The sequence below is a fragment of the Periophthalmus magnuspinnatus genome, chromosome 23 (genome assembly GCF_009829125.3).
Source record: "Periophthalmus magnuspinnatus isolate fPerMag1 chromosome 23, fPerMag1.2.pri, whole genome shotgun sequence".
NCBI lineage: Eukaryota > Metazoa > Chordata > Actinopteri > Gobiiformes > Gobiidae > Periophthalmus > Periophthalmus magnuspinnatus.
In genome coordinates, this window is record NC_047148.1 from 11,518,112 (window position 1) to 11,589,720 (window position 71,609).

General features: G+C 37.9%; 5 protein-coding genes across 8 annotated transcripts; 3 read left to right on the forward strand and 2 right to left on the reverse strand.

The window, feature by feature from the left end:
- Window positions 1-195: 195 nt before the first annotated feature.
- Window positions 196-5,618, reverse strand: LOC117391501 (uncharacterized). Its single transcript, XM_055231483.1, has 3 exons — window positions 5,487-5,618; window positions 4,787-5,304; window positions 196-2,464 (listed from the first exon to the last, which is right to left on the reverse strand). Exons 1-3 carry the CDS (start codon window positions 5,510-5,512, stop codon window positions 2,082-2,084), a joined length of 927 nt encoding a protein of 308 aa, XP_055087458.1. The 5' UTR covers window positions 5,513-5,618; the 3' UTR covers window positions 196-2,081.
- A 6,042-nt stretch (window positions 5,619-11,660) lies between these two features.
- prrt4b (proline rich transmembrane protein 4b) lies at window positions 11,661-30,109 on the forward strand. The gene is made up of 4 exons (XM_033989322.2): window positions 11,661-11,729; window positions 17,926-18,908; window positions 24,021-24,179; window positions 27,998-30,109. Exons 2-4 carry the CDS (start codon window positions 18,011-18,013, stop codon window positions 30,025-30,027), a joined length of 3,087 nt encoding a protein of 1,028 aa, XP_033845213.1. The 5' UTR covers window positions 11,661-11,729; window positions 17,926-18,010; the 3' UTR covers window positions 30,028-30,109.
- An 850-nt stretch (window positions 30,110-30,959) lies between these two features.
- Window positions 30,960-42,108, reverse strand: impdh1b (IMP (inosine 5'-monophosphate) dehydrogenase 1b). Of its 4 annotated transcripts, none has more exons than XM_033989264.2 (16): window positions 41,848-42,108; window positions 39,681-39,779; window positions 39,436-39,516; window positions 36,702-36,750; window positions 35,535-35,636; window positions 35,386-35,460; window positions 35,080-35,286; window positions 34,916-35,003; window positions 34,632-34,831; window positions 34,387-34,477; window positions 33,922-34,017; window positions 33,359-33,502; window positions 33,102-33,246; window positions 32,885-33,028; window positions 32,721-32,804; window positions 30,960-32,636 (listed from the first exon to the last, which is right to left on the reverse strand). In XM_033989264.2, the coding sequence occupies exons 1-16, from the start codon at window positions 42,060-42,062 to the stop codon at window positions 32,615-32,617; spliced, it is 1,842 nt and encodes a 613-aa protein (XP_033845155.1). In that variant the 5' UTR covers window positions 42,063-42,108; the 3' UTR covers window positions 30,960-32,614. The 4 variants fall into 4 exon arrangements, with proteins under 4 accessions (XP_033845155.1, XP_033845158.1, XP_055087455.1 ...); XM_033989267.2 differs by lacking the exon at window positions 41,848-42,108 and adding an exon at window positions 40,939-41,078; XM_055231480.1 differs by lacking the exons at window positions 39,436-39,516; window positions 41,848-42,108 and adding an exon at window positions 40,939-41,090.
- A 4,326-nt stretch (window positions 42,109-46,434) lies between these two features.
- si:dkey-159a18.1 (sortilin) lies at window positions 46,435-53,831 on the forward strand. Its single transcript, XM_033989269.2, has 21 exons — window positions 46,435-46,942; window positions 47,482-47,544; window positions 47,666-47,742; window positions 47,827-47,923; window positions 48,138-48,305; window positions 48,431-48,504; window positions 48,639-48,685; window positions 48,764-48,900; window positions 49,008-49,091; window positions 49,338-49,398; window positions 50,492-50,644; window positions 50,711-50,808; window positions 50,900-50,999; window positions 51,072-51,246; window positions 51,342-51,535; window positions 51,847-52,039; window positions 52,503-52,619; window positions 52,698-52,842; window positions 52,909-53,015; window positions 53,085-53,202; window positions 53,286-53,831. The coding sequence occupies exons 1-21, from the start codon at window positions 46,712-46,714 to the stop codon at window positions 53,298-53,300; spliced, it is 2,454 nt and encodes an 817-aa protein (XP_033845160.1). The 5' UTR covers window positions 46,435-46,711; the 3' UTR covers window positions 53,301-53,831.
- Window positions 53,832-53,939: 108 nt separating this feature from the next.
- On the forward strand, window positions 53,940-57,510 carry fam3c (FAM3 metabolism regulating signaling molecule C). The gene is made up of 10 exons (XM_033990328.2): window positions 53,940-54,012; window positions 54,404-54,444; window positions 54,527-54,631; window positions 54,733-54,756; window positions 54,879-55,002; window positions 55,493-55,551; window positions 55,652-55,702; window positions 56,590-56,674; window positions 56,762-56,888; window positions 57,002-57,510. The coding sequence occupies exons 2-10, from the start codon at window positions 54,429-54,431 to the stop codon at window positions 57,086-57,088; spliced, it is 678 nt and encodes a 225-aa protein (XP_033846219.1). The 5' UTR covers window positions 53,940-54,012; window positions 54,404-54,428; the 3' UTR covers window positions 57,089-57,510.
- The last annotated feature ends 14,099 nt before the right edge of the window (window positions 57,511-71,609 follow it).

The following is a 71,609-nucleotide window of genomic DNA, read 5'->3' on the forward strand; positions in this document are numbered from 1 at the left end:
GTTGAAGAAGCAATAGTTGTGTTTATTTTAAAAATGAAAGAAGTAATACACAATGTGTGATATAAAATGCTATGTAAATGAAGTGTGTAACCTTTGTAATGTTTGGGGCATTAAAGAAGTTATGAGCTTTGACCTGCTTCGATTCAAATACAATACACGGTTAAATGACACAAACAAATCGATTCAGTCTTATTTAGAGAGTCTGTAATACTCTTTACTTTATTCCCTTTCTCTGTTAAGTGAAACCAGTTAAGTCTGGTGACCGGGAGTATGCATGAATGACCTCTGGAGTGGACTTAAATACACTGAAAACACATTACTGAACAAAGATGATTTTTTGACATAGTGTGTTACATAAACAGGATAATACAGTATTTTCAAACCTGTGAGCACACATAATGTCTTTTTATGAAGTGTACACCATCAAAGGAGCTGCATGGGGCTTATTCTGCACTTTTATTGTGCTGGGCACATTACAGATCTCCTATACCCTGATTCTTGGGGGTTGTTAAAATGTTGGAGATAATGAGGACTATAAATAAAAACTAAAAACTAAACCAAATTGTGAACACAACTAGAAGCTTTAAGGGAAGAATTAAAATGGCCAAAATAAGCTATACTGTGTATATATATCATACCAAAAAATACATCTACATTTAAAATATTTCTGAATGTAAAATGGAAAAGGTAAATACTTGAACTCATCATCTGAAGCAATTTTGAAGTAACGTAGTAAGTGTGTGGTCACTAAGCTGCAAAATTTCTAGCTTTTTGGGCTTGAAATATTTTTGTATAAAATGTCTTCTGGGTGATGTCTTCTAGATGCCTGTTGTTGGTTCATCTTGGCAATGAGTTCATTTAAAGGCTAAGCAATATTTAGATTTTTTTGTAGAATAAATTAGGACTGTATGATAACTGCTGTCCAAACCTTCCGTGTCCAATTATATAACAAGGATAGATCTCAGGATGAACACTGAACCCAACAATAGAGTTCACAATAGTATGTCACACATGCCCCTAGGATATAGGCCAGTGCCCGTTCATCAGACCACAGTGGAAGTTGATGTGGGCAGTTTGTATTCAACCTCGATAACCTGCCATTAAATAGAGAAATTATATAAAACAAATACAAAAAATAAATAATAAAATACATAAAATATCAATCAAGGTGCATTCATAAAGAAAACAAAAAATACATACAGGTGAAAATGGCCAAAAGGGAAACAGCGCAAATCGTCTCAAGTGAATATTTGAGTGACTAAAGCCCTCCAGTGGACGATTTAAAAACTGCCACAAAATACAGTCCTCTCATGAAACAATAAATACAACAAAGATTTACAAATATTTCAGTTTTTCTCAGGTAAAATAGCTGTATGTTGATACAGTTATCCTTTTTGGATGTTGAAGCTCTACTAAAATATTAGTAATTAGGTGTATTTTTATTTTTTATGAGTCATTTGTAGTAGTTGAAATAAATACATATTTGAGGTTATGTAGCATATATTTGCTTCACAGTACAGTATTGAGATTTTTAAGAAGACTAACAGAATAGCTGTATGCTACTTTTTCCTTTTAAAATGCCTTGGCAAACCTTTGGTACTATCATTACTGTAATATTCCAAGGGATTAAGATTTTAAATGTGTTTAATGAGTTATGTCTTCATGTAGTTTGCACTGATACAGTCACGGTCTTCTTTAGTTCTCTATGCTTTTTTTTTTTACCTGCTGTCACAATAAAACTAGATTTAAGCAAAGAAGTTTGTGATTCAATATATTCATATATCATATATTAAAAGTCAACAATATTATTATGTGACTTTTCACAATATGATTTCAGATATCATTACATCCTTATGCTACTGCAATGTGATAGTGTGATACACAAATGCATTTATCATAAATAAATATTTTTATTCATATCTTTGTGCATAACGCATTCCCAAGAATGTAACAACATTCCATATGCTACAACAGTACAAAGAGATGAGATTTCATTGTCAATAAGACTGTAGCAAGACAAATAAAAAATAACAATACAGAGACAAAAGATAAATACTTCTCTTAAATTAATTTAAAACATGTTAAATATGAACTTGTGCATCAGTCATTTTAGGTTTAATAGGAGACTTATGGAGACTGCCCAAAAACCTCTCCAGTGCTGACAGATAGTCTTCAGGATGACACCTCATGTGCGCTGCATGTATGGACTCCTTCCACTTCCTGCTCTGCACAGCCACGCCCCTCCTCCTCCAGAGCTCCATGATCTTCTCCATCATCAGGGGGTCACATAGTGCGTCATTCTCACAGTAGAAGAAGAGAGCTGGTGTGGTGATGGGTGTGCTGTGGAAAACCTGGATACTGTGCTTGTAGATGTCTGCTGTCTGCGACTTAAACAGCCAGAAGTACAACAGTGCAGTGTTTTTAATCAGACCCTCCAACCATGGAATCAGGGTCTTTCCCAGACCTGCACACAAAACAAGGCATAATAATGATGCCACAAATAAACATTGACCTGTACTGCATATTGCTGCATTTACATTCATCAAATCAAGAGTATTATTTTCTGTTCTTCCATTAGCAGGTCATTAAAAAAAATAAAAATTAAATTAAATGTGGGCTGTATTTTGCTGCTGTGCGAGTGAGGTCCATCTGACAAATGAGTTGTACATCAAACATAAATGTAAGTAAAAATCTATTTGAATCTATCTGAAGGGAGGGACTAGCTATACTGAAACTGTAAACAGCTATTGTTTACAATTTTAGTCTTAATGGGCCTACCAGCTAGCTCTATTGTTCTCTTTATTTCCTTTGTTTGCTTTGGGTCAAACATATATTATTTATTTATTTTAATTAATGAAAATGTGAAAAATATCTATAGGCAAACATGTCCCAAAAATGTACAGTGATTAGAAGCTCAGTGTATTTAAAGAGCCCAGATCACAAAAACAAAAAGCACATTCCTTTAAAGTATGAAAAGCTGTGTATGACCGTTATGGGCCATTATTAGAGCCCATTCAACCATTTCTAATCTGCAGGAATGTGAAAATGTTGGCTGGTCAAATAGGACAGCACCCCAATAACCTATATTGTTCTGAAAACTTACATTATTTTCCAGACTATAAGTCGCACTTTTTTCATACTTTGGTCAGGGGTGTGACTTAAACTCAGATGCGACTTATATGTGAAATTATTGAAGTATATAATTTCACATCTTTGTTATTGTCACACTGACAAATGTGCGAGGGAACACGGAAGCAGCACTTCATCTACTTCTGGAGCAGGTGGAATTCAGAAGACACAGAGGATGAAGAATTCAATGGATATAATGATTTGGAGTGAGATCGAGAGTAAACTTGTTTGCTTGGTTTTTATGCTTTAGTTATCAGATTAACTGTTAATATCTCACGTTAACATACCAGACACGTATTCAGTTCGTTGTCTATGCTTCGTGTAGTTGGATAAATATGTGTTATGTGTTTGATTATACAGTTGATTATACAGTTGACTTGTTTTGTTTTATACATTTCATATTTAATTTCCCCTTATTTATTTCCCCTTCATTTATAAAACCATCAAGGTGATACTTTTTCATTTGGAACAATATTGCACATCTTACCAGACAGAGCACTATTCAAGAAAATAACTGAAAAGTCAAATATAATGTTTTCAGTCCACCTGTTTGTTTACTGGAGGCCAAAGTGATATGTATATTTTCCATGCGTTCATATGCAATTTTGTGTATATATGTAATATGAGCCAGAGCTTGTGTTATATTTTATGTGTTAGTTATACAGTGGGAAGAAGTAAGACCACAGTAAACATCAGTGAAAAGAACTCTTGTGTCTCTCGTGTTTGTGGACAAGTTGGCATATGTTACCTTAGCGTAGTCAGCTGATTAACTGTTAATATCTTACGTTAACATACAAGACACGTATTCAGTTCACTGTCTGTGTTACGTTGCTGTACTACTATTCAGACTGTAGTTCTCTATTTTATTGTTACTATTATAATTTACATTTAAAGATAAAATGTCTGTTCTTGGTCTTGGATTTTGTAAAAATACATTTTTCAAAAAAATGCAACTTATAGTCCAGTGCGACTTATATATGTTTTTTTTTCTTCATTATTATGTATTTTTTCTCTGGTGTGACTTTTACTCCAGAGCGACGTATAGTCTGGAAAATATGGTACGTGACAAATAAGTTGCATTATACTTTTTAGGGCCCACAAAGTAATTTTGTTCACGTGTTACGCATTGTCTCTTATATTCTTCTAACTATTAAGTCGGTGTGGTTGGCTTAACACTTTTTATGCCAATATTAGAGCTGAGCAAAATATTGAATTATCAATAATATTTGAATGTTGTTTTGAAGACTTGCAACATTTGAAAATTCATGTATTATACTGTACTATGTGACAGTGTACTATATATTTAAATACACGCTTTAGCACATTTCTATTGAATTTCTAAAATATATTCTGATTGTTGTTATGGAGATACAGATAACACAAATAACCCCAATTACAGCTTGAAGGGCTTACACTTTTTGGCATAGCAGTTTTTATTCTATATATCAACCTTTATAATATTAAACAGAATAACATATAAAAGTATAACTGATGTGGTCACAAGAGGATTAAACACAACTATTGCTGCTTCAAACTGGAGATTGTCTAAGTGGAGCAGTGGGACAGCTGTTGATAAATTATTTAAAGTACTGACACAAATACCTACCACAATAAGTAACTTGATAGTCAAGCAGAGCGCCTGATCACTCTCACTCACCTACTGCCATATGCTCCAGTGTGCCCACCACCAAGCTGTCATAGATGTGACCTTTCACCCTCTGGCTTAGAGCGGCATGCCTTTCTGGGTCTTCAGTGATGTGTGTGAGAACTTGGGAGAAAGTATAGCCACCAATCGAAGTGGCATGGATCAAAACAGTGCGTCCTGCGAAGGGGGGCTCCTCCAGAATTTTAAGCACCTCCAGACCGTACTCCACACCCCACCTGGGCCATAAGAAGTGCATGACACTGCTCTGGACAAGAAGAACATCCATACCCTTCTGCAGATATAGGTCCCTGTATTTAGCCACAGGCCCAGGTTGTGCACCAAGCCACGAAAAGAAAACCAGCAGAGGACGGTCTTCTGGGATTGTGTCGGCAAATAAACTGGAGTACTGACAGTCTTTGGCGGGACATGCAGCTCTTACTGGGGTATAGTAATAGGTGATCCCTTTGGTGATGCTTCTAATGACAAATCTCTTCTCTTTAACGTGTCCAGACATATCGGTCCTAAAGGGGCTAAAGCACAAACACAGGCATACATGTGAATTTACCAACAAATACCTGCAATGTACGCCACAGGCTATAACAACACCATCAGCAGACTGACCCACATCCATTAGCAGCATCCACCTGACCGGCATGCGGGCATAGCAACACCGGTCCAAGACGCACACAGATAAATGTCAAGATATAGTTACCCGATGCACAGCGACACATTTCCCATTGCGAGGTAATAATATGGTTCTCTTCTCGAGTTTTGGATTAAATATGGGTCCCGTGTTGTTGGGTGATGGTCAGCGAAGCCACGATAACGATAAAGTCTCGTTTTTGCCGGTTTACCCCGCCCCCGAAATGACGCACCAATCACCTCAACGTGTGCGCGCACTGAGATACTGCGGCTGTGCCGCGCTCGCCCCCGGCCCACAACACGCACTCTCTGGTGTCTATGAAGGCGACCCGCTTTTAGACACAGCTTATCCACTGATAAAATGAGCTGCACTGGATAATATTATATTAAGCTATGACTATGTTACTGGACGTGTTATACCTAAACGTTGCAGAATTAAACCTTTTGCTATATGCGCACATGATCAAAGACTCTGTGGAAGTAGACAATAGGCGACTTTCTCCTTAATCTGGAAGCAGCAACCAGGTCATGTGCAGTTTCACCATTTGCGCACACTGACCCAGTAATCCACTGACTGTAATTTGCTCTAATGACACCAGGTGGAGCCAGATCGTGCTTCTATTGGAAAAACTTAAGAAATGCTGGACACATCCTCCACTGTGATCAATACATATTTTCGAAAAATACATAAGTAATAAGTTAATACAAGTTAAGTTAATAAACTATGAAATAGTCTTGTTTAATTTTCTTGAAATGTGGGGTAGACTGGCCTCGTGTTGTACAAATTGCCCATAAGATGGCGCCAGAAGCTTATGCTTTAGCATAACGAGGCATAGAACTATGGAAAAATCTATTGGTAGGCTAGGAAACAGTAGCATTGAAAACAAGTCTGCCAATTGCTAATTAATAAGAGTGTAGTCTACCTGTGCAACTGAGCTGATGACCAAATGAACCAGCACTAAGTGACCTTTAAATTATGCTTGTGTATGTCTGTCTAAGTATGCCAGAGGCTAAATTTACCCACCTGGCCTGATCAGATTGGTAAAGGGAAAGTGGGCATCTAGCATTGTGCTGTCCTCTAAGGATACAAGTTAAGTTAAATCTTAGAAGAAAAAAAAACCTGCTATCCCACAGAATTTAGTAAATATGGCACATTTATAATAATCTTCACAGAAGTACACATTGTCTTGAAATTTACAGTCTGCAACCAAAAATGTGGGCAGTGACACATTGACTTAAATAAAGGTGCTCTATGTAACTTTTCTGGTGGTCCGCCACCTACTTGTCCCCATGAAAATATTGCTTTCTAGTATGTTCCACGGTAGGGCATAAACGCAGGCCTAGCTATCTTTCATTTATTCAATTAGGCTACTGTTTTTTTATGACCTAAAATACCTTGAAAAACACATGAATGTGCAGCCTGCTTGTTTAGCTCGTTTTACTGTCTAACATTCCATGTTAAACAATATCATCTCTGTGTTGACAATCAGATGTACCACCAGAAAAGTTGTACCTTCAAGACAATTCGTCTCACAGGGAGAAAGAATGTCAATTTTTTTCCACCAAGGCATTATAGTTTCACTACAGACCCAAGTACTATTTAATCAGGATTAATTGACCCCTGGTGGCTAAAGCTGTTGAGGGCACTTATGGTACTAACCATTGCTATTTTGCCACCAACTTCTAAAGACTTATGAAGGCACAGACTGTTAATAACCATACCTCTGGCATCTCATTAAAATCGCATAGAACCTATTACACTAGGCCTATTTCTGTTAAGATAAGCACAAAAGCTTTGGCACTTTAATTGTTCAATTACTGGTAACTTTATTTGGTTCATTAAGCAAACTGTTATTTTTTTTGTTGTAAGTTTCTCAGCAGCACAATCAGGCAAAAGGGGGGTTTAAGCTGCATGGATAACAACATAGTCATACCTTCTATCATGTGCACAATGCTCTTAATGCTAGTACTTACGAGGTCTACACCCCTAAATGTAATCTGACATCATTCTTCAGCTGCTACAGCCCCATCAACTGCAATTCATTTCCATCATCAATAAGCTGCAACTGAAAGAACCCTGGAATCTTTTTTTTTCTCCTTGGTGGAGCATGCCACCACTGCCCCCCTTTCAGGACCTCAGACCACCCCCTACTTTTCCCTTTCACAATGTCTCACCCTGGCCTCTATTGTCCCGAACCAAGTGAGGGAGAGCACTGAAGAAAAAGCAGCAAGGAGGGGGCAACGTGTTGTTTTGGGTATACAAAGTTCACCCATATTTGGACATTGAGTGTGATATTGCATTGCAGCTTCCAAAACTTCCTCACTTAATAATGTTTTCTCCTTTACAGCCACTGTACAGTGTCATGTGACTTCCCAAAGGTTGATAGAATCTTTGCAATGCAGAAAAAAACAGTTATATACTTCAGGGTTGTGGAAACAAAAGGAAATGCAAGGATTTATGGCTATATATATGTTGCATGTTTAGATCTTTCAAACCCCACTCCATAAATTTAAAACTAGGTGTGAACTTGTGTATGACACCTGTTAACCTCTTAAGATGTGTTTGCTCAGGACAACCTGCCTACTGTGCATGTTTTATAGGTTAATGGAGAAATAGGTGGAGGTAACAAACGCAGACATGGGGAGAATATGCAAACACCACAGACAAGCCTAAACACATTTAAGGTCACTGCATATAATAGATGACTATCCAGTTTTTGGTGCTTTACAAATGTTGTTTTTTTTTGTTTTTGTTTTTTTTCAATGTGAACAAGAAATAAACAGAAAGAACCATTTCTCTGTGATGAGCTATGCACCCAGGATATGATTGACAGCACGCCTCCTCTCTGTATCCAGTGTTGTGGGACAGTGGGCACTAAACACATAAACTGGCATTAAGTTGTGAAAGACACATATTTACACTAGGAAGTTTACCATGTGAGGGTGTCAAACCCATCACAGTTCATATAGATTTATCCTTTTCCTAAGGTCATTATGGATTTTCAAAGGTCACATTTAATATGCAAAGACCTGATCCATATGCTGAGACCTCAGATAATGAACACTGTGCTGACTTTTATTTTCATTATTTAAATACCTAATAGCAAAGTAGTGCATCCATATATTTAAAGGAACACTGTAAATGATGTAATTTTACAATCATCTGCACATTCTTTGTATCTAATATTTTTGTTATTCTAAAAATGTTTTACAAAAAAGTAAAATTAGAGCTAGAGTTCAGCTTCAGGACAAAGAAACATTTTGGCCCTTACAGTGTGCTATTGTCTCTTACTTTTCCGTGCACTGGGCAATTGCTTAGACAGACGTATATACACATTTAACATTGTATTGTCCAGTCTCCAGGGAGCAGCCGTCTGCCTCTGGACGCCAGACAAACCTGGGAACACACTGAAGGCCCTTTAGCACAGCCAAGTTCACTGCCTTTAGTCACGCTGATAAGACTGGACCTGTGTCAAAGTGCATGAGACGGGCCAACTGTGTAAATTAAGGCCCAATGTTAAGAACAATGCTCCTCTTTTAATACTTACAGAAGATCTGCCTTAGGCTTTTTACAGTTCACCTATCTTAAATGAATAGTTTCAGTCTTTATGAGTTTATAATCTAAGGAATTTTACCCTCATTTTACCTGGTATCTGTCTCCAGATGGTGGTTAAAACTGAGCCTCATAACATTTCTGTTTTTTCTGTATTCTTTCATGAAAACAAAAAAAAAACACCCCATTTCTCCTGCCAAATAAAACATTTATTAAAACCGATTGTACACAACATCTTGTAAAACATTCAAAGCTAGGAATGGCACAATATCAAATTCCAGTGTTATGACTATTCATGTTTATTAACACCATGATCAAAAAAGCAGCTTTGAAACAGCAGTAGTTAATATGGAAATACTTCCCTGCAGTACGGAATGAATTAAACTATTTTTGCTTTAAAATTTCTAAGATTGTATTGTGACCTGTACAATTATTATACAACTAGTAGTATTAGTATTTTCCGGATTATACATCGCTCCGGAGTAAAAGTTGCACCAGCAAAAAAATGCGTAATAATGAAGAAAAAAACATACATATACGTCCCACTGGACTATAAGTCACATTTTATGGGGAAATGTATTTTTTACAAAATCCGAAACCAAGAACAGACATTTTATCTTTAAAGGCAAGTTATAATAATAACAATAAAATAGAGAACAACAGGCTGAATAGCAGTACAGCATGCTTACGTAACACAGACAACAAACTGAATACGTGTCTTGTATGGTATGATATTAACAGCTTGTCCACAAACATGAGACACGAGAGTTCTTTTCACTGATTCTTTTTACTTTTGTTACTTCTTCATCACAGTTCACACCGCAGAACTAGCAAATATAACACAAGCTCTGGCTCATATTTCATATGCACACAAAATTGCATATGAACGCATGGAAAATATACATATCACTTTGGCCTGCTAGTAAACAAACCGGTGAACCCAAAACTATATTTTACTTTTCAATTGTTTCTTAAATAATGCTCTATCGGGTAAGACTTTACATTAGCTTAAAAGGCTGAACCGGAAGACAGGAAGCAGTTTTTGCGACCTTAAACTAGACTTATGATAAACTAAACATTTACAATATCCAAATGAAAAAGTATTATTTGGAACAAGGGGAAATTTAATTGTATAAAACAAAACAATTGAAGTAAATTTTCTTACAGGTATTACAAACACACCAGTGCCATTTAGTGGTGAAACAAGTGAAGTGTAACACACATAATCAACCATTAATAAATAACACACATTTATGAAGCTACATGAAGTATAGACAACAAACTGAATACGTGTCTGGCATGTTAACGTAAGATATTAACAGTTATTCAGATAACTAAAGCATAAAAAACAAGTTTACTCCAAATCACTAAATCCATTGAATTCTTCATCCTCGGTGTCGCTTCTGAACAACTCCACCTGCTCTGGAAGTAGATCAAGTGCCGCTTCCGCATGGCCTCACGCAATTCTCAGTGTGACAATAATGAAGATGTGAAATTATGTTTTAATAATTTCACATATAAGTCGCTTCTGAGTATAAGTCGCACCCCCAGCCAAACTATGAAAAAAGTGCTACTTATAGTCCTGAAAATACGGTAGTACAATTATCCATAAACCAAATAATCTTGATATCAGTCTTAATTCTCTAACTCTATGTTTTATTATGCATTTATTCTATTTTATTCTTACTGACAGACTTTTTAAACATTTGCATGATTGTTTTTATTGACTATGAATATTACAGCTGTGGCAATTAGAAGAACTAGAGTCAAGGTCAAATACAGTGTTACTGGGCTGATGTCGCCTGCAACCACAACAGGCAGGACATGGTCAGGAAATGTGTGTTTGGCTGGGAGTTCACTGATTGTGTCTATTTCTATCGCATTCCTAGGGATCACACACAATGGCAAAAGAGCAGAGAAAGTTCAAAACAAAGTCTCATTAGCAGTACATGTATTGGGTAAGATGCTATTGTGGCAATGACATAATACTACCTGAAAATATTTGCCAGGCGATAAAAAACATAAATGTATTGACCAATGTATTGACCTTTCTGTATCAATTAATCAGTTTTGACCTGGAGCTTTGCTTGGAATGCATTAAATGTATATATCTTGTATTTGTTAAGTTAAAGGTGGTCTTGGTGCAAAAAATAAAAATAAAATAAAATAAAAAAAAATATATATACACAAATGCCATACTGTGGAACATTCAAGGCAAAGCAAGATTATCCTCATAGAGACAAGCAAGTGGCAGACCCTCCAACAGCAGTTAGTACGCCTTTAAGTACTAGTATTTTAGTTCCTTACCTTATTTTAGATTAACATGAAATAAACGTGAATCCAACTTGGTCTCTAACAAGAAAAAAGCCATTAATAATAGCATTTTATCATACAAATGCGAAAGTTTGTTTACAACGTTTATGCTATTGATGCACAAGATGATGGCTAAAGTTGCTGTAAACAAGTATACTATGTTTTCTATTTTCCCAGCCACCAACCACTGCATCCAATTTCCACTAATGAACAATTTGCTCAGTGAGGTGTGACCACAGGGCATTGTAATGGCAGCCACACAGCAGCAGCAGCGAACTGATGCAAAGAGAGAGAGAGAGAGAGAGGAACAGAGGAGAGAGAGTGGGAGGAAGGGAGGGAGAGAGAGGACTTCAGCCGACTAGTCCTCTGCCGGCTCACAGAGACGCTCCTGCAGCACCGAGACACACGGCTACATGCTTTTCTCCATCCTACTGCATACAAACACAGGTAAGATCTAGTCTGTTTTTAGCTTCATGCAAATTAGCGTGATCCGCTGGCTCCCCTTCCATTACTTAGGGAGGTTTAGATGTTGCTATTTAAACGTAACATGTTGCCTTAAAGGACTGATCTGTAGAAGATGAGACAGCATATAGCAATGCAGACAGATGATATAGCGAAATGTTTTTTTTCTGACTACCATGATTACTTGTGTATTAACATAGAACAAGATGTGACGTAAGTGTACTTTAAGCATAGGGATACACAGACCATTTATCACCATGTGTTGGTTCTGCAGGATCTACTAGCATGGGCCGTTATGTTGTGTCTGGAGTGTCAATGGTCATTTACATTGGTGTGTGTGGCACAGGGCTACAAGTAGAAAAGGCACAGTCAAAAAGGTACTCCAATCCCAGGATTAGCCAGACGTCTTTGGCTTCTGCTGTCTCCATGGTGAAGGCGGCCGGTGGAACGCGCATGTTTGAGAGTGCGCTTTATTTAGTAAGCAGATCTGATGCATCTGAAGCTGTTGGGAAGCATAAGTCCAATCAAAATAATGTAGCCTGTATAATGTTTAACAATGAGCAGGTTTAAAAAGGATGAACAGATGTTGACATTTCAAAGTCTATTCAACAACACAGTGATTAGATTAAATTTGTCAAATGATTCAACAGGTGTTTTTTATTTGGAATTGGAAAGAATAATATGATACATGAACAGTTGAAGACAGAATTACGATATAAGGTAGGATTACTGTGTTTGTGACATGACACTGAATGTTGTAGTCCCCAAGGAGACCTGTTACAGCATACAACTATAGTGATAGACTTTGGTTTAGCTAGCAAAAGAGCGCAAACAGTCAATCCTAAACAGAAACTACTGGCTGAAACAATTTATTCTAAGCATAAAGTCAGTTATTTTGCACTACAAATGTGTGTTTATATCACATTTGCCAAGCCTTATTAATGGACATGTAAGGGCTCTAATCTTTCCTAACACCTTATAAAAGCCCTTCAAATGTCCTGTATTACACTGAATAAATCCCTATTGGCTTCAAGCATCCAATCAGACTAAGTCTGATTCAGCCCTCACATCCTCACGCAGCATCAAAGTCAAGAAAAGGACACGAGAAAGAGGCCACAAGTTGATTAGTATTTATGCAAAACTATGTAACAAGCAGTTCCATGTAGTAATAGATTTGATAGGTCCATATAGTTGCCGAAAATCATCATTTTCTAAACATGTTTTTCCTTTGCTGAAGTATTTGTTATATTTTGAAAACTGACAGCACTGGCCCTATCTCACAATGGTGACAGCAGGGATTCCTAAACATTTCACTGTACTGCCTTAGAAAATATTTGTGGCTTTTAAATACCACATTATGAATACACTTAGATTTAAGCTAAGACTGAACCAGACCTCAAACCAAGACTTTAGAAGAGGTCTATATTTTACCAGTGTTGTCATTTGTTCCTTAGTCATCACAGACTTGCTTCAGTAAAACCATAAAAAATGCCATGACAGTTTAAGTAATAATATTAACTGACAGCCAGTCTGCAGTTATATATTGGTGCTTTTGCTGCAGATGGAAAAAAGCTGTCTCCTTTTAGATAGATATCAGAAGGAGCATGTGGAAAGATGCAGCAACCACATACTCACATGTCCGAGCATGAAAGAACAACGTGTGTTTGAGCCAGTCCTTGTAAACAGGCACACCCACACAGCAGGCTCAGGAGCACTGGACTATGCAGGGGGTAAATGACTCCATTATTCAGGACTGTCACTGATACCAGGGCTATACAGGGCTTATGGCAGGTTGATTAAATTATAATACCATACACTCTGTTGCACTGGTTCACAAAGTGCGGTGCAGGTACCTATGAAAGTGCACTTGTCAAGGAGTGTGTGAGCTTTTAAAGATAGCAATAGGTGCATAATTACAGACTGGCTTCGTCCAAGTTTAGTCCTGCATGTAGTTCAATGCCCAACCCTTTTGAAAACAACTATATAGTTTTGTTAATTGGTAAAGATACAATTTCATGTGATCAATGGGTTTCGGAATAATGAAAAATGTGTATATTAGTCATAAATCTTAACAATTCAAAGCTGTTATATAACTACTATTCAAAAGTATATATTTTGAATGGTGCTCAAACAGGGAGCTAATTATTTACATGTTGGGTTTAGAAACAGATCAGGTCAGTTTTATACCATATTTATATCAATGGAGAGTTTATTGTTTTGCCTCAAATGTTCCAGAGTGTGGAATTACATTTTTCTATCTGGCATTTATCTTATATTTAGCTGTTTTTCTCACAGGCTTGCATCTCCACAGCTCTAACCTGTAACTTGGCGTGTTGTTTGTGTCACCTGCTTGTCTACATGAAGGAAGAAAAGGTTAATGTCATTTCGTGGAACATTCCAGGCAAAGCAATAACATAAGCAGGAGATAAGCAGGTTACACCAGAAAAGTTACACAGTGAATGTTTAAAAATCATGGATTTATTAATCTATTTAGCCTTTGTTGTTATTTAGCTTCAGTTCACTGCAAAAACTCCAGTGCAATACCTTTCTTTCATCTTTCATCTTTCATCTTTCTGCTTCAGCATAGGGCTGCAAAAATGTATTCAAAATGGAAAGTCAAAGTAAAAGAAAAATTCAAATCTGTCTACTGGACAAAAAGTTGTGGGAGTGAAGAAGTTTGCTGCTCATCCAAGACGCTTCTTCAGTTTTGGTCAGATTACCTGGTGGACACTGTGTTATATCTATCGGACAGGAGGAGCTAACTACACTGAAATAGAAAGCGAAGTTCAATGATAGCAGGTGATATGTGCCAAGATGGCTGTTATGTCTGGGTAAAAGTGGTAACTGGATTTGTTTATAAAATACAACTTAAATGAGCTTAAGGAAGGCTGTGGACAAGGCACAAATGAATACCAATATACTTCTATTGTTTTGCTTTTTTACTGCCCTATAGCTTCTGCCCCATGGCCCCTATTCTGCCTCTTCCTTCATGTTGTCAATTCTCACTCAATTGAGCCCGCTATAGTGTCAGCCAGCCCCCTCTTGTCAGAAGCAGTGAGACAAAACGCCGTCAAAATAATAGATCGGACTTGTAAATTCCCCGCAGACACTTTTTATAGCTCCTTTGCACTTGCTCTGCTGCCTGTCAGAGCAGACAATACGCTCACTAACAGGCGCGCACACGGAGAGGGATCAATTGTGATGGGAGGTTAAAGGAACAAGCCAACAAAAGTAGCCACGCTGGGGTTTAGGAATCAGAATCAAATAGTATTGTTATACAAAGTTTTAGACTACTTTGAATTTGTTGTATAGTTTTGTTTGTGGCATTGGCATTCATGTGCTATACTGAAAATATGCAGTTTTTCCCCCCCAATTATTTTCTTATTCTGCCACTTTCCGGGTTGGAGGTGACAAGAAAACATAATTTATGGTCATCGGTGGAGAGGCCAGTTAGCCGTTGTCACACGACGCACTATCACTCAACCTCACTGTTATTTATCCATTACTCATCGGACTCATCATCTTTGTGGGAGGACGTTAGAGTACCCAAGAGAGCGTGTAGTATTGCAGTTCATATAGATAAGATATTCGACCATTATTATTTTATGTTTTCAAAGCACTTGTAAAATAATTAATGTTATAATATACACAATTAGACCTGTTATTTTCATCACCTGTGTTTTTCATCATATAGAAATTTAAATATATATTATTTGTAAATTTACAGAGCAAGAGTTTTGGCTTTTCTCTCGTGACGATGCATTTTATGTCAGTAAGAGGTAATATGAAAATTTACACAACCCACCAGGTATAAATTATTCAACAAACCGCCAAAAGGTAAACAACTCGCCCACATCACCAGTTCAAATGACTCATTATAAAATAAGTTTAATTATACTCTCTCCATTTGTTGTTCTGCGACAGGCGGCATCTCTTTGTTCATTTGAAACTGGTAGAGGCCTTCTAAAACTCAGCATTTGTGTGTAGGTGTATATTCAGCGGTGATCAGTGCGTGTGGGTGAGCTAGCACAACAGACTACGCAGCAACCTACAGAATCTGATATAGATTGTATCAGGGCATGAGTGGGTTGGGTTGTGTGGGAGCTTTGAAATCGCAGGCATTCGAAAACCAAGTCACCTCAGAGGAAACCGATTTTACACTGTTTGGTCATGGTGCTAAAACTAGAGTGCGTGTGGGAAGTTTGACGTGTGACCCGAGGACTAGTAGTTACTCTTTATTTTTCTGTGTATTTGAGTATTCAGGCTGGTTCTTACCCTTGAGGGAGGGGCATAGCGGTAAACAATGGGTGAGGACTCTAGTCAAATGGCAAATAGGAGCAGTGTTTTCATGATCTGATTTATGTATAAAACAAATGGTTGGTCACTGAACTTGCAGTCCTGAGAATAAATAATATCAGATAGGGCATGATGTAAACATTACTGTATTCCAAGTAAACATGCAAAAGGTACTCTTCTTCTTCAGATGTTCCACTGTTTGGCAGTAACTTATATATCTCTATGAAGACAAGGACGTACGCCACCAGGCCATCTTACAGGTCAGATTTGGGGAAAGACTTTAAAGGTTTTTCAAGAATTAAATTTAAAAAAAAAAAAGCAAAAATATCTGTGAGTGAGTAAATGCAATAAATATATTTAATAGCATACTGTGAAACATTCCAGGGAAACCAAGTAATCACACCTCCATGGAGAAAAACAGGTGGTGAAACACACCAGAAAAGTTAAGCACTGCACTCACTCAGAACATGATTGAGGTTGACCAATAGGAGAAGTGGGCAAGGGGAAATGGCATGTGTCTGTTGAGTACTAACCCGCTGTATAGCACTCGGTTCGATAGATGACTGCAGTCTAAAAGATCTGTTAAAGATTGGTCTTGGAAATGCAAACAAATGTACAATATAGAAATAAATGCACAATGATGAAGACAAGGAACAAAAAGACATCTTCATAACATCCGGATCTTTGTATTTTTCTTTCAAAGAGAACTTGTGCAGACAGTGTTTAAAGATCTGGAGAGTTAATAAGAGTGTATAGGGGTGAATACAGACAGACTATACAGATTGTTGTTCTCATAGAAAAATTCCATTGGGGCTCCAGACTTCTCACTGTGGCAACAGGGTAGTGACTTTGGACTTCACAAAAGACTCTGCTTTATTCTCACAACTGGCAACCTGGGACCCCAATTCTTCACTAATCTCCCCCCATGTCCCACTCACACGCATTATTCCTACATATGGGAGGACATTCTTCACCTAATTGGCCAGTCAGCTTGGACCTCCAATCCCTGTTATTCCCTATACAAGTGAACAGCGTGACATAAATACTGACCAGCACATCTAACAGGATACCACTAATTGCGGGGTGTCCATTGCACTTAAGTTGTTGTTGCGATTTGTGGTTATTTCTGTCCGTCTAACTTTGGCTATTGCTTCCACTGCATAGCTTAGTTTCTGCTTCATTTATTTTATTATGTTGGATGAAATAAGGTCACAAAATAGGGCCAGACTAAAATTGTAACATGAAAAGAAAGTCAACAGATGGGAAGTCTATTAACTGTCACAGTCTTGAATTCTTGCAGGGACTTAAAGTTGAAATATGTAATTTTAGTACTGCCTCAGAGCTGCCCTAGAACATTGATCTTTTGTTTTATTAAAATGTATTTTGCATATGAACTTATTCCACCGTATACTGACTTTTCAGTCACTACAAGCTCCCATAACACACTCAGTCTTATAATCCACTTATAATATTTTTGAGCCAGTCATGTGCATCCCATTGCAATAGCTTTCAGTTAGCGCTTCAATTTGAGGCTTGTAATTACTCATGTGACATGACAGCTATTAATGTGCATTATTGTTATTGCTTTGCCTGGGGTGATCCACAATATGGCATTTAGGTGATGCTACCAGGCATAGTGGCAGGTCAGATGTGTGGCAAGGTGACCCCACTCACAGTCAAAATGAATGCTTTTCAGGGTATTTTTGAGTCATTTTGAATAATGAAAAAATACAAACTAGAAAAATTCAATGCCATGTAGTAGAACATTTCAGACAAGCAGGTGAAGAAAAAAAAACACAAGAAAAGTTAGTAACTACAAATTTATATATCTATAAAGAGTTAATTAAAAGGTGTCATTGCTTATACTTGTGCCTTTGTCTTTTAGGTCAGTTCAGGAGAAACCGGGTCAAACCCTCTTCAGGGAGCAGAGGAAACAACATGTGACCAATCTGTGCACAGCTGCTGACAGCATGCATTGCCTCCACCAGACACTGGCTTTCCTCATCTGGTCTATGCTGCTACTCCAGTCTGCGGGCGATGAAGAGGCACCCTGGGGACCCACCAAATCCACCACACCCTCCAAAGAGAAGCCCACTGGAAAAAAAAATTCCTGGTGGCCTTTTTACTTCAGAAACCCATTGAGCAACTGGGGTGGACGTTCGGACAGTAATGAGGTGGCACTGACCACAACTTACAAAGGGCTAGCACAAAGCATTGATCAGTTTGAGGAGATCTCGGGCTCAGGACATGAGAGCATTTCTGAAACTTCTGAACCACCCACTACTTTGACTCAGGGGCCTGCAACCACTGCGACACATCCCACAAGAACTTCAAGCTCAGCACATAGCAGCACAGTACTGAGCGACAATGACGATCTTGTCTCAGCCTCCTACTCTCTGCTATCAACCATCTCCAGTACTGACACTCCACTCACAAGTCCTGTGAGCACAAATGCTGCTGAAACCAGTCCAACGCATACCCACACAACATGGGAAACCGTGCAGACAGGAACAACCAGCAAGGGTGCCACTGAACCACACTTATACAATGCACAGACAGATGGAGAGATTGATATTTCAGAGAAGACAATGGCAGATGAAACTACAGTTCAAACTACAACCACCTTGACATGGGTAATTGATGAGACCCCTACCATTTCACCTGATGGAGCGACACACACCAGTCCCCATTTAGAGACAAAAACTTCAACTACAACAAAGACTACAACTATACAAGTGCTCACAACACAAGGCAAAACAACAACAGAAAAGATTGCTACCATTGCTATGAGGATTGATGATGGACCAACACTGGAATCCATAACAAGCACAACTGAGAGTCAAAAGGTTAACTTCCCAATAGTAGGAGGTAAGCAAAGTTGAATCAAATCAATAGTGCATGGATTGTTCAATAGAAGTGATCAATCAAAACAGAACCGATCTTCAATGGTCAAAAGATGAAGGTCAAAAAAAGGCTTGATGGATGAAATTTCTGATTTGTTAAAGACATTTTCATAATATCCAACCCAGAGACAGTGAGAGTGTGTGATGATTACCTGTTGTCTCCAAGAAGATGTTATTGCTTTGCCTGGGTAAAGGTTAGTCAAGCAGATGTTGCCACCAGGCCAAGTTATAGGTCAGATCTGTGGAGAGGAATGCAGATTCACATGAAGGTATTTTTTTAGTAAGAAAAAAAGTAGTTGGATAAATGTAATAGAACAATCCAAGAGAAGCAGTAACATCTCCAAGGAGCTGGTGGTAGCACAAGCAGGTGGTGGACCCTTACACACTGCGCTATTTAATAAACGAGATGATTGGACAAGAGAAAAAGAAGATGGCAAAAAGCAGATGTAAACATAATATCATAATTTCTCACCAAACGCTGACTTGATCTTGCGATAAACCACTGTATATCCATCCATGTTCCAGTTATGGCAACTTAAATGTTGACCCGACATGCTCCGCAGAACAAAACTAGCATGAATACACTAGCTGTTTCCTGTTTATGAATGAGCATACTATATTTCCAGTGCATAATAGATCTAACATGAGACAAACCACTGCAAAACGTGGCGCAGAGAAAATAAATAAATGCAGAAAAAGGTGACGATGAACCGGAAGAAGTTTTGTGTGTATGCTAGCTTTAGCCTAGCCTCACAGTGCCATGAACTTGGAATTACTATACGTCTTTTTGTGAATTGCTGAAACAATAACGAGTATAATTTCGATTTTATTTATTAAGTAAACTTGAGTTATGTTTGGCCCTGGCTTTATTTGGCCTTTAATCTGCGATAGATGTGAGTTTGTTGTTGTTGTTTTTTGTTTTGTTTTTTTGCTTTTTCTCTACGGAGAGTGGAAAGCCCGTAAACTAGCATATGTTTGACGAGCCTTTACTACGATACACAGCCGCAAGCGTATGTTTTGTGAGTGTACATTGAGGTTTTCTCCGCTAAAGTCACAGTTCGCGTCTCCTCTGGGAAAAGAAATAAACAGCCACGCCGCTTCGCCCCGCCCTTTTCACCTCGGTGCGGGTATCCATGGCGACGCTGTCATTCTGGCGCTGACACTCATTTTTCTGTGAGCAGCACACACACTCAAACTTAAAAACTTTTACATATGCTTACTCCTGACTGTAATAAGTAGTGCGTGCCTTTTATGCAGAGTACAGGGGACAGAGAGTCAATTTAGCATGAAGTGGACTGAGATAATACTTAGGCCTATAGAAGACAGACAAAGAAACAAATACAAGTAAACCAAAATAGACTATTAAGCCCAGATGCTTTACAAATGGTCGGTATACTAAAATTATATGACCTTCCTCTGTTATGAAGAGCAGCAGTCACAGGTCTGTCCAAAAAACAGATTTAAATTCTTGGCCATATCTCCTAGGCCTAATTAGATATAGGCCTATACCATTTAATTTGTGGAGGTGACATAGTACACATCCCCCCCTGCTCTTTGGTGGGCCAATGTGGCTCTTGTGAAAAATAAATAAATAAAAAATAGTGAGGAACACTGGGCTACACCTTGCTCTCCTTGGCCCATCCCCCAACTCTGCTGTAGACCCCTGTCTGCATGCTAAATGTCTGGAGCCACCTCAAGACTATAGACACATCCATCACATCAGAGGGTTAGAGGCTGTGCTGCAGAATGATGACTCGATTATATTTTGGGGATTGGCTCCATTTGTCATTGCAAAGTAAATAAGTAAATCCAGATTGACATGTTTTGTATTGTAAGCAATTTGATTTCCAACCCAACATATGTAAAATATAATTTTGACAGGAGATTTATGATACTGAATTCAGTTCAATAAAGAAGAACCATGTATTTCCCATTTAACTTATTTACTAAATTACTATTATTGATGAGACATTTATTTATACATATACATACGTCTTTTGGCATTGTTGGTTCAAGTCAGGACTCAATATGCCATAATGGTTCTCTCCCCCACAGTGCACAGACAAGTCGTAACATACAACTCAAATGACACCATCAAACCACTATCATATTACAGTGAACAATACCTGTTATTGCCCAGTTTGCCTTAACAGCTGAGGTAGTGTAGTGTGAGGGACTGTGTTTTGTTTACAACCCCTTTTGTTGTATCTGCCAGTGTTTTCAGGTTTAGATCAGTGAAGGCAAATAGGGACTTGTCCTGGTGACTGTGAGGGGAGTCCAACTATGCCTCTGTATCAGTATTCTAAACGCAAACTCAGCAAAAACAGAGCCCCTCCTTTGGGAACATGTGTACGCCAGTTGCTCTTCATGGATGCTGAACATGCTGCCTAGTGCCATTTAGGCCCCTCCAACCCTCCCTCCTTTTCTTGTTCCCTAATGCTTTCACTGTCTTTATGCTCCTGCACCAGTACAAATCCTATGTAGACATGGCTATAGACACAGGGAACTCTGTAAGGACTGGTCTAAAAGAGCAACCAATGCTGACAATGCTGGCAAAAAGAATGTGGATGCTTTGATTCTGTGTGGTAGGTTATTATGGTATGATATTGAGTTGTGATCGACCGAAGGGCTTTTGCTCATGACCGATGCTGATACTGATTGTTCAGAAAGCAGAGAAAATAATGGTTGATAAAATCTGAAAATATTTTTGGAGCGATATGTATAGAGCCAATTTGGATTCTTTCCCCCATGTTATATCATTTGAAATTCTACAACAAACTAGACAAGAGCTGTGTAGCCATGTTTTGTACAGTCCACTTTTTGCATTGAAGTGTTTAAATAAAGATTTCTATTCTTTAGGAAGCTGGTTGGCCAAAAAAATATTGGTGTTTGTTGTAGATTTGAGGCCTATAGTGGACTTGCTAAAACGTGCAGTTACCTCAATGTGACATCTCATCATCCCTCAGCAGCCCTCCTTATCAACAGATTAGGGGGGTTGCTGTCATGGATGGCGTTGCCCTTGAGGAGACCATTTTGTGAAATCTGCTAGTGTGTCATTTTCTTAAGAGATCATAATCGGGAAAAGGAGGTTACTCTGGTGCATTTGGGACAAGACTGAACTAGGACAATAGTATGCTACATTTAAATAGGCTGTGGGCCATAGAAAATGTAGGAGTTCAGTGCTAATCAGGTACCATATGGATCAGTGGTGTAATCTGGGTTTTAAGAGGTTTGTTTTTCAGTTTTTCCAACAAATGGGTTTTCCAATATTAGGCCAGAGCAGGGCAATTACAGGCTATTACATGAATACCTGCAAAGATGGATGCTGTGCTAGTGCTGAATGGCTAATAGAGATCGATATTTTTTACTACTGGTTTCAATTTAATAAAGGAATGCGTTTTATTAATGGAAAAGTGAAATGGGCTATGGGAACAAATTTGTGAACATGGAAAATCTGAGTAATAAATACTTTGAGGTAATTTAATGTAAATGTAAGCAAATTCCAAAATAGATCATGTCAGTTAATGTCAGATTCCATATAGTCCCAGCCAAAAGCATTTTGTTACCAAGCACAGCGGGCATTTTACTCAGCAGGTCTATTTATTTTCCATACCAACCCCAGATAATGAGGAGTTTCAAAAATACTGCATTGGGAAAAATGCAGGCACCTAAAATGGTCTCCGTGGTCCTCACTCACAGTGAAAGCGGCTGTATAAATAAATAAGGCAGGATTATTGGCACATGGGAAGCAATGTAGAGGAGTGGAAAACCTGAAACAGTTAGTATACACTGAGCTGTTCTATTAGGCTTGATTGACACATGCTGGTCATAATGTATTATTTATTGATGAGATTTATTCATGGGTCTGTACTTCAAATTACTATGCCATTTTTTTTTTTTTTTTTTTTTTTTTTGTAATAACACTTATAATAACTACGCTGAATTTGCCCTAATAAAGAATGAACACTGAATTAATAATAAACAAATAGTTCAGGCTTCAGGCTTAGTAACCATTTATTTATTACCAGTGGTGGAATATAAGAAAGCAAACATAGTAAAATATTGTACTTAATTGGATACTTTTTACTGTTACTTGCATTTGAGAGAAGGTATCTGTACTTTGTACTCTATTACATTATTGAAATAGACAGAAAAATAAAAGTCATTTTATTATTGTTTGAGACCAGTTGAGGGATTTTTTTTGATCAAGTTCATAGTTTTGAAACACAAAAAAAGAATGGTTCAATAATTTCTACTGAACAAAATTTAGTACAACTCTTCATGAAAAACAATACATTTGAAGCCTGAAAATGTGCACAAAATACTTTAACTTTTTAAGTAGGGGTACTTTAATATTTTTACATAAGTAAATTTTTCATGTGATATTGTAAAGAGTAACTTTTCATTTTATTTTATTTCCTACTATGCCAATCGTTTGATACTGACACAACCAAGGGTCAAAAGGGCATACATAATTGTTAATTATCCATTTTACTTTAGGGTGCTTAAACTTAAAGAGCAGTTTTATGTGTACCTAATAGGGATGGTAATTTAGCTTCTTGAGATTGTCTTCCTCTCATTATTCCCTTCACAAGTCTCATAACATGCCAAGTTGTGTTAATATCCATCCGTAAGCAATAAAGTCACACTGTGTCTGCCATCCATTGCTTCATAACTCATAAGTCCCCATAGACCTGCTCATTTCATCCACCCACAGTTTTCCAGGACATTACTCATTTATGCTACTGCGCCATTTTGTGAACCACACTAAAACTACTATTGGATTTTGTCTTCTTTTTATTTTTGGAAATTGAAAGAGGTCAGCTAGAGATCCCTGCCAATGTAATAAGGCTATCAAGGACACAACTAGAGTGTATGGATGAATGGCCACTACTACGAACTGGACATAACTGGGTTAAAATCACTGCATGTCTTAGCAAGCCTAGAAAGGGTTAAACTTACCCGTGCCAATTTCCAGCATTACTCTTTACTAATCTGTGTCTTCTAGACTTCAGTGAATCTGTAATGCGTTTCTTTCTGTGAGGTACTCATAGTTAAACTGCATGTGTTTGTACAGAGCTGCCAGATGAAGAGGATCAGACGGATAACAAAGATGGAGATGAAGAGGAGGAGATTGGGATTCCCACATTTGCAAACAAGGATGTAGACACAGGGTTAACAGACATTATTACGGCAACGTCTAATTTTCAAACATCATCACTACAAATGACCACAGGTGAGTAGAATCATACCTTCAAACAACATTTCAGCTCTTGTATGGCACCTATATGTTAACTTATACTCAATAACGAAATAGAATGTGGTTTTACTTAAAATAGACAGTATAAGAAAACATGATGGGTTGTAACAGCATCAAAAGATACTCAAAAGAAACTTCTGAAACCTATTATAGATGAATGCAATAGTTTTGATGGAATTTCCTCTCTGGCATCTTCTAAGCATACAATAAACCCAATAGAAAAGGGAGTGGCAGACCTATTTATGGGAGAGAGGTCATATTAAGTTGTTCAAATTGGAAGTTGGAGGGTCATAATGATTAGGTTACACATCTCAAATAATCTGATTAATAATTAATGTGCCATTTTGTTGAACACACACAAGCCCAGGAGGACATAATAGACTCTAATCTCATCTTACAAAATGCCATGAATATATTAGGTCACTGTAGCTCCAGTGATTCCCATTGAGATGCAATAATTACAAGCTGAAGCACGTGTGGCCCAATTCTCAGGACCACATGTAACCCAAATTACATGAGTCCGATTACATGCATTTTGTCAAGTGAACTTTAAAAATAGATCTGTCATCGGTCTAACATGTTAACACGACCGAGGGGCTCTAGGCTTTGGTGTCTGGAAAGACTACAAAAAATGCTGCACAAATGTATTCCTATTAACTAGGGCTGAACAATTTCAGAAAAATATCTAATTGCGATTTTTCTAACAAGCATCGTGATTAGAGATTCATGTTTTAATAATAACATTTTATAATAAAATTATATTCAAGTTCACATTTTTTAAAACATTCAGAAGAATTGACAAACATTGTAAACATGATCTGACAAACTAATATAAGAATCAAATTTCAGAACTTGTTTGTAGAGATCACATGCCGTTTTTATGCAAAATAAGACAAGATATTTAGTTGTTTTTGATGTTTTTTTCAGTTGGGATTCATCTTGCAGCCCTACTGTTACAGACCCTGTGAGAGTGTTCTGCATGAGGTTAGCAGCTGTAAACAGACCATGGTAACCATCTGTATGCATGAAGCCATGAACTAATATCTCCCTCACAGTGATAACTGAATGGAAATAGATGATGAGAAATGAATATTAATGGATGTTAATGTGGATGATTCAGTACTGCCTGTCCAGAGGAATTAAATAGCCCTGGAGATATGACATTAAAAAAGAGATTCCTTTTTATTGGATACATTTTACTATTCAACTTTGTGGTATATGTATCTTTGAGCAGTAGCAAGCTTTGTTCTTAATTTTTCTTATTCCTAAAAACGAAAGTGTTTGGTAGTGCGTAACAGTGCAGTAACTGAAGCCATCTTCTCTTAAAATGTCCAGGGATGCTTCAAAGAACTGCTGACATACTGATGAAAACATTTATCACCAAATGATTTATTCAAATATGGTTACTTTAAGGTCATACAATTTACTTTGCAAATCTATTCTCTCTTAAATATTTATGTGCTCAAGTACTGTCCCTTGCATGAGGCACATTTTCCTACAGGAATGTGTCAGCTGACTGGGCAGCATACAGTGGAACGTAACGGTTTGATGTGTTTGTGAACAGCAGCCATCTCATACCAAAATGTGGGGACTGTTCAGATCTGCCTGGAACTCACTATATTTCCCTTCACTAATAGGACAGTCAGATGTTTAAGACAGTTGCGTTGCTTCTGTGTCTTCAGCTGATTTCAGTGCACATACTGTAAAGCAAATTGATTTTACCTTTTTACTCACACTTCCTATGGTCATGGGAGGATTCAACTTGCAGTGTTTCCCATTGCAAGAGGAGACTGAACAATAAATGTCAAGGTTAAGTTCTGCGCAGTACGAACTGATAAGTATAAATAACAGGAAAAAGTATTATCAGTATAAAAACAGGAAATAAAAAAATAGAACATCTCAACTTAAAAGCCAGGTCATGTTGTAGTGTGGATTTAAAACAACTTACAGTTTAGTGGTATAGTGTATTATACATCATTCTTTCTTTCATTCTTTCTTTCTTTCTAATTTCTTGTACAATCATTTTACTATGATGTTGCATTTCTAATAAACTATAATGTCTTAAGATTTCTGCCCTCAATATTTAGTATATTATTAACAGTTAAAGTTAAAGCTGACATACAGTAAAAACAGCTGAGTTGTAGTTAAAATGCATCCGCAGCACTTGCTTTGGTGTCATTTTTCCTTTAGCCTGACATTTTCATAGCAGCCTGGCAGTGTGAAGGAGGGAGCTCCAGGGTCAAAACAACAAACAAGAAAAATGCTAATTGTTTTTAATCAATAGCAATGCAAGACTCTGCACAAACATATGGTAGCTAAGCAGCTTTGCACTTTGCACTTGTGCTGTAATGAAAAGGTTGATTGGACACCTGCAAATTCGCTTACACAGAAAATCAAAGAGAAAATGTTCAGACCATTGTATCTCTAAATTTGGATAGGAACACAGCACTTGCTTTTATGCATTGCTGCAGACTGACCCATGTAGTAAAACATTATACGATTTGCACACCATGGGAAAAAACATAACTGTCCAAAAGTCAAAGAGTACAGTCTACTCCAACGACTCTCTGACTTCTAAAATAACAAACCCACCTATAGGAGTTTCCCTTGTTAATCATGTGTTAAGGGACGTATAAAACAAAAGGGGAATCAGTGACCGGGACAGGGTGGGATAGGAAAGGACACAACCAGTATAATACATTACAGAGAACTTGAAAGAAATCCTCAACCACATTAATTACTCTTTTAAGTTTTTATGAAGGAAATAAATTAGAATTTGTAGACGGTATGCATATTTGAGGAGTATTTTGTGGTAACATTGTTTCCTATCCTAAATATATCTGCTTTTATAGAACTGCTATGTGCTTGTTTTATGACAATGATTGCAAATTGTTGAGCATCTTGAGGCTCCTGTTCACTCAGTAAACTCTTTGTTCTCTATCTTTTACATAATATAAAATAGCAAGCGCCTACAAATGACAAAGATGACATTAACAGTTTTCAATAAAGCCCATTCCATTGTTCAAATGTAAATCACTGAGAGTGGTGGGCTGCTAAAAGTATTAGTCACCAAGCTGGGCCCTTTTCATGTGGTGGAAAGATAGCGGCATTGCAGTTAAACGTGTGTCTTATGGAAAATAACTGGTTTTAATGGTGTGAAACTGTGGTACAGATGACTTTTCCAAGCCTTTCATTTGCTCACACAAGCATACAGTATGAAGTACATGGTCACTCCCTGGTTTCCAAAGCTAAACCACTTTGAAACAGAAATTTCCTCTCCAGCTCTAAAACATGTCCAAGACAATCATAATTAAATTGGATGTGCATGGAAACTCCAGATGGCTTACGTAATCCTAGAAAAACAGGCTTTGTGCTTGTGGAGAGCCTTATTTAATACACACACACACTATGACACAATCCCTGCTGTTACTGTGTCCAGACCACTTGAAGTCCTCTCCATCTTACAGGCTTTCAAGGATTAGCACAACAGGAACACATGTCTAAAAGGCAGGCAATTTATTTTCCCTAATAATGTTAAAAGAAATAAACTAGTGGGATTTACAAGACAAAGTACTGTCTTTGTGACAGTCCCAAGGCTGGATAAATGACAGTTGTTCCAAGATGAGCAGCAAGCCAAAAAGGCAAATCAATAATGCAAACTAGGGGGTAGGTTATTTGCTATGGCAACTCTAGTCAGAAAACAGAGAAATCACAGCATTTCCAGGAATACAAGAATTAATACATGACATGCGGTTATTCAAACAATGTCTTTTTTGTATTTTCTTTTTTTCCAGAGAGTCCCAATGCATTCACAGACTGGATTTTCAGCCCAGTGGAAAGTGATGCTACCTTTCTTCCAGACTGTAACAAGGAACGGACCGGCATCTGCAACATCTCAGATACCTGGGACACCACCACCTCTGCAGATTTTGTACCTACACAAAACAACTCTACTGCCATGAACAAATCCAACAACCTGTTTCTGATCCCTGCTTCTCCCCTGTTAGTGCCTCTATATACAGACTGGAACAGTGCTATGGCAGCCTGGGGTGTAGCCTGGGAGGTGCATGTGTACGGATTAGGTTGTGTTTTTGCTATGCTAACACTAGCTTCAGCTCTCAACCTGCTTTGTTTGCCTCTTCGATGCCCATCAGGATGTGGCTACTTCGCTCTGGTTAGCCTCTTCCTGCTTGCTGCCGGATGCACCAGGTCTTTCTCTCTCCTGTATGATGCCTATGGCCACCTGGATCGACTACCCTCCATGGAAGCCTCCCTGATGTTGTACGAAGCACCCTTTCCTTGTTTAACAGCAGCATTCGGTCTGGTGTTCCTTCTCCTTTCCATGCGCTCACGAATGCAGCTCTCTTACTCAGCCTTTCAGAGACCCTGCGTCCTGGCCTGCCTGGTTACTCTGCACTTCGTTGCTGCATTTGGTCCTGAAACGCTCTTTAAGTTTTACCAACACAAACAGACTCTTTGCCTCTTCTTTACACTGGTTTCACGTGGGGCATTTGTAGCTCTTGCAACTTTTCTTTCATCAGCCTATTTTGTATTCTACATTTATGTTAGAGCTGATTCAAAACACATTTACCACCTGAACAACACGTCTCCCACACCTGCAGAGCGATATAACCGCTGCCCTTTTGCCGAAAGTCGTGATTGGGATCGTGCTGCTGTAACTGTCTGCCTCTCAGCTTTATTTTCTTTAGCCTCTGCCGGGCTGCAGTTGTATGCCATGCTTAATGCTATGGGTGTGGCAGGAGAGGACCAAGTGTTTCACCCATGGTCCTGGTGGACGTTTCAGTTCAGCTGTCGATTGTGTGAACTTGGGATGTGTCTTACCTTAGCCTTGGTAGTTGCACAGCCCGTCTACTGTTCAGATCACTTACCGGCTGCTGGGAGCTGCTGGACTGAACTGCTAGCCTCCAAGTCTCCAATCCTCCCTGGGACATACCAGTGGTCTCTGAGCCAGCAAGAAAAACTGGCCATTGTAGATACAGTAGGCCTGGGGGAAACAGAGAGCCTCCCCCTTTACACTCTCATGGACGACAGGTTTGCACACAGCTTGAACGGCCTTGACCTCTTGTACCACAGTAACCGAGCATTGGCCTACCGCGACATGGAGCTGAACTTGCACAGCTCACTAAAGCTGGAGGATGTAGGAGGAGGGGAGCCTTCAGGAGGATCTTCTTTCACCAGTGACTCTACCACAGACCTGCGTCCACCATCGCCTATAAACCTGCGGCGCAGCATTGACGAGGCGTTGTTTAGTGAGGCCCTGTTCCCCATGAGCATCTTCAGCCCCAGGCCCATTCGCTGCAGTGACCAGTCTATCAGCGATAGGTCTGCATTGGCCTGTAATGACTTCAGCAATCCTCTCAAAGCAGATCCTGGCCTCTACCGGACCTCTTCCTGTGTGGAGATAGCCCATAAACAGCAGTTAACACAAGATAAATCTCAAGAAGAAACTGTTATGACTTCTCTACAGTCTCCATCTTTGACATGCACATCCAGTATTTCATCTCCTGAACGTTGGGGGCGAAGTTCGTCATCCTGTTCCCTGTACCGGACCTCTCTTTGTGGATCGTCTTTCCTATTGTCCCCCAGCCCAGACAGACATGCTAAGCGGTCTCACCCAGAGGGGCTCTGCAGTAACATGGGGTCCTCTTCTGATCCACAGACGCTCTACCAAACACTGGGAGGAGCCTCACAGGAGAGTCTCGACCTGTCATCAGAAGCTGACAGATCTGTGCAGGAGGAGTTCATCAGTGTCTGCAGACAGATCGATGCTTTGAGCATCTGCAGTGAAACTATTGATTTATAATGCACAATCTGGTCAAACGAGGGTCACATTGAAGAGGTCAGGAATGAGAATGACTGGGCGCCATGAGGTCTTAAGATACTTTCAAAATGTATTTGCAAGCTAAAACAGGTTTTCAGAATTTGTGCAACTACTGTAGATCATGTATGTATGTATGTATATATATATATATATATATATATATATATATATATATATATATATATATATATATATATATATATATATAAATTATTTTAAATTCGTTTTACGTTTGTAAACCACCATTCATAATTATGAGATACTATCTCTGGGTAGTATTTTGGAATTACAAGATTGTTTGAAAATATTTCTTTGTGATTTTTTGTGAGTAGCTTTATGCTCTAGTAAACAGAAACAAATTCTGAAAACCAAGAATGGCATTGAAGGTTGCCAATTAAGTGCCAAGAATCTCAAAAGCCAAATAGTAATTTTTCATGTTTGATAGTAAAAGAAAGAGCAGGAAGCTTTTTGTACCAATGTTTGCAGACAATTAAACATTCCAGCAGGACTGAGTAGAACTGCACTGTACTATTGAATCTGAATGTGTCAGAGCTCACTGAATGAGGAGGCACGCTCTTCGCTGTATAATTCTACATTCCAATCACTCATTTAATGTGTTGTGTTACTGCAGCACTCTCTGCTGGTCAAAACGTGTTACCTTTCGGGTCAATTTTGCTCATAAGATTTCTAAGAACTGTTCAAGTGCTTACCCCCGCAAGCCAGCCTGAACTATTCACGTGAACCTGTTATTTGGACTTAACCACTTTTGTGGAACAGCCACATAGTCAGACTAACTTATTTAAGTTCAAATATAATTTCACAAAATTTAATAAAAGCCTGTCTTTGGCACTAGGGCTGTATGGGCTTCATTATTGTACACAAATATTAACACATCAAACCAGGTCAAAGTAGACTAGAGTTAAATTTATTTATTAATTTTTACATATTGAACGGCAAAAGAAAGTTTGTGTTTTAGTAATCCTGAAAATGTTGTCCATCTAAAAAGTTATTGTTATTGACTGTCCAAGCCGCCAGTGTGTCCGGCACCTGAGGATGTATTGCAATACACTAAAGCTGAAAACATAGAAATACAATAAAATGTAAACATATCTTACAAATCACTATATTTGTGCTTTTTAGATGGACAGATGGGACACAGTGGATACACAAACATGTAACAGATTACGATCTTGAATTCTCTCCTTGGGTGGGTAAACTAAAAATGCAACAGGTCAAACAGAGCACATCTACATGTACACATTTTACCAAATTGCAACAGTATGTGTAATTGACAGGCCAAGTAGTAAGTACATATGTATTGTGACTAAAGTGTAAAATTTAAATCTGCATCAAAATTGATTGACCTAAAGACAAAAACAACAAAACTGTAAAAAAAACAAAAACAATTCTAGACACCAGTTAATAAGTAAAAAAAAAAATTAAGGTGGAGGCCATCAAACACTAAATGCATTTTATGAAGCTGTAGTGTGCGATCTTTCAATTCTAGTTTGAAGGCATACTTTTTGAAAAGAATATAAAACCCTCACTGTCAGTCTTGAAAATATTAAGATAAAAAGCAACTTTTGTGGCAATTTTGGTTTTGAGTTATAAAAGAGTCTGAAAGAATATGTATATACACTTGGCAGTATGTATGCAATAACAATACAGCTGAATATAAATACAGCCAACGCTTGGCTCTGTGAAAAAAAACATGCATATCAAAAACTCTTCATGCTCAAAGGCCCCAGGAATATACAAGTTCAATAGAAGTTTACCTTCTTAAAGCGTTCAAATAATGGGTAAGGAAATGGTCTCAAAACTCATGTCTCATACATGTTCATTTTAAATATTCTTGATTATGAACATTTGATCCTGTCTTGCTGAACACAAAATTTTCTGAGATGGGATGTACATTTGGCTCAAAACATCACAAAGAGGAAATAGTGCCTACTATGGCAAAACACTGTCTGTTGAACCCACTAATTGAATAATACTGTCAAAGCCAGTATCTTGCACCTCTGGATACAAGTCAACAATAAGAGGAATATAAGATAAACAGAGACTTATAACAAGTGGCTTAAATCTGAAATAACTTATTTTGCAAAATAAGAGCAAAAACAAACATTTTAGAAGTATGTAGCTCGTGTAAAGTCTTCTATAGGGATACTGATTGTTAATAAGGATTCTATGAAAGGCTCACTGTTGTAGACTAAAGAAGGCAAAGACAAGAGAGGACACCTTAGACTTAACTACTATACATTCACATTCGTTCTCTGTAATCAAAGCCGATGTAATTGGGACAATTGGGATTAGCTGCATACTCAAGACGCATGTTAGTTATTGTGAAGACCCTGATTCAACACTGCAAGTGAAAAACGACAGAATGATGTTCAAGAGATTAAGATTATCACATCCAGATGATGACCCCATTCCTCTCAAAGCAGCAAGATTAGAGACTGTACTATTGGATGTGAAATTTGGGAGGCCAAGGCTTGAGTAGTAGGTGGTGAGTACAGAACTTTTGGTCACGTTTGAACTGGGCAAGAAGCACATTTACAACTGCACTCTTTCAATAAAGTCGCTTCTCAAAACTGTTGGGAGAGAAAATAAATTAAATTAATGTTGGTTATGACTGATTCAGATAGACTGGGAAACAAAATGATTTCAATTCTTACGAATGTAAACCATGAACTCCTCCCTCCATTTGTGCAGACATGGTTCGCTTTTCAAACTTAAGTTCTCCAGAGTACATCATTGACCTAGGAACATTTAAATAATTCAAAAGACTAAGCGTGATCACATCAAATGCACAGTGAAATGCATAAAACCATATGCTTACCGAAGAACTGAGAGACTTTTGGCCCCAATGTCTTGGCAGCCATGCTGGATACCAGCAATTAGGTAAGGGACAAACTTATGGATGGATCCCTTGTCCTGGACTGAGCCAGACACACCTTGGGCCACCTTTACTTTGTCTCCCTCACTATAGAAAAAAATAATGATTTTTAAAAAAATTTGTGACATGAGTAACAGCTCAATTAACACTTTACACAAACCTAAAATAGCGTTTTTGGCTGCTCGCATTTTTCTCCATTGCATCCAGAGAGCCCATACCACGGTATTTTTTTAGCCTCACACCATCAGAAAAGAAGTACTCCCCGGGGGCCTCAGTGGTTGCTGCCAGCAATGAACCCATCATCACTTTAAAAAAGGGGAAAAAAAAAAAAAGAATATAGTTAGTTTTATTTTTTGTTTTAGTTTTTATGCGATTTCACTTATCAGGCCAAATATGTTATTGATGTAGTGAACTTACCAGTTGATGCTCCCAGAGACAGTGCCTTTATCACATGTCCTACAGTTTGAATGCCACCATCAGCAATAACCGGCACACCAAAGCGCCGGGCGTACTCTGCCACCTTGTACACAGATGTTCCCTGGGGCCTCCCGCACGCCATGACTGAAAGACAGGTAAACAAAACAAGTAAACAACTTATATGTCAACATAAAGAAAACATGCTTACCACAACGTGTGGGTAAATAAAAGGCAAGTTCATTTTCATAAAGGAAAGTTGTCTTTTTATTTTGTATACGACCCGATTAAAAAAATGATTTAAAAAAATAAAAAATAAATCATAAAAGGTGGTTTCCATGGCAACATAAAAGGAGGCCAGACAATGATAAATAACCATCTCAGCAGTGTAAATTTGTGTAGCTTTGAGGCTAGTAATATCAGGCACAAACACTAAGTTACTGAATAAAACAGGCATGGAGCATTAATAATAAATTGGCTACTTATACTACTGATAAACTGTTACTACAAAGTAGCAAATAATTTAAAAATAAAAATAGTGATTGTGTACCAAGTAAATTATATACCTTCTTGTGTGATGCAGATGGAGCCACAGCCCATGCCGACTCTCAAAGCGTCCACACCAGCATCAATCAGATTCTTGGCCTGAGCTGCTGTAACCACTACGAGTCACAAGGACAAATGAAGGTCTGAATGTATAAGGTTTTGCAATTCAGTCATTATGCTATAAAGTTTAATAGAGGTGGGGATTTTAAGGGCATGTCTTCATTAACATGACTATAAAGGATGCATATATGCATTAAGCTGCATTTAAATTAATGTAATCATTTAATGAATATTTATTATTGTATTCTTCATCATTTGTTTTGATAAACAATTTGAAAGTTTCTTTGTAATGGTTGTAATTATATTTTTTTCTGTTGAACATGCTTCAGTGATTGGTACTCTTACAGGTGAGAGTAATGAATTGAGTTTCTGAGAAGCCTGAAATGCTTTAAAAGCTAATAACTGAAACTTTTAAATGTTCTCACCATTTCCCCCAACAACTTGCAGTTCTGGATACTTCTGCTTAATATAATTTATTATGTTGATTTGGTAGACAGAGTTGCCTTGGGAAGAATCCTTAAAACAGAAAATTAAATTGTATTAAAAGGGGAAATGAATAATCTAGAAACAATTGAAAATAATATGAAGAAGCAGTCAATAAAAAAAAAAACAACATACTGACATTACTTTCTCTTTATTATATTGATATTACTTCTTAAAGACAACTTACCAGAACAACAACATCAACTCCAGCTTGCACCAACAGATCCAGTCTATATTTGTCATCTTCTCTTGTGCCAATGGCAGCACCACACAGCAGCTGTTTGCGAGAATCTTTAGAGGCAAGGGGGTAGTCCCTGTTCTTTTTCAGATCAGTTCTGGCAATGATAGCCACCAGTTCATCATTGTCATTTACAATGGGAAGCTTGCCTGTTTAAAAGAAACATACATATCAGAATTAGAAAAACATACCAATTTAAGCTGAGGAGGTGATTGTACTTTAGAAAAAAAAACCTTTTTTGCTCCGTTGCAATATATCATTGGCTTCTTTGAGTGTGACACCAGCTGGAGCAACCACCAATTCATCCCTCTTAGTCATGGCCTGCAAAAATAACACATCATTTAAATTTGGACCATGCACTTAATACAAAAAATAACATAATAAATGAATTACACACCTCTTCCAAAGGTCTGCTGTGCTCCTTCTCAGTGAGGAAATCTATGTCTCTTGAGGTGACAATGCCCATCAGTTTGCTGCCCATTTTACCCGTCTCTGTGACTGGAATGCCAGAGAAGCCGTGTCGAACTTTGGCCTCAAACACATCCCCAACAGTGTGTCTTGGGCTCATCACGACTGGATCTGTGATGAACCCCTGCTCAAACCGCTGAAAACAAATAGGGAAAACTTATAATATTGAAGTTTTGTAATATGCATCCACAAGCTAGAAAAAACAAAAATAATAAGAGTTTTAATAAGTACATACCTTTACTTTTCGAACTTCATTAGCTTGAAATTCTGGAGTGCAGTTGTGATGAATGATGCCAATTCCACCCATTAACTTTAAAATAGAGTACACTTGAGTTAGTTTATTCCACATATGGTCATAAAGTTAGGTGAGACTTAAACACTTACTGCCATAGCAATAGCCATAGCCGACTCTGTAACTGTGTCCATGGGTGAAGAGATAAGAGGGGTCTTTAATGTGATCTTCTTGGTCAATGCAGATGTAAGATCCTAGAGAAAAAAAATCAATGTCAAGAGCCTTTTGTAGTATACAGCATTTTACTTTGCATCCAACAGGGGGCAGCCAAACTTTAAAAATTCTAATCCTTTCCTACAATCCATTGTTATACTTGAAGTAACTTTCTTTACCTAAAAAGATTAAATACACAGAATTCATTGTTAGTGGCATTCATGGAATTAGACGGGAAATGTCAAAAAGCACTGCAGGTCTAGAGTTACTTTTTATAGAAATCCAAATTTGTGATACAGCAAGAAACGGCAAGGTCAATACTACTATAAATCTTTCGGAAAGTTCTCACAACAATTTGCAGTTCATAGAGTGCAGTGTAAATAGTGACATTCTTGGCACATAGGAATCCAAAAAATGTGTTATGATGGTAAAACCTGGACTTCTTATCTGAGGCAGACATAAACTATAAGCTTGGGAACTGCTTTTCTCAAGGGTTCACTGTGAAAGCCAAGTCCAAAGTGCTGGCCCCACAAGTCAATTCAGGGTACAATCCACACCCACCTGTTAAATTCAACTGAGAGTTCGGAAAGTACTTAAAGACATCACAAGTCCATACTATTTTCATCAACAGTCCTACTCTGTGTGACTAAACTGCGTAAAATTTTATAATAGAGGATAAAAGCATGCAGGAACAAGAAAGTCAACGAAAGTTGTAACTGAAGCCAAATTCAAATTGGAGACAGCTCACAAAGACTTTGTGTGGAGTTATTTAAAACTGAGCCAAGTTGCATGAGCATTTAAATAACAACATTGGCCTGATACCATCACAGAACTAAAAGACATAGACTTAAAATGTAAATTAGTAAAAGTTATTTTCAGAAGTATCTGTCTGGGGAAGGGCGCAATGAATCAAACAGACGTAAACATTTGGTTAAGAAAGTCGTCGGCGGATGACCACAGGAAGGCAGGAATAGCTCCAGACCAGGAGAAATGCCACTTTAACCAAACATGGCATTTAAAAAAATAGTTGGGAAAGTCAACAACACCTTGTTTTCTTGGTATTTTTTTCATTATGAATACCTCCTCATGGTTCAACTTTTACTCACCACTTCATCTGAGGTAAAGTCAATAAAGCCAGGTAAAATCAGGAAGTCACTGAAAAAGAAAGTATTGCACCATTAGTGGCCAGAAATTTTAATAAATAAACATGAATTCTTATTTAAAAACTGGGACATTTAATGAGCTACACAGCATTACTGACTGTTGTAAGACATTTAGTAATCATTTGACGACAAGAGTTTTTTTTGTACATGATAAATAATGTGTAGTCTGCATTTAAAAACAAAAAACAAAAAAAAAAAAAACCTAATGTTTCAAATGGAGGGAAGGTGAGGAAATGTAAGGGGCATAAACGGTGCATTTTAAAATGGTGAGAAAATATACAGTATACTGTATCATCTCATCTATGTGAGGGTTTCAAGGAGAGTTTGAAAAATGATGGTGACAGACTAAAAAACTGGGACATAAGAACTACTTTATAATGCATAACAAAATTGTTTCTTGCACTTCAAATGGACTTTGACATGAGTAGTTTAAATCGACGCTTGGGGTGACATGACAGCAACAACCCCTTTACATAAGCTTTACAGCTTCTTGGGGGTTCCATGTTTTTCACAGGGTCAACTGGGAATAGGTGAACGATAGACACTTCCATATGTAGCATATAAACGCAGAATTGTAGATAGTATGTTGATACGTGTGTGTATGTTGCTATGTGTGTGTATGTATGTATGTGCCTTACTAAACTTTGACCATTGTGAAAAATAAATTGAATTGAATTGAAATTTGAATTGAACAATTGTATTTATGATTTTTAGTATAATGGCAATACAAAAGTTTCTTGGCCGAAGCCAGTAACAAATAACGGTTTATTATTATGATCCAAAAAGAATTGCATTATTTACCATCAATTGAATATCAGTGAAAAGTTTCATTTTTCAGAAGTAATTATTTCAATATCGTCCCATGCCTAATGCAAAGTTATTCAAAATTGACATTATTTAGGTCACTCAAGTCAAAAAGCTCAATTACACCATAGGAACCTCCTGTATTAAACACGGGGTTGCTGGTTCAATGCCCTGGACCACAGCCGTTTAAGTCAATTGGCACATTTCACTACGGACATGGGGTGAAGAGCAGATATTGGCCTGGGTGGCTGTCAGAAAGGGAGAATTGCATGCCAGGCAGGGTCATACAGAGATGCTTGCAATTCTGAGGTGGTCACAAGGGCCATCATCGTTACTTAAAGCTTTAATTTATATCACTTTCAAAAGCAGCAAGGCAAATGGTAACAGTGAGTAATTATTTTCAAGAATTTCTTTTCCAGGGCGTTTCTCATTTCCCATGTGTGCAAAATATTTTTTTCAGCTATTCCAAGACACGTGGGACCCTGAATATGAAGGTGTAATGATTTACTGAAGAATATGTAGGAGTTTCTTTTTATAGTCCAAATGCCCACAGACGTCAATACTGTAACACAAAAAGTCCAGCATCTGCTAGCATTTAGCAGCAACCACAAACCTCAGCTGTAGCACACAAGCCTACGCCTACTCACCCAATGCTATTTAAACCAATGCACTGGGTCCTTATGGTCTGCATTTGACTGTTAAATGTAGACAAATGCTTGCAGAGGGAAACAGATTCAAATTAGACCACATACGCAATTCAATTAGTGCTACAAGTGGCTTCAAAGGATTCTGGATCTGTGGATCAACAGGTTTAACAAGGCAACATTTGCCCATACATCAAGGCATCTTCCAAAATAACAGGTCAGAAATGACTAACAACGAAGTCACACCCATATCTGTTTAGTCTGGCAAACAGCTTTACTTGATACTAGTTTTTGTTTTACTCACTACGGGAGAGTAACAAAAAACACAGCATAGCAAAAATATACTTCCATGTCAGATCCTGTATTAGGGCATTAGGGTATTAGGTATACAGGTTATAATAGAAATGATGAGTATTTAAAACTATTATTTATTTATGTACTTAAGAGAAAGTTGCACAGCCCTAACCAGTATAATGTAGAAATAATAGCAACAGGGCAATGTTATTCTAAAGTTTTTCAGATCCAACAGTCAGATGCCAAACTGAATTCCAAATTAACTAATCCCAGTCTTCGAGTCACCTGATGTCAATTGAATGATCATGTGCTGAACTCTTACATCGATCATGGTGTGTTTCATTAAGATGTGATGAGGATGTTCAATGACCATAGAAGATTGGGCCATGACTGAGGAATCAATTCAAGGTTAAGTTATTGAACATTTTATGTAGTGATTTTGGAAATATGCTAAGAAGCTAATAATCTCAACAGTTGACAAAAAACACCCTTTTACACACTTAATGGTGTAAAAATATGTCACTAGTTGTTATTAAATTAGTACAAGCTACAAATTGCATTAGTAGGTCTACACAACACAATTAGTATAAGCTGTAGTACTTTAAAATCAAATCATGTGAGCTTTCATGTAAGAACAAAAAACTAAGTTAAGTCTGAAAATGAGTAAAATTCATATTAGCTAAGATATATTAAAAGGAGTTACACAAACTGAAGCAAATTTCATTTTCATGAGTCTGAAGTTAACCATTCCACAGACAAACTCTCTATCATTAGCATTCATGCAGATTTGTAGCAAAATAGAATGTAAATATAACGTATCTCTGTAAACGTAATAGACATTTAAAAAGGGTCAATATTTTTGCTTTCCCACTAAAATGTATTTTACAACAGACAATCAGCCGTGCATTGTTTATGCAGACAGCCATTTTACTCACTTGTAGGTCAACCCATCTCCTTTAGAGCATAGCTCTTCAGCCGTATGACCATCGGAGACAACACACTGTTGGTCAGATCTGCTGGTTCAAAATGTGTTGGCCATTATAAAGTAGTCGTGTGTAACTGTACTAACCAATGGAGAGTTTGTTTTATAAAGGCTACCTTAGAAGTAATTTATTATATTACTTATATTGGAATAAATTATACTGAACCAGAAATTAGATTATCATGTAAAAGAACTTACTTGTAAGTGAGGCCATCTCCAATAGAGAAAAGCTGCTGTGCTGATAGTCCATCTTCAGGAACATATCCTGTGCCACCACTGATTAAGTAATCGGCCATGCTGTTGAACAATAAAGAAGTAGTTATTTTATGCAACCCACCCCTTGTCCAAAATGATCATATGAGGTTTTGCAGAGCACTTGTCTAATCATCAACTTGCAGCTGGACCTTCTTATAACCACATAAGCATAGCAACATCAACATCTTTACCGAAACAGAGGCAGTGCGCATGCGTGACATAACACTAAAAACACTGTTAACATACAACAGATAAACAACTGAGGTTGGAGGGTGCCTGTGCCTTTAAGGTACTGCATTATGTATGTGAAAACAAAAACATGGCCACATAAAAGTAACAAGTTAAATTACAGAGGGAAAAAACAGCACTTACGTCAGAACGTAAAGACGTGGCCGAGTGACCCATTAACATAAGCACTGATTTTGCTATATTTATTTAAAATTATTGGACTACGGCTATTAATATTATAATACCAATATCACTGAAAAAAAGTTACTTGTAGTTTAGCATATGGTTACTAGCTTAATGACCTACATTTTTTTATTCTGTATGTTAGCATCTCGCATCCGACATCTGTCAGGCTGTCCATGGCATGAGAAAAATACAGCTATTTTAGATGTTTATATGTTGTAGGGACGTCTTCAGATACGTGTAAAACAGAAGCTCTTGCAACAATAAAACAGTAAAACATCGCATTGTACGTTATATTCACGTGCTACTAATGTGAATAATCTGACTATATATGAATATGGACACGTTTAAATGAATAATCTCGGGTATTAAAACTGTAATACATTTCTGATCTAACTAGTTGTTTTTGGGTACACTCACGCACACACACACGTGTCCAGTAGCAGCAGTAGGATACAAATAAGAGAAGACCTGATTTCCTGCGTTTACATCGAAAACATGTGCAAATGCGTTAGCATTTAGCATTAGCGACACAGCCGCTATAACTTGACACAAAAGGCTGTGCATCCCCAAAGACACTCCTTCTTCTGGAATAATGCAGGTGAGAGCTTTAAACCATCTATTGTAATTTATGTTCTAAACCAGTGCAAACTCATCATATGCATTTCCCAACTAAATGTAGCTAGCTATATTGGAGAGTTGATGCCCACGTTGACTAGACATGACCAACTTCCCTGAATTAAGAAGGGGCAATTAAATCAACAAACTACATATTACAGCTTAAAATTACCTCAAAAAACGCACAAGGGGTGAACCTGATCGTTCGTGGATCCAACTTGTAAAAAGTACTGTTCGCCAGGCTTGAATGAGAGGGTTTTGCCGAGTGCTGAGTGCTCGGTGTGTGTTATGTACGAGCAGCAGCCGCGTCACATCCCCTCCACAAGAGGCGGGTTTACCATGCCTTAACCTTCCACATCCAATCTAATTAACACTATTAGACAAACTAGAAAAGAGTGATCTGTGTGCTCTAAAATTCACCAGCGAAATTATTTGCAGAAAGTAGGCTATTCCATATGTGGCCTTGTCAAACAGTTCACTAAATCTACATGGCCAAATTCCCCAATCTGTGCATTTGTCCTTTATGTGGGTCTATCTGCTGCCACAGACCCACTGTTGTGTTATGTTTAGCATTTTAAGGCATTTTACATTAGGACAAAATTTGTATATGAAATAAATCCAAGCAGTCAGTAATTTCAGCTTTGGTCCTATACTTTTCATGCTGATTTCAGTATTGCCAGGTCACTCCAGGGTATGTTTTCCAGGACCATTTAATTGAATGTGGACTAGTCAGTAGTTTTTGATGATGTAGCCTACAAATTAGGGCTAGTGTGTGCTGATTTCGCTCCTCTCTTCTGCTCCAATGATGCAACAAAATGTTTTTGAGCTTAAAAGTTAAAAACTGGAATTTAATCTAGAGTTTAGTTCTACTTGAAATTTGCACTTTCATTGAATGCAAAGCAGAATGTGGTCTATTTGCAAAGTAATCTGAGTGGACATGAAATCTGATCCCACACAAAATCACTCATTTACATTTGCAGCCCTTAGTTGCAGACTGCGAGTTACTCCAAGTTATCAAGGCACTCCATATAATAATCAGGGCATCAATAAAATATAATTCATGACAAATTCAAACATTTACCTCTCTGGGCCTAAACCAGCCTGGTAACGGTTGGCACTGTATCGGCGCGCAGCACTTTCATGTCCATGCCCATGCAGACTTTGCCAAACAAAATGCTCTCCGTCAATAGATAACATATGGCGAGGTTGAGTATCACCTACAATTCTTGTGTAGTCTACATGTGTGCTGGCTCTTGCTCCATTTGTCCCAAACTGCTCACATCCATGTTCTTCCATCACCGAGGACTTCAGTTCCAACAGCCTCACTGCTTTCTTGATTTCTGTTGTGTCAATTCCTACTTGTTTTCGAAAAGAAATTTGTGAAAATAACCTTCACTGGAGCAATAGGTTTGACTTAAAGGGTAGCTTAGTCCAGAAAAATGTAATACAAACAAACCACGCTATTTTCAAGGTCTTTGCTGATCCAGCCAACTTCACCAGATATGCATGGGTGCTGCCACAGAGAAGAAAAACAGTAAGTTGTGCCAGCCTCCTCCTTCTGTCCGTACTCAGGATGCACCTGCCTTTGAAAAGGCACAAGCCACCTCTAGGCGTGTCATCAGAGGGCGTCACCTAGGAGATTCTCCCACTGAGAGGGTGTTGTCGTGGAAATGATGCCAACGACAGAACATGTCAGTGTTGAGAGGCTGCAGAGTCCATGTTTTCAAATGGGGGAGGTCCAGAGAGTAATAGCAATGGGAAAGAGCATTGCACTTATGTTAGATAAAGCAATTATTGCCCCAAGCATTTCTCTGCAAGTTGAATAACATGAGTGCTCCATAAAGCTTTGTCTATGGGTTAATCCAGCTTTCTACCAGTGCTGCACTTTCAAAGAGGATTTCAGATTTAGAATGAGGGCTGCAAACAGGACAGCCACTACAATCTGTGGGCACTGTTGAAAGAGAAAACTCAGTTTTTCTATGTAATCATCAATAAACACTTTTACTTAACTTGCATGCACCAAAACCTGCTTGTACTGTGACACAAATGAGAAAAAAATCCAACCAAGGGTGGAAACTGTTACATAAAAAGAGTATTTCAGGAACGCATGTTTTGATCATAGGTTTGTGAGGGATTGCCCTTATTCCCCCACATGTCAAAGGTCTTTTCTCTGTTCTCAGGGATCACCTCCAGGTGACTGACTGTTTGTGACAGTTGGGGAGATGTTAAGATGGAAAATCCTCTTAGAATATCTCCACCAGTAAGTTCCCCCACACAACTCGTCTCAAACACATGCTAAAAGAAATTCACCGCAAATTACAGTAAAACAGAAAGACCATTTTAAAACTCAAACTTTCATGTATTTGTATGTATACAATGTTGAGTTTGTTTTTAATACTATGCTAATAATTACATGTTTGTGCTTAAGAATTCTCCTGGTGGGTAATGTAAAGTTTGAAGTACTGTTAAGGTGCCCCTTCATGATGAACCATGTAATGTTTGAAATTGAAGCCTTGACGTCTTGTCACACGCAGTGAGATGGCGCTCACATGCCATGCACGCTCCTCTCTCCCATTCACTCAGTTACCATAATGAAAATCATGTGCACAGCCGGGGCACTACATGACTGGCTGAGACAAATCAGAGTCATAAGATGTCAGTGTGTGTAACCTTTAATTATATAAGATCATGACTTGATGAATGCAGCATGAAATATTTAAGTTTTTTCAAAGTATTGTGGACTGTGTATCTAAAACCTTACTAACTTCAAGTTTTGGTTACATTGCCAATAATCCACTGTAGTCCAACTGAATTCTTCTGAGTTTTATTATAGAAATTGTCTCTTCAGATCAATGTATGTGGGCAAATATCTGAGCAAAATTTTGTATTTAAACATTATCATAGAATAATACAATACGACCAAAAACTGTCAAGAAGAAAGACACACATTTTGTTTTGTGATGTTTACTAAGATAATTAATAATAATAATAATAATTATTATTATTATTATTATTGCTGTTGATGTTGTTGTAATTATCATAAGTTTTATTTTGTCAATGTCTTTTACATCTGTCACTTTTTGCTTAACTGTGAAGTGCTGCCATCTAGTGATCAAGGGGCTATGGACTTCTGCTTTTGCGGTTCATTGTGCTGTGAGAATGTTGCCTGGTACACCATCTGACTTCTTCCATATATTCAATACGGAGGAAGTGATCTTCTTGGTATGGAATGCATGCAAAAAGCCAAGTATGAATTAAACCTCAATGTTTTTATTTGATTAACTATTAAATATCAGTCTGGTCGATGTCGTTTTCACTTCTGTTGGTGCGCTCTGTGGACCGACCCCTGTGCACACTAGGTTTAGTTGTGTTTACCTTGCTTTTGGGTCGACTCTGTTCACATACACCGTGCATCATTCACGCCAAACACGCACCATGAGCCACGTGAGAGTCCATCAGCTGATCGCCGAATTTATTTCTACGACAACGCACTTCAATCGGACAGAGCCCCTTGAATACCCACTAACACTAACCTCTATACGCGATGGTCTTTTGTTTCACCTGTGGCTAAATACACCGTGAGGACTGTACGCGCTTGTAGCGGAGGAGAAAAAGCTTTTTGAACGACAGACGGATGCTCAGCTGCGCACAGAGGCAGCAGGAGACTGTCGCTGATGTTAAAGCTAATTCAAATGGCCTCGCCAGAAAATACTTAAGAGCAATAGACAATCCTATTAAAACACCATTTTCACAGTTTATTCGCAAACAAAGTTGATTCAGTATTTCCACTTTAAGGCAAAAGCAATCGATCCTTTAAAACATTTAAAAATCTAAAAAAGGAGCTAGGACAATTCTGTAAAAATCTGCACGATGAGCCCATGGATGATCCACAGATGAACCACGTGTGATGAACGGAGGAAATGACGTAGCGCACCACGTGCCTGTGACGTGTTGGCAGCTCGCCGTGAGGCACTGAACAGAACGCGAGGACACAAGTCATAAAAGTCATCAGGGGAGGATGTCCACTTTCTGCTTTTAGTGTTAAAGTGAAGTTAAACTGAAATTTAGTATTTTGACCAAAAACCGCAGCTACCGTGTTCGTGTGAGACTTCTGTTCTTAAAACTGTGGGACGAGAGCGGCCATAACCTCTGTGTGGTGCGTATCCGAATTATTGATGCCATAGTCTTAGTTTGAGTTTAGTTTAGTTTTAGTTTCAGTCGAGTGGCAGTGAACTAACGTGGCAAAATAAAGAAAGCGCATGGTCCTTCCTTTGTGGCATCGCCATCCCATCGCCATGTGCTCTGTTTAGCTCACTGTATGATGAGAGCTAAACTGTCATAAACTATGGTATGAGAGATAAAGTCTTGGTTTCACTGTATGCCCGTAATAATCTGTTCTGATCTATTTTGCAATGGTCTTTATATGCTTGATAAAGCACTATGTTGTGGTGTACTCATTCATTTTTTAATGTTGTGTGGTGGTTGTCCAAGTCTGTTGAGTGTCTTGCCTGTGTAACAGTCTTTATTGTGTTTCTTTGTTTCCTCACAGGAGCCATGGTGGTGGCTTTATTAAAGCTGTACTTTATTGGCACAGCTCTGATGGTCCTGGCCGTCTTTTACATGATTGTGGACTCCGTGGGTGGACTAATGTACGTCCAGAATCAACCCTACCTTCTGGAGCTACATCAAGAAAAACACCAGAGTTTTTCAAGGGGAACGGGACAGAGATGGAAAGACAAAACCGCCTATACTGTGCCACAGACCTGTTGTGACAAGGCCATAAATTAATGAAATGACTGCATCCCACATGATTTAATGGAGGTAGTTTATTACTCACCTTCATACGTCAGAACTGTGAACTTGAACACTCAAACAACTTGACTGCTTCATGGCTTGCACTAAATTTGTTGAAGCTGTTTTTACTACAATGTTTATACATATTTCATTTATAAAATATGAATATTAAAAATGTTTTTTTAATGATTACAGTTATATAAAAGGTAAAAAGATGTCTGAATGCAGAGTAGTTTCTTTTTCTTGGCAAAATATACCTATTGTGCAAACATGGTTTTTCCACCAGGATGATTGCACAACACCTATAGTCATACACTCAAGACGATGATGTACAGAACACTTGCTAAATATTAATGTGTTTACAAGGCAACAGCAGTTTTATTGAACCAAAGTTGGAGTTATTTTAGCCTTGCTTAACTGGTTGCTCCCCCTAGGTTAGTTTGAACTTTAAGGAACAAATTAACTTCTCTGGAAGGAGAATTATGCATGCTGACACAGTCAGTGCCCTGGCAGGTTTTTAACCATTTCAGACATTCCTTAAAATGAATCTTGTACAAGATGTGTCACGTGAGACAAAACATGAACATAAATATGTGAATTGCACTGGGTGAAGTTTTGATGTTGAACTGATGAATGTTTATTTTCCTTGTAATCACATAGTTCTAAATTGAGAACAGTTTGAAATAAAAATAAAAAAAATCCATCATCAATCATGTATATACCCGAGCTAAAACAAAAAACAAAAAAAAAAAACAACTATTTTGATATACTCCCATAGAGTTAGATGCCCCTCGCCCTGTGAAAAGACGATCAAAGTTACGCCCTCTAGTGTACAGTTGGATACACAACACAGCAAAGAGGCGCGTGATGGTGTTGTATTCGTCATTGTTTTGTCATTATGGTTTCAGTTTTAATGAGCCCACTGAATGTTCTATGCTGTCCACAGTTGACATTGTGTATACGGGCACAGAGCATGGTGCATACACCTGTTGAAGGCGCAGACCACTTGGCGCAGCACTTTTCATGTTAATGACCTGTTCAGGCACTTCCCACTCTCTCACCTTCAGGTTCCTCTCTCACTTGAGCCTCAGACAAGCATCACGTTCACCTGCAGGTCCCAGTCTTTAACAGGAGTCACATAATCATCGGAGATGATCTGGAGACTCGTGGTCTTCTGGGGTATCTGCTATTTTTTTGTAGCACCCGGGGTCAGTAGAAGTGTCTCAGAGAGCACCGTGACTTTCCACAGGTCACAGGCGCGCGCGCGCTTCAGAAGAGACGGCAGCGGCACGGCCGGCCCCGCGCACGGACCCCCGTTCGCTCCTTGTCGGTTGCCACTCAGTTCATCCGAGCACGAAGTCCTGGATGACAATACACATGAGGTGAGCTCTTAATTTTAACCTGGCACAATCATCTCAGTGAAACTGGTCCAAAGAAAGCGATCAAGTGGCTCAGAAACTTTACATTGTTTATTATTGTTTATTATTATTAGGCTATTAGGTCGTTAGGTGGGCCTATGTGTTATTCCTGCCTTTTTAAACTCATATAGGATATAATGTATGAAAAAAAAAAGATTCTTTCAAGATGTGTCACACAGGCTATGGAAAGACGAAAAAAAAAAAAAACACGAAAAGAAAAAAAAAAGAGACACAGCATGAAAATAAGTTATCTGAGTTGCTTTGCATGAATAGTACAAGTAAAATGTAGATTTTCTGTTTTGAGGCTGAACAGATGAATACCTTTTTAAACTCATATAATGTACAAATGAGTCTATAATGGCAGACAGTGACCAAACCAAAGTAATCTGATTTTAATCCAGACTATAGCATTCTACAAAAACTATATGTTTCCCTTTAATAATATATTTGTTTTAATTAAGCCGACAAAACATGGACTCAACTATTACATGTATTCTCTTCAGACAGGTTTTAATGGTGATGATGGCTCACATGTCATCTTGACCTGGGTTGGTGATGGCACAGGAGTGAGTAACAAAAAAACCTTTCATTGCTATTTTGAATAGTTCTTTTTTTTTTTTTTTTACTTTACAAGATTTTGTGATTTTCATTTTTTTTTTCAATTTCTATTTTATCTGCACATTCTAGGTCATCTTAGTGCTATCAACAATTAATGCACCAATTGACTCTTTTACTGGAGGAGGCTCCTCACGTCTTTACAGAAGGTTTATTTGCAAACACACAGGCTAATCGGATAGCCAGTTGTACTTTAAACATGTACTTAACTCTCCTTTTATTTTTGCTACTAGCACTGATTATGGAAAGTCCTTCCATGACATTTCCCATCAGATCAATCACACATTTATCCGAGAGGAGTTTGGAGTCAGTGTTGGACCAGGAAGTTCAGTAAGTAACAGTTTCTTTAGTAAACTAGGCAACGACAACTGAAAAACTGTAGAAGGCCCATAAAGTGTGCAGACACAATAAAAAAAATTAACATAATGGAATGTCTTTAGGAAGTGATTAGATTTCAGACTGTAGTTTCCTTTTCTGATTTGTGTTTAGGTCATTGCTTGAACCACTGCTATAGAAAAAAAAAAATTGATTTTCTCATAAACAGGTGATTTTGACAGCAGATATCCCAGTGGTGGACCATCCCGGAGGAATAATCTTCACCTCCACAGATGCTGGGGCGACTTTTGCCTTCATCCAGCTGCCCTTCCATCTGGCTCAGCCAATCACGTACCACTTCCTGAACCACGACTACCTGGTTGCTCTCAGCATTGATGTGAGTGTGTTTTTCTAATCATGTATTGGATAAATGACTTTTTGTGTCACTTTGGTTTGATTTTGTTCTCTGGTGAAGGACACACCTTTCAGAAAGGTAAACACTCTGTTCCTTCACAACCTCAGGGCGGACTGTGGCTCTCGTTGGACTTTGGTGCCCAATGGACAAAAGTACATGATGGAGTGCATTCTTTTGCCTGGTGAGGAAAACAGAAACTACAATCAATAGCCCAAGAATCAACATGTTATTTGAAAAGTTACCATACAAACTGTAATGAATGTCAGCACAGTAGTAACTGAGTCACATATTCAGTTGACTTCCTTCTTCCTTTAGGGGGGCTGGCATTAACCTGTTCTTCAGCTGCAGTAAAGTAGATACAGGTGAGTAATTGGAAGGTAGTAAGTGGGTGCCTGGACAGTTAAATAAAATTCATAGTTGATGTCATTGTTCTGTTGTAGTTGATGCAGAGGAAAGGGGAGATTTACAGCTAAAGAGGACCCAAGATCTGGGAAAGACTTTTACCACAATCCATGAGGATGTCTTCAGTTTTGGATACATAGGAACCTTTCTTTTCTTCTCTGTGATGGAGGATTCAGTGAGACACAGAAACAAGATAACACAAAATTTACATTTGTTGTGTCTGTTGGGCAATAACGGACACAACAAATTAATATATTAATATTAATATTAATAATCTTTCAGAGATCTCCACGTGTAATGTATTGTTCATCAGACCAAGGAGAAACCTTCAGCCAAGCGCTGCTTCCCTCTGCATCCACTGAACAGGTGAAAAACTGGCAACACCTGTTAAGAAAAACCTTATCAACTTTTCAAAGTTATGCTGATTTTCAATTTTCTGTCAACCACCTGACATCTGCACCCACACCCTCATACACCATCCGTTTGTGTTGCCTTGCTGACAAATGCACTCCACACTCTCTCACAGGGATTAGTTATAGTTTATCTCAAAATATACTGGTCATCAATTTGTATTCACTTGTATTAAGTTTACAACATTATGTATGCCTTCAGTTCTACTCCATCCTGGATGGTGATGAAGACATGATCTTCATGCATGTGGACAATCCTGGAGGTGATATATTTACATTTTTATTTCACAAATTTATATTTAAATTCACAGGTCAGAAAATAAATGTCTTTAAAAATGCAATCTGATGTCATCAAAAGAACTTTCCAGAGTCTTGGTTTTCTGTAATGGAGTAGTTCAACTCTATGAGACAAACTGATTTCACGAGTTCTTAGTGTAGTAGTTGTTTACAAATGATGGTTTAATATTTTATGCCTCTTTATGCACATGTCTTCTTTCTCTTCCATCACTCTCTCTAATATTGCCTGCATAGATGATTCTGATTATATAATTTTGGCGGCTGCTCCTTTACAGTTGAGGTGATGGGGCTTCTGTTGTGCTTGTATAAATAAGGGAGATATGGGGTAGAGGGGCTTTATCTTTTGTTGGCTGAAGATTTAGGTTACACTGCCAAAGCTGACAAGCATATCTCGGGATCAGGGCGTAGCCTACACTCACACACACACAAACACACTTCAAAACTAGACGTTTCCATCAGCGTCTTTAGCTCTGCTTGTCCTTCATGAGGACAACCGTCTTTGTTAAATACAGGTCAGATATTATGTAATGTAAATGTTTATTTATTTGGCAAAAAAATATTTGAGTTATTTGCATTCAGAGATGGAGGATTCAGATGCAGAACAAATTGATACAATTTGAATCTTGAGGTACACTACGTAACTTTTCTGGTGGAGGGTACACCACCTGTTTGTCTTTATGGAGATGTAGTTGCTTTGCATCTTCATCCAGTGCCTTTCTATTGTAATTCGTAATATCCCCATGAAGACAAACATGTAATGCAACCTGTCCAGTCAGATTTACGAAGAGGCAAGAGGTTTGTTTTTCAAGGTATTTTTTGAGAAATAAATATACCCATGATGGGATAAATGCTATATGGATATGTTTAATGCCATAGTGTGGAACGTTCAAGTCAAAAATAACTACATGGAGGAAGCAGATGGCAAATTCCCACCAAAAAAGTTACATGGTGCATCTTTAAGAAACCAGTGATGTATTGAATTAAAATATAAATTCTTCATTTTATCTGTGTGAAGTGAAGATTTCAAATACTTACAAATGTACAATTTTTTCCTCACAGATACGTATTTTGGAACCATGTACACATCAGACGATCGTGGGATTGTGTATTCTAAATCCTTGGACAGACATTTGTTTGACGGTCGGCGGAAAAGTGACTTCACCAACATCACTTCACTGAGAGGAGCCTACCTCACGAACAGACTGGATGAAGGTATGGAGTGAACCTTTATTTGCGTTTAAAACTAGACGCGCCATTATATAAGCTTTTTCGTTTCAGATGGCCGTATAAGATCTGTAATTTCCTTTAACAGAGGATTAACATGGAGACCCTTGAACAAACCTGAAAATGTGGACTGTGGAGAAAAAGTGAAAAAAGTAAAACAAATGAATGGGATTACTTATTGCATTTTGAGCGTGTTTATTTAATTTGTTGTTTCTTTGCTGAATTTTGTATTTATTTCTTCAGTGTAATCTTCATATTCATGGAGAGCACAGCCGCGATGACCAAATAGTTCCCATGCTTGCGCTGTCAGAACCAAGCGCTATCGGCCTCATCATTGCCCATGGTACACTGTAACATACAAAGACTGTTAATGCTAAATGCAGTTTTAAAACAACTTTTTTTTTTAACTCTTTAGGTTCTGTTGGAGATTCTCTGTCCTCCTCACAGCGTCCGGATGTGTTTGTGTCCTCAGATGGGGGTTATACCTGGAGAGGCACTTTGAAGGGGCCGCATCACTACAGCATACTGGACTCAGGCGGACTCATTGTAGCGGTGGAAGGCGTGCACAATCAACAAGTCAAAACTATCAAGTATAAACATTGTTATCATGCAAGCTTAGTTACACATGCAATACTATGTTATAAACCCAGAAATCATTGCTTTTTACCATATTCTTTCTCTTAAGGTATTCCACTGATGAAGGACAGTGCTGGAAGTATTATAACTTCACAGAGCAGGCATTCTTCTTTGCTGGTCTTGCATCTGAACCAGGAACAAAAGCCCTGAGCGTCAGTGTGTGGGGTTTCAGGCCAGAGGAGGACGGGCAGCCCATGTGGGTTGCAGTCACCATAGATTTTGAGAGCCTCATTACAAAAGAGTGTAAGTAATATTAGAATAAGTGTAATTTAAGTACAATTATATCACTGACTATTAAAAAAAAAAAGTTGAAACATGACCTGACCGTGAAACCTTCTGCTGTGAGGCATTAAATAACTATATTTCAATAAGAATGCACGCTAACTATGATGATATTGAACCCCTTGATCGTGATCCATAAAAGTTGCATAAGAACATTGGACCTGTGTTTTAGGGAAATAAATGACATTTAGTCAATGTGGGGTATTGACAGATATTTAAAAGCAAACTATCAAAATCGGTGCATCCCTAAATTTGAAAATGTATATGTTCAGGTAAACATCAGGACTATGAGCTATGGCTGGCTCATGCAACACAAGGAGAGGGGACAGACAGAGCTGGTTGTGTCCTGGGCCTAAAGGAGACCTACAGGAGACTCAAGAAGCAGTCTCTGTGCAGAAACGGAAGAGCATATGTGGTCAGCAAAAAACAGAGTGCTTGTATATGTACAAGAGAGGACTTCATATGGTAAGAAATACGTCTACTCCTCCAAAGAATCAAGTGAACACACCTTAGTCTAGGAGAACGGTGTCAATTACATTTCTGGAATATTGATCTGGTAAGCTGAGGAGGTTATTGATTATTTGGTTTTAACATCAAGAACAGGGGAACCACAGACGCAACAATAAGAGGCTGCAGATCATTTCCCTCCTGTGGATTTGACTAGTTTTGCAATTGAGTTGGCTCAGTATCATTAATGGTTACATAAGGCAAGACCATGAAGTACAGTCTCCAGTCCTGCAAGTAATTACTGCTATGAGTCTGTCTGACAAAAAATAAGGTTATAGCCAAAGGTACACTTGGTCTCCTGCACAAACTAGGCGATGTCTGATGTCTTCTTAACGTGTTCCTTAAAATCATTGAAGCAGCAGGCCTATATTTGCTGGTAAAATATTAACCCTTACAAAATGTATTTAATTTTGTTCGACAGTGATTATGGTTATTACCGCCATGTGAACACATCTGAGTGCCTGAGAGAACCTAATTTTGCCAATAAAACTTTGGAGCTTTGTCTAAATGGAGAAGAGGATGAGCTGCTGACAGTGGGGTAGTTGTGTTTCTTTGTTTACAAAAAATTGAAAGAGAAGTTGTTAAATAATTGTGTGTAACTGTATAAACTAAACAGATATCGCAAGGTCCCAAGTGACAAGTGCGAGGGGGGATTTACTCCACAAAATGTTGTTGAGACAGTTATCCACCCCTGCAGTGTGAGGACGAGTCCTCGGCCCCCAGACAAACCAACATCTTCAGTTTCACACTTTGACACTCCAGTAAGTAGGAAGTCATTGGTTTGAATACCTGTGTTTTATGTGCACTGATTTAAATGTCTTTTTCAGAAGGAGAAACTAGTTTTGATACTAGTCTGTGTCGGTGCTGCTTCCATTGTTCTGATAGCCATTGCATCTGCTGTATTTATTGTCAGAAGAATGGTGTACAAAATCAGGTGAGAGAGAAGTGTGAGGAGCAGTTGACTTTTGAGCTTGAGTTTATTGTTGACTCTTCCCCTCTACAGGACACCGGAATACCGTTTTTCCAACCTCCAGGTTCAGGATGAAGACATATTTTTAAGAACAGGTTCGGAAAGCAGGACTAGCAGTAATGGAAATGCAGGTCCCCATGGGTCAGACATGGTATGTAGACTATTCCTTTTTTTCTTTGCATCTATGTCATTATGTTCCTATTTACACCTACATTTCTGACATTCTTTTGACAGGACCTTATTGAATGACCCATGACTGAATGGCGTTATGCATCATTGTTGTCCAAATTCTTGTACATATGTATCTGTATTATACATTGTTTTATTTATTGGAGTGTTTAATTTATATGTGCACATTAATTAATAGAGTACAACTCGGACAAAATTGTAAATATGAACGTGAAGCTTAAAAGTTAAAATTAGTGTTGTGTGTCGCTACTATTTACCAGGAGAGGGCGCTGCATAATGTAGGTTTCAAAGCAACTTCCGGACCGCCGAACAAGAGCGGAGGATCGTCTATGAAGCTACTGGTTTGATGCTTCACTACTTCCAGTTACTATTTCTTTTAATAATCTATGCCATTTAGTCAGTCCAACTTATGTACCCATAAACCAGATTTTTTTTAATGTGTGTATGTTTCTTTGCTTGTTGAACCATGCTTTGTACATTCTTTACTTGTTTTTGACATAAAATACAAATAATGTATGTGTTTAAGAACCTGCGAATTTGCTATAATTTAGATTTAAAACTGATCCATATAAAAGATACAAAAACATTATAAAAGTTGTAATTGTGTAAGTGTAATTTTCTTCTACTGGCATCTTAATGAAACGCGTTGTACCTGAAATACTTGTCCCGCTGTAGTGAGACCTCTTCCCCCTATTCTCTGCTCTTTGCTCTGATAACATTGACAGACGCGCACATGAACCGAAACTCATACCTTTTTCTGGGAAACTAAACGGTAAGATTTATGCGTTTTATTGTTTTTACATTGTGCATCCAACAGATATACAAAATGCTCAGTTTATTTGAATAGTAACATGATTTCGATTTTCTAGCTGCGACGCTCTGACAAGGAAGTATCGTCCTAGTTTTACTCCTCCTGCAAAGTTAGCGTCGTACTTTTTTAATGTGGCAAGAAATCGATTGACGTTAGACACGTTCGAGATCTCACATTTTCGAGTTTTTCTTTTTACGAGTTTGTATTTTGTTATTGTTAATGCTATTGTTGGGTCTGCAGTACAACATAGCTTCACAAGTGAATAGCCAGCGCGCTCGGGGATGTGGCAACGTCATTGTAAAACTCGCCATTGTTAAACTATATTTAACGTGTTCAATACAAATCCTCACAGACTTTGAAGACAGACCTTTGACAGGATGGTCAGAGCAAGTGGTGAGTCTATGCTATGTTCAGCGTTTACTCAAGTTTATGTTTGCATTTTGATTAAAGGAATTTCTTCTCCTTTTCTCTTCAGGTGTTTTTAAGTTTGCAACGATAGTGTTCGTTTTCATCATAGCGATCTTTCTGACATTTCAACTATTAGATATTGATTTGGATTTTAAAATACGTGATATACTTGGTAAGTAAAGCATTTATTACATGTTGCCAATGCCTAAATACCTTTACATCAAATGTATACTATAACCGATACACAATGGGGGTTTTTTGTTTGTTTTTCAGCAAGGTCTGTCCCAAATGAACCCAGTGAGTATTTTAAATGTGTTATTGTTATTATTATATCTGTCTATAGGAGACTGTTTGTTATTATTTAATGGTTGTGTGAGATAAATATTGTATCTTACTGATTTCATGGTTTCTGTGTGTAGCGGTCAAACCTTTTAGGGTCAAGTGTGGCTTGGTCCGTCAGTGTCCCAATAGTCACTTTGCATTTAAGATGGCAAGTGGAGCAGCCAGTGTGGTGGGGCCGAGGATCTGCCTAGAAGACATAATGTAAGCAATAAGAACATTTAGTTCATAGTTTGATTTGTCTTTTTCATTGGTCCACGATGTAGTTTATCTCCATGGAGCTGTTAGCCTGGAACGTTGAACTTTATTTTGTGTTAGTTTAATTTCAGGTGTTGCTTTGCTTAGAATGTAAAAGCTTTGCTTACAATGTTAAACATGCTAAGAATTCTCTTAGCATGTTTCGCAGAAAAGCAAATGGTGATAACATCACCAGAAATGTTACATAATGCACCACCTCACTCCTGTGTAGACGTTTGTAGACACATCATTAAAAGTGAAATGTGTCACACAGATTCAGTCTAGTTCATGTTTTGTGAAAGTCACTGAAGTGTATCTCCTGTTCAACAAGATGGTCTATAAAGAGGCACTGATAGACTATTTCAAGAGAACAGCTGATAAATACTCACAACATTTTGTGTAGTATTTTCATGTTTTAAGGATTTTCAAAAATTATTATTATTATGCTTTTTTTCAGATTGATGAGTAGTGTTAAGAACAATGTAGGGAGAGGAATCAACATCGCCCTGGTGAATGGTACATGCGTAAAAAAAAAAAAAAGAAGTGATTGCACAGTGAATAATTGTAATGTGACAGGATCAAAGTTTTTTTTATTATGTGTTTTATTTCTTTAAAGGAAAGACGGGGGAACTTTTGAAGACGGCCTCCTTTGACATGTGGGGCGGAGGTAAGGATAGTTGTGTTTATTACCTGTTAAGTCCATGTCAAATAAATCAAATATGCATATCAACCATGACAAAAGTGATGCTGTTTAGTCTCTGATTGCACTGGAGATGTAATGATGTGATTAAGGCAAAATGTCCTTCATATAAATAAGGACAACACTTATATTTTATATAACTTATTAACTTATATAACGTATATTTTATTATAGACATACTTTATTTGATGAGTCTGCTTTTTTATTGGATTGGTAATTGTCCAAGTTAAAACTTACTGTAAAGAACCTTGGTGTCATTTTTAAAATTGTGCATAAAGATTGAGAGTATGGTGAGAGCAAGATTTATCAGTTCTGCCTTTTATCTAAAGTACAGCCTTTATAAAATCACACTGACCTTCAATGGACAAAACCTACTTTGATCAGCTCAAGACTATAAACTATTGTAACACACAGTCTGTCCACAGTCGCCTCCAGCAGGTGTAGAATGTCACAGTTCGTTTTTCACCAACACACGCAGACATCAGCACATCACCCTTGTCCTTTTCTCACACCACTGGCTTTCAGTTTCTTTTAGAATTGATTAAAATTTTACAGTTTTTTTTTTTTTTTGTTTAACAAATGACCTTGCACATCCTTATTTGACTATTTTACTGTGTAGGCTCAAAACATATTTATTCAGGTAGGTGTTTAACACCTGCCTGAATAAATATGCAATGCAGTGACACATTTTTTTTTCACTGTTGAATGTATTGTATTCTTGTATATTGCTTTGATTTAATTAGAAATTAAGTTGGTCATTTTCACTGTTGTAAAGGGATCTCTAAGTAAAGGTTGATTTATATAGAAAAGTGTACTGTTGTTCAGAAAGGTTGATTTGCAATATTTCTTCTTAGATGTTGCGCCTTTAATTAAATTCTTGAAGGAGATTGAAGATGGCACTGTGGTGCTGATGGCCTCATTTGACGATCCTGCAACAAAGTAAAACGTTTAATGTTTTTTTTTGTTAGTTTTTTTAAAAATGGGTTTTATTTATCATCCTTTTAACTTATTTTGATTTTTCTCTAGACTGAATGATGAAGCACGACAGCTCATTGCAGACCTGGGCAGTACGGTAATCACACAGTTGGGCTTCAGAGATAACTGGGTCTTTGTGGGTGGTAAAGGAATCAAAACCAAGAGCCCATTTGAGCAGGTAAGAGCTCTCTCATGCTAGCACCCTGACAGTCCTGTAGAACCAGTTTAGTCAAATTGTGCTGAAACAACCGGACTGGACTAATTGTCTCTGTTGTGCATATTTTTTGACAGCACATTAAGAATAGTGCAGACACCAACAAATTTGACGGATGGCCTGAGGTTTTGGAGATGGAGGGCTGCATACCGCAAAAGTTTTAACCTGAAGGGCTGAGCCGCTGTCCCAGTGCTGTGGCCTTATTTGAGCAAATGGCTCTATCCAAACACAAACATAAGAGGACTCTTTCAATGGGACTCATTGTTGTTCACATAGTAGTACCTGTTGGAAGGCCTGCAGAACTTGCACTGTTATTGACAGAAAGGGATACTTCTTAACTGGCATGTTGATTTCCCTCCTAATGTTTTATACCTATTTAATGTTTGACATGTTTAACCTTTAAAGCCTTAAACCAATGTTGTGCTAGGGACCTGTTTTTCCATTTATTCTGTTCAGTTTGTAACTTAATTTTTGGGAATAAGGGTTTAATTTTTACAGAAATACCAAAATCACTGTGTTAATTGTAAATATGTGTATCCAAGAAATTAAATACATTATTTCAGAAGAAATAAAGAATGTATAAACTATGTTTTATCCTGTCTTTTAATTATATATCACATCAGAGATTTTTCAGATTCAGCTTTGTTTGGAATGCACATGATTGTATGTAAAGATCGAATTATACAACACTTAAATTTAAAAAAAAAAAAAATAATCAGTATTTGGAATAGATAACAATGCTTAAAATATCAATGGAGTAAACCTTTTTTGTCCCACAATGGTTTATTGCATTGTTGAAATGAATATTAGTATTTTTGCATTAATATACAAAAATAGAATATAGTAAAAAAAATAAAAATAAATATATGTTCCAACCAATTAATAACACATCTCAAAACAAACTGTTTTAGAACAACCAAAGGAATGAAGAATGATCTTGAAAGTATGTGCAATAAGTGACTGCTTGTTACAAGTGGAGTAACCAATAGTCACTTGTGTAGAGTATGTGTAAACATTAAAGGCACAGGTGATTTGTTGCCATGATATTGCAGGATGATAACAGCAGATGGTGACACATATCCTGGTGTTTTAGTTTGTTCAACAAGTCACAGTCAGGCATACAGCTGGCTTTCCATATACTTGACATTAATTTTGAATAAATTTTATTGTAATTTCTTTGCTGCTCAAGTTGAAACTTTCCATTCCTCTTCCCCGTGTTTTTCTGTTGGCAGGCAGGGGGCGCCATTGTCTTATAAAAAACAGTTGTATCACGCTGGGAGGAAAATATCAACAATAATATCAACAGTTTGTGCTTGTAGGGCTTTTATCTACTCACTTCCATGTATATAGCAGCAAGAGACTTTTACATTTTAAAACTGAAAAATCCAATAAAAACGTGTATATTGTAATTTTTTCATAGGATGTGACTCTTATCTCAGAGCAGAACAAAAACTCTGTGGGACCTTTTCTGTGTGCTAATTTCAAGTGCTTCCTGTGTTTGGTTGAATTTCCTTCAGATGTTCCAATTTCCATATTCATCTGATGCACAGCGGCCCAATCCTGCCCCTGTGCCCCTCACCAGGTCTTGGCTTATCTCAGGTGTTTCTAGATACTTTATACCTGATCTTTCTTGTTTTGACAAAAGCATTGACAGTGGACAAAAAAGTGATAATTATGTTTTAATCCGATTGCACCAGTGGCAACTATTTACTTGTCTTGCACTATAGAAATGTTGACATCAGTGTTTGACTTTCACTTTATGATACATTCAGACTCAGATGGAGATGGTTGTACATTGTGCATGTGGAGCTGTATGTGAGTGTTTTTGTGCGGGCCGGTCCTGTTCTGACTCTCCACTGAGCGATAGGCTGTAGAAGTATAAACCCCCCGCCACTTCTTATTTAAGGCATGTTGTATGATGTATTATGTATGAATCTGGAGTTTATCCCTGCTCATAAACCTCTAATAATGGGACACCTCGGGGGAAATTGAGAGCTCAGAAGTATAAACAGTGAGAATAATGTGCTCTCACGACAGACCAGTCCTCTCCTTTCTTTCTTTCTTTCTTTCTTTCCCTCTCTCCATACTTCCCAGGATAAATCTGCCAGCCAAACAAAGGTACATGCATACATCTCTGAAGCATCTCCTTGGGGTCAGATTTCTAATTCCCTACTCTCTTGGTCTAGACCTCTCACCTCTCAACTTTGACCCCCTGACCAATCCCTCTGTGCTTCTGTTCAAAACAAGCTGCAAAACAACTCGTGGTAATCAGCCAGATGCAAGAATTCTGGAAAAAAAAGTATATATATTGTAAAAATGCATCAATAGTCTGTCCTCCCTTTCTCTCTTTAGAATCACAAATTAATATTCTAAAAAAAACCAACTTCAAATCCTAATTTTATGAAGATGTTAACCTTGTTCAACCAAAACAGCTTTCAGCGTTTAGATCTGCACACAAGGAGCTCCTTGTTCTGGTGGCCTAGTGGTTAACACTTTTACCACACAACAAGATGGTCCCAGGTTTGGCTTCCGGGACAGATACGACCTTTCTGTGAAATGATGTCCTCTATCTAAAGTAGTCCTGACCAAACCTAGCTCAAGAGCCAGAGGTGGGCCCTTGGTGTTGGCACAGTGGTATTATAGGATGGGTATATGCAGAGGACTTATTTTCTAATGTGGATAATATATGGTACCTTAAACTTAATGCACACAGCTCTCTTATCAGTAAAGAAAACTCCATAATTAGTCTGTGTGTGCGGGTGAGCTTGTGTATGTGTACACATGTCTGCACACTACAGTATATTTATTCTGTGTGGGCACCATTCCTTAACTATAGGACTATTTGATACAAAACCTCCAAACCAAGCCCCTTATGTTTACTCCATGCACATTAACCCTTTAACTCCATCCAACTTCTTCCATCTCCACACAGAGCCTCCTGTGAGCTGGTTCATCCCCCACTCGGAGTGCCATTCACTGGGCTCATGACCTCACTGGCCTGGCCCTTCATCCCTTGCTCTCCTCCTCCTCCTCCTCCTCCTCCTCCTCCTCCTCCTCCTCCTCCTCCTGCTTAGGCCTGAGCACGCTGAAACAGACAGCTGTGTTTACACTCTGTAAGGCTGTGGGAACTTCCTGCTGACCACGCACAGACACACAAATGCACATAAGCTGCAGACTGCATCAATAGCTGATCATATAGATCTCTTCACATGTGCCCATCATGGTAGAGGTGACCAGTCCAGTTACTGTAGAAACACACACTTTTGCCCTCTGTATTTAAATATAAAATGTAACTGAAATCTCTGTAGCCTACCCCTTCTATCAGTGACATATGCAGCTCTTAGCATTATTGTGACTTGTACAATGTTTTTCCAATGCTTAATCAAACTTTTTTTTTTTATGTTTGGTGAAGCATAGATTGCTTTCAAATAGATCTATGCTTTGCCCTCATGAATAGTTTTGATTATATCTTGATTATTCAGAGTATATTGCTGAAAATTAATTACGTTTCCGGATGAATTGTGTCATTGACTCCTATGGTAATTGTAATTGTAATCTTTTGAACACACACACAATTGTAAGTAAAACTCTGATTACTAATTCTACAAAAACATCAAAGTCCTAAGGGTAATGTAATAATTAATGTCATAAGTCATACATACTGTTTTTAGACTCTGCAAGAAGAGTAGCCACAATTGACTGTGCTAATGCAACGAGCTATTGGGAATCCCCAATACCACTTCAAATGAAAAATGACCTATTTTGGATTCTTCTAAAAACAAGATCATGTTTGCCTGAGTGTGGATGAACTTTGATAAACTATGTGTTATGTAATATATCTCATTGGACAAATCAAAGTTTCACTGCATGTGGTAAAGTCTCTAAATGATAGCGTGCTGACGCACACTGCAATAAGCCAGTAACTATGTCAGCTGGTATTGAGGAGGCAGGCAGTGGCAGAAAATCACACAGTTTTTTTTCTGACAAGTCTCTGCAGCTTTTCTCCATAAATACAAGGAGCCCATAAAAGTTCACTGCATCAATTTGCATCATGCATTCTCCTCACACTACACCCTTCGCCACGACACGCTATAAAAACAGAATTATAAACAGCACAATTCCAAACTCATTTCACTGAGTATATGTTATCGCAGTCAGTTTGGAGCCAAGAAATGCATTTTCCTGCAGAAAACGATTAGCTGTTGCTGAGCAATAACCTCTTCCATCTTTTCCATAGAAGACAGATTGTGTCCACTAAACAAACATCTAAGGACACTTCGGTTACAAGCACGTGTATGTGCATTTGACTCCAGGGCTTTTAATCACTGTTTTGACTTTGGGAGTGGAATATTATGAGTCTTTTAAGTATAAATGCACAAGCAGTCATGCATACAGCCTCATAACTTTAACCACGCTATGTTGTGAAAAGTAATGTGCAGTCAGGGCCCCAGAAAGGGTGGCCCTGCAGACCACCGTCAGATGGTTTCAGTAAGCAGTGTGATGGGTCACACTTCTGTTTATTTTTTTCCATAAATATAACAGTTTATCTCTTTTTAACTGTGTCAATCTAACCACAGTTAGAACATTTTACAACAAAATACTACATCGTGTTAACGTAAAGTACTGCATAATAATTAATCCTCATCAAATCCATCTACAGTTACAACCATCATCAACCTTTATATTCACAGGCTTCAGAGTGATAATAAATATTATATTTGTTCATTATGTATTGAGTATTTGTTTTATTAAGGCTATCAAAGGTGTTATTATAAACTGTTTCCCACAAATGTCTTGTTTTTTGTATGGTTTTTTTTTTTTTTTTTTCCCCACTAAAGAGAAATGACAGACAGGTTTTTAATGGGGTTTTAACTTGAGCAACAGGAGATGGAGTTAAATTTTCTTTTCACTGTTGCTGGGGAGGTTGTTGTTGTTATTGTTCACATATGAGGCGGTGCCAAACCAACTGTAAGTGATGCCATTTCTCTGTAGTTTTCTCCTCAACAAACACAACACTGTCCCATATATATTTTTCTTGCATTAAGAGGAAGCAGGTGTGTAGACTTAACCTCAACCAATGACCCAACATAAGCAAACACGCCCATTTAGATCCCCTTAAAAGAAACTGCTTTCCATACCAAAACTTGTTAAAAATAACTCAACTCATAGCCTCAAGAGTTTCCCATGAATGGAGGAGACTATAATGACCAAGACTTTGCCCCCATGGTCTAAAAAAGCTGAACAAAGATTGGTGATACAAATTATACTTCATACTTGGGGTATTGTCATAAACATATAGATATAAGAACTACATTTAATCTGCAATAAATCATTTTCTGATGAGTATAAGCATGAAGAAATGTATACTAAAATAATAAAATAAAATAATTCAATTCACTAGGAAGGACCGTGCCACAACACCGACTTTTAATACTCAGTTCTCTATTTTATGATTTTGTCTGTTTGTATATGACAGACTCCGAAGTATATTTTCAATGTTTATTTTGAACAGATAACAAAGGTTAGTGTACTGTTAGGGGGTGTCGCAAACTCACGTCCTGGGTGGCCAATAAGGAGCCAGAATTACCTGGTGATCGAGCAGGGGAGTGACCAGTGTTCTGGTTCTCTGAAAAACAACATTTCACAAGTGCGCTATGAGGTGTGGTACAATGGGGGTGTGTTTTGAACAATCAATAAGCTAAGACTGAGAAAAACATACTTTGACTGGCAGCATGTCAGAAAAAATTGTGCAACACTTAGGAGAGGGTTGACCTAGTTTGAGATTGTTTTGTTTTTTTGTGATGGTATAATTGAAGTGGGCAATTTAACAAGATCATATCCAAATCATTGTTTGAAGATGAAATTATCAAGTATTTTCAGCTGATGATAAAAAGTTAATATATAATACAATTGTAACTTGCTGTAACGTCTTTGAAAAAGGGTGGGCTTTTCGTGGCTTTCAATATAATGAAAAACAAGCACCGTTGTCATTGTGGTTAAAAATTTAAAACAAAATATTATCACTTTTGACTGCGAAAAATAACACAACGCTAAAACCCAGCAGTAAATTTATATTTCGAACTTTTGCACTAAATTTTACACATTTATGCAATACTGGAACCGTGTTGAGTATACATTTCTGATGGGCTGCATTGTGATTCAGACAAATAAATTCATAGAAATACATTTTTGTCAACATTGCCCACCTCCACCAGGCTAAATGCTGTATTTAAGCATGTATACCTTTTTAAAATATATTTTTTGGCCCTACGTACATGGATAATTTATCATATCACCACAGCAAATGGCCTGCATGTCACTCGAGCCAGGCAGAAGCTCAACACCATTTGGTTCAAAACTGTTCCAGCCCCTGCCCCATTTGGGAACACTTGTCCATATTATTGAAGGCTGGCACAAGAATTCATGTTTGATTGTGTTGTGTGCTGCACTGCATAGTTTTTGTTGGCTGTGGACATTCAACAGAGCACATGTCCCTGCTCTTTTAAGTGAACGCTTTTGTCATTGCAAGGTACTGTAGAAATATCTTGGCATTCTTGGGCTTTTTTAATATAGACACTGATAGATTTATGTGATTTACACCTTCAAGGCACTGAGAGCTTTACATCAAAGAACCATTCATCCATTCACATGCATTCATTCACCAATGTATACAGATACTGGGGGTGAGGTGAGTTAAGTGTGCCCATGAACACAATGGCAGAGTGTAAAAGTACTAAAAATAAACTCACTTTTATTGCTATTCAAATACATTCTGTCCATGGGTTACAGAATGTTGAAAAGTTAAGATTATTGCCACATTAACTAACAGTAAAAATACCATATCTTTTGAATAGGCATTATATCACCATAACAGTAATCTAAAACCAATGAATAGTTGTAAACAAATCTTCTCTATCTAGAACCAATGGCTAACCAAGTGTGCTGTTAGCCGCATAATAAACTCATTTAGACTTTCTGTGCCTTTTATTATGTGACCTCAATATCAAGCCTATTATTTTCTACACTATTGTTCCTAACTGCTTCTCCCACTCTCCCTCTCTCTCTCCAGTAATCTGTATCCGTGTGTGGATAATTATAGCTTACTGGAAGAGATGTTGCTGGCTCCAGTGCCTCGTGGGTAGGAAAAACACCAGGAAAACAAGAGGGATCCCAATTGTTCCCGTTATGGGAAGACGACAGTATTGTTATGTTATGCTACTGCGCTTATCTCTTACAAACTAGTCTACACAATAGCTATGGGAATATTTTATTTTTCCTTCTTCTACTCCCATGAATTAACAAAAAAGTTGTGTAAAATAAAAATAGATAGTTGAAAATGTATTAAAAACACATAAACATATACCATGTAGTAGATGCCTGGATTGATCAAACAACACAACAATGAATGTACTATAAACACATGCACACATACATACATACATACATACACACACACACACCCCCACCCACACCCACACACACACACCCCCACATACATGCATATATGCATACACCCCCCCCACACACACACACATGCATACATACATGCATATATGCATACACACACGCACACACACTCCCCCCCCCCCCCCACACACACACACCCACCCACGTACACACCCACACCCACATACACATTACATAACATTGACTGTGATAATGTATTCAAAAATATTGTTTTTTATAAAAGCTACCATCTGTAAATGTATTTGATTTTTCACCAGTAGAGGGCAGATGTGAAACCTGTTCCCCCTTCCCCCTACTCTCACCTGATGTTTGCTCAGGCTCATCTGTGCTCTCTGGTCTTTTTCTGTCAGACCACAGCTGGCACACTATTAGACAGTACCATAGACAGCACCTAGTGGTGACGTGTGAGATTACAACCATGGTGGGTGAACCAATCTAATTAGAGATGGTAGCTTTAAGGTATTGTTTTGTCAAATTGTGCGATTGTGAAATTCCATAAAATTCAAAATGAAGTAATATGGTTTGTTCTTCATTTTTGGGGTTCTTTCTTCTTACATTTTATTTGTTTGAACACAACATCTCAACTTTAACAGTCGATACTTGTGGCAGAAAGTGCTAGTGCTAAAGTAATGTGCCCGGCCTTCTTGTACCCAAGTGGACGTCTAGAGTGCACACTAAATACATGTGTGTAGTCTCTTAGGTTTTCTTTGCTCTTATCCTGTTACGCTAATGGCCAGTCTTTCAGTGGCAAGTTCACTGGGGATGGACTGATGGCACTGAAAGAAGCACATAGCTGCACACAGCAGATATGTGCACATAGGTGCTCAACTACTTTAGCTTGGACGGGCTTTTAATCAGTCTAATCGCATATGTCCCACATATTCTCTGCCTCCCTTTGTCATAACACTCAAAACTATCTCATATCAGCATGTGGGACCACTTCAGTGATTTTTAGATATTAGTTTACAATAGTGAGATGGTGGAGACTGTTCAATTGCTTTAAAATCATAATCCTAACATTTCCTATGATGTATATAGTGTAGAATGATCAAAGCTTGCCAAGTACAAGTTTCTACTATAGTGTTTTGTCAGCTCCTTTTGTACTTCCCCTATATCCCTATTTATAACTATGTGACTCCTCGCAAAGGCAGAGAAGCGGTTGTTTATTTGCACGAGACAGCACATGTTTTATGGAATACCAACTCTCTTATGCATGTGGAGGCTTCATGTGGAAAACCAGAGCTGGTGACGCAGGCTTGCTTTTTTATTGTGTTACTAACGAGGTGGTAAAACTATGTATTCTTACCTTGGAAGGTGTAGGTCAGCTTGTTTTGGGCCTGGTTTAATTGTTTCACAGTAAACTTTGACCCCTGTGTCTTCTTTGGGCTTTAATTTGCTCCTCCCCTTCAAAGTCCAAGAGTGGTGGACTTGTGTTTTGCAAATGTTGACATAGTTAACAGCTTTAGCAGACGACCTGCAGTGAAGGGAATGACTCCGCTGGGGCAATAAAACACCAAATGCAAGTCCAAAGAGCATTTCAGTTAAAATCCTGTTTACTCAATCAGGGAACACAAATACTGTACATTTTTCCATTTCAAGCGTGATGGAAGAAATCTTGTTTATGACAATTTTTCCATGTTTGTGAGAAGAGCTTGAATTAGTAAACATCATATAGGTCACTAAGAGCCCTGTTGTTTCTTTAGGATAAACTTTTAGCAGACTCACTAAGTAACTCACTATGTGCACTGACCACATGCTCCTGGCCTGTTCATATGCTGCTTACATGATTTACCAGAAAGCTTTTTTGGCTCTATTCCCACTGCGTCCCATATGTGAAAATGCATGGATGCGCGTGCTATTGTGAAGTTGATGTGTTAAGAGCCCTTAACGTTTTATTCTAATGTGAATTTGTCATTTGTTGTATTTGTCAAAGTTGTGAATTATTTTAAATAGTTGGTGAGGCCTGTTTTAATTAAATTGGTTTAGATGTATTGTTTGGCCATAGAACGCTAATAGTAATAGTAATAATAATAAAATAACAAAGTATTAAAAGGGCTATGAAAAGGCACTTGTTATGTCCTTTCCTGTATCCCTAAAATAGAACATCCAGTGACAGCAGAACATGTTTCCATCTTGAGATGAGGTTTAACCATGTATAAAAACACTGTTCAAGTTACATTTGTACAGGTAAAAGTACACAATCACCTTGCGCAATCACCTTCCATTGTTCAGGTGTGTACAGCCAATCCTAAAATGATTAACACTTGAATAATAGTCTCTCCTTGCCCAACGCAAACTCATCTATGACTAGTTCTTTATGGTCTGCTGTAATGTCTGTGCTCTGAAGTGGAGCACGGTTTATCTAAAGACTTTCCCACACCCACAGTGTCTGCACATAGGGTCATTCCTCCTGATAATCCTGCTACAACAAACAGCGCATCTCATTTGAAGATGACCTGGCCCAGTGGAAAGTCACCTGTTTGTGTTGTGCAATTATTGGAAAACAGGCTTTCTTAGTATTGATTATTTCTTCATGAAATAGATACAAGTTTGAATCATTTTATGCTAAACCAATGTATTCAATCTTTATAGTGATTTTAAGTGCACAGTAACCCTCTTTATGAAAATTATAATTCAATAAAAAAACTAAAGAAAATATGTTGAACTTAATAATAACCACACCTTAATTAGACTTAATAAAGCATGAAGAAAGACGTAATTCATCCTGACAAATCTTAGTAGGCAAGGCAAGTTTATTTGTATAGCACAGTTTGTACACAAAGTGATTCACAGTGCTTTACAGAATAAGAAAGACATTAAAATCACACAAATTAAAACTTAAAATAAATAATCATCATAAAATCAACAGTAAAACTCAGATTTGAACTTTAACAGCCACATCAAATGAATAACATCTGCGGCTTTTTACCGCCTAAACATTGTAAAAAATCAACGGTATACTGTCCAAACCAGACTTAGAGAGACTTATCCATGCATTTGTCTCCAGTAGGTTAGACTACTGTAACGTCCTGCTCACTGGCCTCTCCAAACGAGCCTGAAGACAGCTGCAGTACATCCAGAACACTGCTGCTCGGGTCCTGAGTAGAACCACGAGCACATAAATCCTGTGGCTCGTGTGGCTCAGAGAACAGACTGTAAAGCAGCTCTGTTTGTGTACAAGTCTCTCCGACCTGTTAGTGCCATATGAACCATCTCGCACTCTTGAGGACTTCAGGGACCGGCCTCCTGCTAAAGACGTGAGACAGGCCTCTACTTTGGCAGTGTTTAAATCCAGACTCAAAACTGTTCTGTTTAGCTGTGCGTATGACCGAAAGGGTTTTATTCTGCACTTTTCTCTTTTAATGTTAATTTTATGATAATTATTTGTGATTATTTTTGGTTTGGTTTGTTGAAGTGTGACTTTAACGTTTCTTATTCTGTAAACCACTTTGAATTGCCTTATGTACGCACCGTGCTGTACAAATAAACTTGTCTTGCCTTGCCTTAAAAGAGAAGAGTGCAGAATAAAAACCTTTCCGTCAGACTACTTAATGAAGGGGTTACGGTTAGAGGTTAGGATTAGAATATCAATTAAGCCGTTACTAAAGGTACCAACTATTTGCTCATTATCATAAAAGTCATTATTCATGCTTTATTAATGCTAATTACATGTATATATTATAAAGTGTCAACAAAATCAATCAAACACACCATAATATGCGAGTTAACAAAAAGAACTAAAGAAACTGGCTATAGGGAATTTTGAATATACAAATATATAGACTAATTTGGTTAATATTATAATAAATCATAATCTAATATTTTCTCATTGTTACTGGCCATTGGAAATCCGCAGTACATTACTCTGCAGGTGTCACTCTAAGAGAAATGGTAATGAGCTAATGTCTACTCCCTGATTGCTGTTCACCGCACTTCCCTGTTATCGGTCTGCTCCCTCTGCTTTTCCATCACGCTCTCATCACACTGTGTCTTTAATGGAGTGTCTCTAAAGCATCTAATTATCATTTTCTCCTTGTCTGCCCCTCACACTTAGACAGATGACTGCCCCTATCTGTACAGTGGCCTCAAACTCACATTTTTAGAGTGTATAGACGCTGGAAATTGTTATCTTACCTCGGCAGGACGGTCTTTCTTCTCGGTCATCTCCCAATAATTGTCACAAATCAAAGATGTCTGTATTTTACATTTTATTCACAAATGTTCGTTGTGAAGAGGGCTGTCCCTTATGGGGTTATTTCATTTCCTTTGCAGATTAAGAAAGTTGTTTCCAAGTCTATAAACTACGTGGAATAAACATAGTAGTTGTAATTCTCATAAATGTATGTGTATTATTTTGTACGTATACTATGAAATAAAAAAAAAAGGATACAGGAAATATAAAAGTAGGTGCAGGAAGTGGCAAAAAAATCCAAAATGGCTTATATTAAAGTTGAATGGCAGTAAATGGCAGTGAAACCTGTCTTTATAATGAATAACAAGCAAGATCAACAATCCAATAAGGTTCATCTGGTCTTCCAATAATTTATTTTAATTCTTAGGTTATTTTTTCGTACCAATGTTTATTTTGTTTTCATGCCAGGCAGTTTCAGTCTACCAGATACGAATGTGGACTTTAAACCGGGACGAGGGGGCCTTTTTACTCTCACAAACCAGGGATACTGTCCTGAAGAAGTCATACTGCAGATGGCGCTGTCCTCCTGCCTCCACATCACAGTAATTTCACGTGACCACTCTAAAGAAGACCGCTATTGAGTTAGGCTATATATATATTTGTATTTACTGTTCTTGTGGAGGTAATTATAAGCAGACAATTCAAGCTCACTAAAGCATTCTTATTTCCCCGCTTCCTCTGCGCTGTATCCTGTTGAACACGGCTCTTTCTGTTTTTAGTCTGCATGATATCTGGAGGGGACATATGCAAATGGAATCCTGAGTGCTTTGTGAGTAGGAAAAAGGTAAACAGAACACTCCCATATCATTACTATATGCTTCTTTAACACCACGCTGTGACTTGCTCGTGAACCTATAGGTCATTATACCACCCTGTATTCTATAATCAAATCTATGTAAAACCTGCCCGACTTTAGGACATGTGCCCTTGCGGCGAGGTAACAGTGTGTAAATTGGTTGTTCAATAGATTTGATTGCCCTTTTAGAGGTAAGGGACAACAATGACATTTTCATCATGTTAAGACAGAGGCCCGATCCTACTAAATCCACAGTTTGTTCTTGTAAGTGATCCAGCTGTGTCTTTTTTGTTCAATTTTACACTAATGATTGTTGGAGGCACATGAAGTACTCAAGTAGGTAATGTAACTTCCCAATTTACAAGGGACTGTATAAAATGATGTACTATAAGTATAAGAAAAAGCACAATTTTGTATAAACCTTGCAGCAGCTCAAAGGGTCGAGTTGTTTACCCTCTAACCAGTGGTTTGCAAGTTCAGATCTCTCTTTCATGTGGGCCTAGCTACAAAGTGCATGAGCAAGACTAAATGACCCTACTTTTGTCATTATCTTGTTTGTTGCTATACTGCATTTGCTTTAGTTGTTTATTTACTGTTACTTACCACATGCTAAGCTAATCGGTAAAACAACTGTTTGATGTTTACTGGTTTATCATCTCATTTTGGATCAACAACTTTTAAGTGGTCCCTATTTTCAGGTTTAACCCCAGGTCCAAAAGAGACTCCCATAAAACTGCAGCACTTCCTGCCTTCTTAAGCATTAGCCTGTGGTCTCCGATCCACTGTGTAATTACTGCTCAGTCTGATACTCTGGGTAACTGTGGGAGCTACGCTTCATGTAATTAGACCTTTTGGACAGCCCCTGATCACATGACTGGCTCAGAGGCACAATGTCAGCCATTGGCCAATAGGCAGAAGTAGTTACGCTGTCAGTGGACTATGATGTGGTAGAGATTTTCTTTAAAAACATCTTCTTGGTCTCGGTCACGGTCTCTGTAACTTTAGTGGTTATTTTTTCTCGTTCAGAAGAGCTCAGAAGTTTCCTCTTTCTATAAGCATAGGGAATTTTTGCTCTAGTTTTGGCTTAAATAACAATCAATTATAAATAGGCAATACATCTCATGAATCTGTGGGTCATGTGAGGAAAAGACTTGATTTTTTGCTATATGTGTCTCTTCTTAGAAAGGAACCACAATGTTTTTCAGTAAACATGCAATGGAAACTAACTTTTTGGCAGGAAGAAAAAGTTGAGACTGGCCACATTTCTAAAGGTCAGAGAGTGTGCAGCAGATGTTAAAGGCCAAATTACAAGCAACTGTCAGGGCGTGATACTGAATAAGCCCACTGTTCCTTTTCTGGCCCTGTTTCTCGCACTGATCAGCTGTACACTCTTGCACTGAGACAACCCAAACAATACAAATACTCTGAAAGCTTGTAAACGGTTAAGACTCATTTTAATTGGCAAGTAATTGTAGTGCTGTGGGTAGTTTTAGTGGTTGACTTGGTTGTGAGAAGTGGTTTATCATAGTTTGACACATGTATTTAACATTTGTAGCAAATTAGTTAGGAAAGTAGTAATTAAGTAGTAATTATGTAATACATTGTTGTGGATAATTTCATGGTGATCAGAGGGAGCGAAAACTTAAAATAGAAAGACATAGTACAAGAGCTCATCAAGGGCGTGTTAGTTTCAGTGTAGTTAGCTCCTTCCTTCAGATAAATATAACGCAGTGTCCACCAGTAATCTGACCAGAAATGAAGAAGTGGCTTAGATGAGCAACGAAACGTCTTCACTCCTATAACTTTTTGTCCAGTTGACAGATTTGAAATTTTCTTTTACGATGGATTATATCTAGACAGCTGAGGGATTAGACAGACATAAGAAACACAAACACAAACATAATCAAATCAATTTATTTAAAAATCTGTCACTAAAAATACATGTTGTACGCAATGTTTGAAGAATACAGACATTGTACAATGAGCAATGTTTATATTAGAATAAGACTATGTTAAACCAGTCTATTCAGCTCTCTTCAATAACCAAGTCCATCATTTTTATGCAACCCATAAAAATAAATCACATGAAACATATCAGAGTGCATTTTAGGGTTATTAAAACGCTGTCTTATGTTTGTGTCTAGTATGAGGAGTATGATAAGTATCACCTGCTGTCTAAAACCGCTATCTCTCACTGCCATCAGACTGACGTCATCATTTAGCACTGAAC

Excerpts from the sequence above, each read along its gene's own strand:
- LOC117391501 (XM_055231483.1), bottom strand. The coding sequence starts at position 5,512 with ATGGGAAATGTGTCGCTGTGCATCGG. Across the intron at positions 5,305-5,486 it reads AATGTGTCGCTGTGCATCGG|CCCCTTTAGGACCGATATGT; the intron begins GTAACTATATCT and ends TTTGTGCTTTAG. Across the intron at positions 2,465-4,786 it reads ACTGGAGCATATGGCAGTAG|GTCTGGGAAAGACCCTGATT; the intron begins GTGAGTGAGAGT and ends TTTTGTGTGCAG.
- prrt4b (XM_033989322.2), top strand. The coding sequence starts at position 18,011 with ATGCATTGCCTCCACCAGACACTGGCTTTCCTCATCTGGTCTATGCTG. Across the intron at positions 18,909-24,020 it reads TAACTTCCCAATAGTAGGAG|AGCTGCCAGATGAAGAGGAT; the intron begins GTAAGCAAAGTT and ends GTGTTTGTACAG. Across the intron at positions 24,180-27,997 it reads ATCACTACAAATGACCACAG|AGAGTCCCAATGCATTCACA; the intron begins GTGAGTAGAATC and ends CTTTTTTTCCAG.
- impdh1b (XM_033989264.2), bottom strand. The coding sequence starts at position 42,062 with ATGGAAGAACATGGATGTGAGCAGTTTGGGACAAATGGAGCAAGAGCC. Across the intron at positions 35,004-35,079 it reads ACAGCAGACCTTTGGAAGAG|GCCATGACTAAGAGGGATGA; the intron begins GTGTGTAATTCA and ends TTATTTTTGCAG. Across the intron at positions 32,637-32,720 it reads GGAGTTCATGGTTTACATTC|TTTTGAGAAGCGACTTTATT; the intron begins GTAAGAATTGAA and ends CTCTCCCAACAG.
- si:dkey-159a18.1 (XM_033989269.2), top strand. The coding sequence starts at position 46,712 with ATGATCTGGAGACTCGTGGTCTTCTGGGGTATCTGCTATTTTTTTGTA. Across the intron at positions 48,686-48,763 it reads CTGCAGTAAAGTAGATACAG|TTGATGCAGAGGAAAGGGGA; the intron begins GTGAGTAATTGG and ends GTTCTGTTGTAG. Across the intron at positions 52,843-52,908 it reads TTTCACACTTTGACACTCCA|AAGGAGAAACTAGTTTTGAT; the intron begins GTAAGTAGGAAG and ends TGTCTTTTTCAG.
- fam3c (XM_033990328.2), top strand. Across the intron at positions 55,703-56,589 it reads CTTTGACATGTGGGGCGGAG|ATGTTGCGCCTTTAATTAAA; the intron begins GTAAGGATAGTT and ends ATTTCTTCTTAG. Across the intron at positions 56,889-57,001 it reads CCAAGAGCCCATTTGAGCAG|CACATTAAGAATAGTGCAGA; the intron begins GTAAGAGCTCTC and ends ATTTTTTGACAG.